Source organism: Schistocerca cancellata, chromosome 1, assembly GCF_023864275.1.
Source record: "Schistocerca cancellata isolate TAMUIC-IGC-003103 chromosome 1, iqSchCanc2.1, whole genome shotgun sequence".
Classification (NCBI taxonomy): domain Eukaryota; kingdom Metazoa; phylum Arthropoda; class Insecta; order Orthoptera; family Acrididae; genus Schistocerca; species Schistocerca cancellata.
Window position 1 is genome coordinate 81,744,952 of NC_064626.1, and position 72,089 is coordinate 81,817,040.

Below are 72,089 nucleotides of genomic sequence, written 5' to 3' on the forward strand. Positions count from 1 at the left end.
CTTTCAGATGCGTCATCTCCGTTGACACTCGTCACTGCTGTTCCACCAATGGATGACTGTTGCTGCATGTTACTTCATCGAATCCATCACAATCTGGCCTGGAGGACCAAAATGTTAGCGTCCGCAGACGAAAACATTAAAGTATCAGAGGACAATGAATTGAAGAGGACTGTATAATGGTTCGAATCCATTCAGATTGTAATGAAACACAAGAATTGAGATAATCACTCATTATTCATAGGTAAGTTAACAACCAAAATATACATCTTTGCCATTTACATGGTGCATGCGGCCATGAACTAAGGACATTCACCCGACCGACAGCCTGTTCACCACTGCCAAATCTCTCCCTCGCCACAGCGAATGTACCACTAGATGCCCTTGGAGGGGTGGCCTACTGACCACTGTCTCTCGCGTACAAATACCTCCGGAGCGGGCAGCACTGTTCAGAGTCTCAGTCAAATATAACAACTGAACGTATGTTTTTCAATGAGTCCTTTAATCCAAAAGTACTTATATTATATCAGAATGTTATGTATTATTACTTAACATTTGCAACTCTGCAACTGTGTGTATAATGTTTTATATGCTTCATACTGATTATTCAAAAGGATCGCAATGAAGTTATAATCTAAGATTTTGTAAGTTAAGTGGTAGCAAATAAAATGTTGCATTGGTTTAGTTCTTTTTAGGAAACAGTGTGGATCATAAGGTAATTCAGAAAATGACATTTCACCATCTACATAATGAGAAATTACAGTGGGTTTCCACTGGGACTAGCCTATTATTACAATGCCTGCCTTATATTAAAAACTTACCATATGTCTGTGGGCTCAACAGCATATTTTTACGAGAACACAAAGACTGCAAGTCTTTCCACATCGTAATCTGACTGCACATGTTTACGAACATGATAGCATTAATGTTTATGTACGAGGGTCAGTCCAAAAGAAATGCCCACTTTTTTTTTAAATCCATCTTTTATTCTACATGTTTGAAAGTTTTGCAGTGTGTAGATACATCCTTTAGGAACAATATTTTCATTTCTCCACATAATTTCCATCCCTCTCAACTACCTTATACCATCTTGGAACCAGCGCCTGTATACCCGCACGGTAAAATTCTGGACCAACCTGTTGGAGCCACTGTTTGGCAGCGTGCACAAGGGAGTCATCATCTTCAAACCTTGTTCCACGAAGAGAGTCTTTCAGTTTCCCAAAGAGATGATAGTCACATGGAGCCAGGTCAGGACTGTAAGGCACCTGTTTCAGTGTTGTCCACCCGAGTTTTGTGATCGCTTCCATGGTTTTTTGACTGACATGTGGCCGTGCATTGTCGTGCAACAGCAGAACATCCTGCTTTTGCTGATGTGGTCGAACACGACTCAGTCGAGATTGAAGTTTCTTCAGTGTCGTCACATATGCATCAGAATTTATAGTGGTTTCACTTGGCATGATGTCCACAAGCAAGAGTCCTTAGGAATCGAAAAACACTGTAGCCATAACTTTTCCACCAGAAGGTGTTGTTTTGAATTTTTTTTTTTTCTTGGGTGAATTTGCATGATGCCACTCCATTGATTGCCTCTTCGTCTCTAGTGAAAAATGATGGAGCCATGTTTCATCACTTGTCACAATTCTTCCAAGAAATTCATCTCCACCATTCTCGTACTGTTCCAAAAGTTCACTGCATACTGTTTTTCTTGTTTCTTTGTTAGCCACTGTCGACATCCTGGGAACCCACCTGGCACAAACCTTTTTTAACACCAACACTTTCAGTATTCTGCAAACACTTCCTTCCCCTATCCCAACATAGCCTGACAATTCGTTCACTGTGATGCGTCTGCCAGCAGTCACCAATTCGCTAACTCTCTGCACATTGCCTGGAGTGTGTGCAGTACGAGGCCTGCCACTGCGAGGACAATCCTCAATATTGCCGTGCCCGCTTTCATCACGTAACCTGCTTGCCCACCGACTAACTGTACTGCGATCGACAGCAGCGTCTCCATACACCTTTTTCAACCTCTTGTGGATATTTCCCACCCTTCCCGTTTTCACAGTACAGGAATTCTATGACAGCACGTTGCTTCTGACGAACGTCAAGTGTAGCAGCCATCTTGAAGACATGCTGTGACGGCACCACTCATGGGAACAGGTTGAACTAAGTTTGAAAACAAGCAGGAAGGGTGTGTCTAGACAATGTAAAACTTTCACACATGCAGAATGAAAACTGTATTTTTACAAAAATAGTGTGCACTTCTTTTGGAGTGACCCTCGTACATTCTTCTGCTAGTGAAATATGTAATTTCATACTTCATCTCTCAAATGCCCACCATTAATTTTGTGAATGAATATCTTCAACAATGAACAATTCAGTTCATGAAATGGTCAACATGATCTCTTAATCTGAATTCAAAACACCATACCTGGGATACTTTTAGAAGCCATGTTGCTGCTCACAGTCCTCTCCAGACAATTGCTGTGCTGAGAGAAGTCTTCTAAATAGAATGTCATTCTTTTTCTATTAAGAGAATGAAAGAGAATTGCCCATAACTGCATGTGCTCTGTAATTTGTACAATAGTAGACTGACATGCCCATTACATACATAATGTAAGTCTGAGCATAAATCATCCGGCACTGAGCTTGCATATTCCATTCATGCTACAACATATTTTACATTGTGGCTAATTTCATCAGAATCAATGTGACGCTTATAACTTTATCTATATGTTCGCTATTTTTCCTGGATTTATAGAAGCCCTAGCACTGAAAACTGCCACTTTTGCTACATTCTAAGAAATTTGTGTCTTATGCACATTTACTTCACATTCTGATAACACATTTGCCTTACGGACTAATAATGAACTGAAGTCTCAATTTCTGCCATAAATCAAATGCCTTTTCTTCAGCTAGATTTAATTAGTCCTGTTAGCGATTTCTTAGTATATTCCTTGATACATGAGCTAAGGCCTGTATCAGTTATACACAAAGAGCTTGTTAGGTCCAAAGGCAGAGGTTCAACGAGTCTGCAGAAAACCATTTCCTGTATTCTAAGAAATTTACATCTTTTTCCGTCTTAGTTTGGAATTGTCAACTAAAGGGCCATCTTAAGATAATACACCTTAATACTGGTTTAAACTGTCCCACTGCCCCCCCTCCCCTCCTCCTCCTCCTTCTGAACCAAACAGTTAATATATGCATATTGACAGATACCATCCTCACATGAATAAAACATACCTACGGTGTACTGATGATACTGAGGCTTCATCATTTCTGGAGAAAGAAATGCTGTTACTTCGCTTACTTCAAAATTCAACTTTAAATTAACACACTCAAACTGATTTGAAAACTAGGCCTAACCAATCATATCTGATCGATACCCCAAGCAAGAAGTGCTGATATCTCCTTACTTCAGGGGCCACACTTGGAAACTGGCCAATTACAGGGTGAGCTACAGTTCAATATGGACTTCAAACAATGGTGCAAAATTTTTCACAAATGTGATGCACTATCAGAAATGAAAGAAGCATTAAGCAACAGAAAAAATCCTATGAACAACCAAGAGGGCTCTAGAGAAAGAGAGGTATCTCAAAAGGTAATGACATGTCAGTTCTGCTATATGTGTGTGGCCACAAATCAATAGCTATATGTGATAACAGTCTTTCCAAATTTTTGTTTACAGGTTCCATCTCAGAATTTCATTTGTTCTTGTACACAGCTAAGCTACATTTTCACTGTTTTCAGTCCATGAGGAAATTATTGTGACCTAACATGTAACTGCACTGCTGGCAACTGATAAGAAGTGGGTACATGTTTCATTTATTAAGACTGGTCAAATTCACTGACTGCATTTAAGTTCTCTATGTGTACCCTCAACATTAGTAATTTCTTACTGTTGTCTTCCACAACACTGCATAAACTTTAATCTTTTAGTCTAATAATTAATCTTGCTTTAGTAGGAAGGATGTGGCAACTAGAAAACTGTTTACTTATAACTAAGATCATTTTAGTATTAGCAACAATATCAGCTGATAATCTTCGAATATTTTATTGGATATATTTATAAAAAAATACAAGATTGATTTCCAGTTTGCTTTATTTAGATTTTCTGGAATTCCTCTTCACAAATTGATCTTTGGTTTTTTCTCTGGTGGTGGCTTCATGTTTCGCTGACTATCTGGTTTCTCCTGTTTAATTTCACGAGGTTCAGCTTTCACTTCTTCTGCAAACACAAAACCAAATTAAAAAAATTATAACATAGCATACTACATTTTAATATATAACAAGATTTGACATTAAGCATTATTTTACCAATTGCTGGTTTCTGTTGAGGAATGACTTGAACTGGAAACTTTCGTGTAAGTTCTGCCAGCAACATATCCACTCTTTGTCTCTGGAACAATGAGCTCGGCTCTTCCCTTTGAGTCTCCTTTTTTGATGCAGTCCTTTCTGATGGTTTGCGTTCTTTTAGATCCCATGAATACCCTTTAGAAGGGTGATATCGAGAATAAGAGTTTGATTCTTCAAATGCAGATTGTAGATGATGTATTGTTGACATCTAGGAGAAAGAAAAAAAGAACATCATAGTTCCATATTTAATACACTTATCCTTAATAAACAGATTCCAAAGCCTCTTTGCAGAGGATTGCCAGGTTGAAAGCCTTCAACTGATTAATATTAAATTCACACACATCTGTTATGTGAGAAATGATATGAATAAATAATAATATAGAACTATTGTGAAAAGCTTTGTAAAGTCTGCACCAACAGCGTATTTAATGGATAAAGTGAAATTATTTTGTCTCTGTCTAGTTATGCGTACTCTTCACTTCATTCTATAATACTCACTTCTCGTTTTAGAAAGTAATTTTTTGAAGACTTCATACAATGCCTATTGAGACAGAATGTATAGTGACAAATGGCGCAAACTGCATACACATGAGTGAATTTAATTTCCCTAAGATGATGGCTTGTGAGTATATATTAGTTGTTACTTTAAATCAGGAAACTTCACATAATATTTCCGGATAATCTATGTTTTTCATAGCAAGCAGTCATATCCTGTGTGCCATTAAGCACCAAAAATAACAGCCAACATGTCACATAATAGGTAAACATCAAGGAAGATATAATAACAGAAGACTGTCCATGTCTGTTTACACACCTTACATATGCTTGTAGTATAAATCAAATATGATATAGATTGAAAACATGTGCATGCCTGTTTGAAAATGGCCTAAAGCCAAAAATGGAACAATAGGGGTTAACTTACAAGTTTTCCTGACACTTAAGCCTTAGAAGAGGAAAATGATTATGTCTGTTCTGGCATAAACACAAGCACTGGAACAAAGATGAAGAACACACGAGAAGAGAAGGCAGTGAAACAATGTTGGCCAATGGTGCACTGATTAGGACCACACCACGACAGGAGCGGCCTCTACAAGAGGAGAATATAAGCGCCGCTCCAGCCAGCCTTGGCCGCTCAGGATAGGCTCAGTATTGGGACAGTATTCCAAGAGTATTAGCACGGCCTAGCAGAGAGTGCTATGGCAGCAATTATTAGTGATCCACGAGCAGTGTGACAAACTTGCATGAACACTGTATATAGCAACTAGGACTCTGATTTATATTGTATGTCACTCATCACTTGGGACACTTTCTTATAAATACAAGTTAAGTATTGTCAGTCTTCTTTTTGTAATTAAAACTATTAGCCTGATTCGCTTGAATTGTTGTACAGCACTCCAAGAACACAACATCCTTTAGGCGCCCTATATGAGACAAGTGGGCAGGACCCCACAATGTCTTTCACCAATTTTCTGGCTATAGCTATTACATGTTCCATTTCAGTCCACTTTCTTAACTGAGATTGCCCAAGGCCCTGTAAAACTTGAGGAGGTAAGTTCCACCTGCTCCTTATGTATTGTGGCTAAGATATTTTAAAAGACCAAGAGTTTTTAGTGACAATCTTTTCATGTCCCTAATTGTGGCAACCATATAAATCGAGGGTCAAATGTGAGACCTAGAAACCTCACTGTGCCTTGAAAGAACAATAGAAAAGAGCAGGAACAGTTTAAAGGGATGCAGTTTTAACCTTCCTTCTATACAAAATATTTTTAAGAAGAAAGTGCACACAGCTCTCATTGGAGGTATTAAAACACATCTTCTCTGCCTAGTTATCCAACCATTGAATAGTCAGTTGCAATGGACTAATTGTTGTTGGAAGGCTCGAGGAGAAACAAAAGACAGAGAAATCATCAACAAATAAGGAACACTTCACAGGATGTTTAAGAACAGATGTGATACTATTAATAGCTACAGCAAAGACAGTCACACTTAACACAACTTGAGGGACAAGGTTTTCCTGTTCTAATTGATCAGCGGTGATGCCACTGACTTGATATCCAAAATAGTGTAATGATAAGGACCATATAAAGATAGAAGAAATTCTCTAAAACCCATTCAAGGAACTGCCTGAGGGTAACACGTTCCCAAGCAGTATCATAGGCCTTGCTGATGTCAAAACATATACCCACTACATCACAGGAAAACCTGCTGTATAGCCACTTCCATGAGAACCAGTTTACCAAAGGTGGAGCAATATCTCCTGGATCCACACTGTAAGGGACTAAGGAACTGCCTGGATTCTAAGATCCAGACAAGGCGCCAACTGACCATCTGCTCCAAGATCTTTCCCACACAGCTAGTGAAGGCAACACTTTGATAAATACTCTCAGGTTTTGAAAGTGGAATTGAAACTGCCTTTTGCCAAGAGCTGTGAAAGTGTCCTGGTGCCAAAATGAGGTTAAAAAGGGCAAGGAGGACTTGTTTGCTCCATTGTGTGAGGTGACATAACATACTATGATGAGTCCTATCATGACCAGGTGATGTGTCATGAGCTGTAGACAATGCAAAAACCAGCCCCCACATGGTGAAGAGGCAGCTGTATTCATCATCTACAAAGCAACTGAAGCCTCAAATGTCTCTCTCAAAAGCCACTGTGTAGTGTTGGAAAGCTGAATCTTGTCTGGCAGTGACAGTAACTGTGGGAAATAGGCCACTGTAATCTGGACAGTGTCTTACATGTTGGTTGGAGACTTACATTCTGTATTACAGTAGTCACTGGGCACCTCCTTCTTCTTCCACAAATCCTCCTAGTGTCTCCCATACAAATGTGGTTTTAGTGGAACAATTCATGGTGGGCAGGAATTGCTTCCACAATCTTCTTTTGCTGTCTCTAATTATTCAGCAACATTTAATTCTCGCTACCTGAAAGGCTGTGAGGTTACCTGCAGATGGCCAGCACATGGAACTACGGAGAACCACTCGCCTGGTCCTGACTGCAGGACAGCATTTGTTTATCCACCATGCAACAGGTTGCCTTTTCAATTGGCATGAAGACAACAGAATGGATGCTTCAGGAGCATGGTGGATCATCTGGGTAATATGACCCACCCATCCATGGATGCTGTGATAGTCTTCAAATGCAGTAAGTTGGCTGAAAGTTTCAGCCTGCCTCACCCATTGTGGTGGCTATCTTCTGAACACCACTCTGTCTGGAAGGTGAATCCAGATTGGGAAGTGACCACAGTGTGCAAGACATCAACCACTTCCCACTGAGCAGTCTTTGTAAGGGCTGGAGAGCATACTGAGAGATAGACAGCAGTTAATGACCCTGTTTTAGAGCTGAAGTTCGTGCTCTGCACCCTGTCCAATAAACACTTACATAAGGACATGAGAAGGCTCTCCACTGCTCTACCTCTGCGAAAGGTGACTGCAGAGCTCCAAAGCACAATGAATGCAATAAAATCACCACAGAGAAAAGAAGCTGTGGAGGATGGGGGGAGGGAGATGAATATGGAGGTCATGGAGAGTACTTTATCTAGCACCTCAGATGGAGGCTGGTAGAGGGAACATATGGTCAACCTATGATATACATGCTCTTCTACAGTGATTGTTTGTATACTGGTTGTGAGGAGTGCAAGGAGATGCTTCTGAAAATAGCCACTCCGCCTTTAGCTCTCTCTCAATAAACATCAATTTCTTAATTTTTTTCTTTATTTACTTTTAATAATGTTGCCACACAGCTCAGAGGCACTACAGAATTTAAAATGCTTTTAGGAGACGTATACACACTGATCCACCCAGAGTTAATAGGAGTATTTCCTCTATATGTGTCCCGAATCCATTCAGGCTCTGCTATGAAAGCCATCTTAACGGTGATGTTATCCTCCTTTCCCCCTGTTGCTCCTCTGTAGTGGAGAGGTTTCAGGGGGTGGGTGTTTTACTTGAAGGACTCTCTGGTTACCTCAGGCAGATGTCAATGTCAATAACATCGATGGTATGGTCATTGTTGGATCTGTCAGACAGGACAAAGGTCAAGGACGCAGCCACCAGGATTTTGTGAAAAAGGGAGGGGGGGGGGGGGGTCCAATTTGCTAAAGACGACCTTAAAAAGGCTCGTCTTTTTCCATTTTATTCGGAAAAAAATTTACTTGTTTAAGGTACATAATTTCCTTTCAGGTGGGCCTTCATACAAATAGCATTTGGTCTATAAAATTAAGCAGAAAGACTTTCCTTAAAAAAACTATAAAATGTATTATCAACACACAAATACACATTTAAATATTTCTTAATTTGACAATATGATAACTGCACTCTACCACTGAATGCTGAATGAATTGAAATTCAAATATAATTTATTGCCTTAAAGAGAAGAAGAAGAAGAAGAAGAGAGCGCAGTTTTCTCATATAAGGTTCAGTATCGCAGAGCAAAATAATCTTCATGTTGGGTTGAATAACTTATAAAGTTAAACGGGTTCAGTTCTTTTTTTGACAATAGGTATCTTTCTCCTACTGCAACCGTGTATTTAAATTTACAACTTAACAGAAAACAAGTCAGAATTTATTCAACACATCAAAGCATACAACGTTCCTCATTTCAAACTCAAATTTTAGTAAAGTATATTTCATTTCATTACAATCATTCAATTTTCTTAGGTGATCATAAACTTTTTTTAAAACTTATTATTTCAACAGTCACCTTGAAACTGTAGCAACCACATTATTTAACACACAAATACCATGAGCTATACTTCTGTGATATTAACACTGATTCAGGCATTAATTTCAACTAGACCTCTAATGTATGCGATCTCATAAATCAGTTGTACATATCTATGGTTATAAAGTCTTTGATGCTAATAAACTCCTCTATGAAGAACAACATACATTGTCGTTTGTATGTCATTTGTTTACAAATACATTAGAGTTGTATCAATTGGACTCCTAACATCATTCTTGTAGTAAAACATGAAGACATGACATAATGCCCTTCCACAAGTGAGCTATCTATATGCACAGATATATAGTACAAAATGACGATGCTTGGGGTTGTTTGGGGAAGGAGACCAGACAGCGAGGTCATCGGTCTCATCGGATTAGGGGATGACGGGGAAGGAAGTCGGCCGTGCCCTTTGAAAGGAACCATCCCGGCATTTGCCTGGAGCGATTTAGGGAAATCACGGAAAACCTAAATCAGGATGGCCGGACGCGGGATTGAACCGTCGTCCTCCCGAATGCGAGTTCAGTGTCTAACACTGCGCCACCTCGCTAAAAGGACAATGCTATTTGCCTTTCAATGTACATACGGCTTTTAGTGCCAGCAGTCTCTGAAGAGATGTTCGGTATGCCTTTGATACAACTCTTTTCATTTAAGCAGAGATGGTGCATCTTTAAGGGAATTGGAATCTGTCACAAAAGAAAGGAATTTGGAAGAGATTGGCTGCGCCCTATAGTAAGGGATCAACTCCCACATTAGCCTAAACTGAAAGTGGAGAACTACATAAAAACCGTTTTCAAGGTTGTCAGCAGACGTATCGAACCATCTTGCCTCCTGAATCCAGGGATTGCTAGCTCAGCACCTCATGGTACAGAGCTACTCATGTCTGTACCGTGGAGAATTTAAAAAAACTGGTTGTTGTTGTAAATTGTTTTGGAAAAAAAAAATACAATGCACCATAATAAAAGATGAGTTTCTCATATTGCATGTTTTTCTTTTCTGTGCATGTTTTGTCATTTGGTAGTGCATGAATGCATGCATATTTTAAGAGTTAATTGTGCAGGGAATCCGTGGCTCCTGTTATTATAGTTTTACAAGAGTGTGAATACATTTTTACCACAGAAAATCACCAAACAGCTGTACATTTTGAGAAGTTATTTTATTTTATTCTGGCGACCAGTTTCAGCATTTCAATATTCCATTTTCAGGCCCCATGTGTAGCCATTCAGATGTATCGATGCTGGCCTAATGGAGCCACCAGTATCTGGATATCGTTAATTTGTCGTTTGCATGCTTCCTTCAATGACCTGACAACAATTGACCAACATATTAAATGCCGAAACTGGTTGTCAAAATAAAAGAAAAAACTTCTCAAAGCGTACAACTGTTTGGCAATTTTCCTTTGTAAATATTTGACTAGTCACTGCCCCACGACCACAATGGATCAAAAGATATTGAATAGATATTAGACAAAAGGGGGGGGGGGGGGTTGCAGTGCACAGTCAGCTCTGACAAATTCAAGCAGCCCACTGAAAAGTCTATGGAAGCAAATGAACTGCAGAATGTGCTATGTGCTGTCATCACATACCCCTTCTACTCTCCACAAAACCCTGCGCATCGTTCCATATCTGACAGGTTTCCATAATCGAGTACTGTGCAGGTGACCAGCTGTCATGATATTTTGACATTTTGTCTAATAATTGTAGAATTTTGAGCTTTTTTTTTTTTTTTTTTTTTTTTTTTTTTTTTTTTTTTTTTTTTTTTTTTTTTTAGTGCAGCCATTGCCTACATTTTTGTTGATCAATGTAATTTCTGGGCAAGACAGGCAGTATATTATATATACATATTCATATATTTTTTTAATGTTTACTGCTCAGCTGTGTTGTGAAATACTGGAATATTTCATCCCCAACATTCTACCAGCCTCAGATAACAACTCCATCACTTACATTAAACTGCTATAGATAGGTAATTAGATTATTATAGTAGTGCGTACATGTTTTTAACTTATCATAATGTTAGTGGACAACTCAGAATCTGTTTTCCTGTTCTTTCTTGTTACAAACTTATCCAAAATTAGAAACTGTCGTAACAGTACACAGCATGAAAACAATAAACGGCATCATTGACGTTAAGTACAGCTGAAAACAAGAACTGATCTGATTAACAAAATAACAATTGAAGATGGCTGACAGTGCCATCAAAATATCGATAGTAAAATGTATCCACGGTTTTGTTGATTATCAATAGTACGTATCCCTTTTTCTCGTGCGATTCACAATCACAAAATAAGGGGCAATCAAAAAGTTTCCACTTGAAGGACGTACAGTCCAGAATTGGTAGGCCCCATACAATTCAGGCAAAATCGCCATGGGCATTAAGGCAATCATCGCATATATGCACCAGTATGAAGATATATTAAAAACAAAGATTCCATGACTTACCACACGGGAAAGTGCTGGTAGGTAGGCACAATAAAAAAACACACAAACACACACACAAAATTTCGAGCTTTCGCAACCCACGGTTGCTTCATCAGGAAAGAGGGAAGGAGACGAAAAGATGAAAAGATGTGGGTTTTAAGGGAGAGGGTAAGGAGTCATTCCAATCCCGGGAGCGGAAAGACTTACCTTAGGGGGAAAAAAGGACAGGTATACACTCGTACACACACACATATCCATCCACACATATACAGACACAAGCAGACATATTTAAAGGCAAAGAGTTTGGGCAGAGATGTCAGTCGAGGCAGAAGTGTAGAGGCAAAGATGTTGTTGAATGACAGGTGAGGTATGAGTGGCGGCAACTTGAAATTAGCGGAGATTGAGGCCTGGTGGATAATGGGAAGAGAGGATATATTGAAGGGCAAGTTCCCATCTCCGGAGTTCGGATAGGTTGGTGTTAGTGGGAAGTATCCAGATAACCCGGACGGTGTAACACTGTGCCAAGATGTGCTGGCCATGCACCAAGGCATGTTTAGCCACAAGGTGATCCTCATTACCAACAAACACTGTCTGCCTGTGTCCATTCATGCGAATGGACAGTTTGTTGCTGGTCATTCCCACATAGAAAGTGTCACAGTGTAGGCAGGTCAGTTGGTAAATCACGTGGGTGCTTTCACACGTGGCTCTGCCTTTGATCGTGTACACCTTCCGGGTTACAGGACTGGAGTAGGTGGTGCTGGGAGGGTGCATGGGACAGGTTTTACACCGGGGGCGGTTACAAGGGTAGGAGCCAGAGGGTAGGGAAGGTGGTCTGGGGATTTCATAGGGATGAACCAAGAGGTTACGAAGGTTAGGTGGACGGCGGAAAGACACTCTTGGTGGAGTGGGGAGGATTTAATGAAGGATTGATCTCATTTCGGGGCAGCATTTGAGGAAGTCGTATCCCTGCTGGAGAGCCACATTCAGAGTCTGATCCAGTCCCGGGAAGTATCCTGTCACAAGTGGGGCACTTTGGGGGTTCTTCTGTGAGAGGTTCTGAGTTTGAGGGGATGAGGAAGTGGCTCTGGTTATTTGCTTCTGTACCAGGTCGGGAGGGTAGTTGCGGGATGCGAAAGCTGTTTTCAGGTTGTTGGTGTAATGGTTCAGGGATTCCGGACTGGAGCAGATTCGTTTGCCACAAAGACCTAGGCTGTAGGGAAGGGACCGTTTGATGTGGAATGGGTGGCAGCTGTCATAATGGAGGTACTGTTGCTTGTTAGTGGGTTTGATGTGGATGAATGTGTGAAGCTGGCCATTGGACAGATGGAGGTCAATGTCAAGGAAAGTGGCATGGGATTTGGAGTAGGACCAGGTGAATCTGATGGAACCAAAGGAGTTGAGGTTGGAGAGGAAATTCTGGAGTTCTTCTTCACTGTGAGTCCAGATCATGAAGATGTCATCAATAAATCTGTACCAAACTTTGGGTTGGCAGGCTTGGGAAACCAAGAAGGCTTCCTCTATGCGACCCATAAATAGGTTGGCATACGAGGAGGCCATCCTGGTACCCATGGCTGTTCCCTTTAATTGTTGGTATGTCTGGCCTTCAAAAGTGAAGAAGTTGTGAGTCAGGATGAAGCTGGCTAAGGTGATGAGGAAAGAGGTTTTAGGTAGGGTGGCAGGTGATTAGCGTGAAAGGAAGTGCTCCATTGCAGCGAGGCCCTGGACGTGCGGGATATTTGTGTATAGGGAAGTGGCATCAATGGTTACAAGGATGGTTTCCGGGGGTAACAGACTGGGTAAGGATTCCAGGCGTTCGAGAAAGTGGTTGGTGTCTTTGATGAAGGATGGGCGACTGCATGCAATGGGTTGAAGGTGTTGATCTACGTAGGCAGAGATACGTTCTGTGGGGGCTTGGTAACCAGCTACAATGGGGCGGCCGGGATGTTTGGGTTTGTGAATTTTAGGAAGTAGGTAGAAGGTAGGAGTGCGAGGTGTCGGTGGGGTCAGGAGGTTGATGGAGTCAGGTGAAAGGTTTTGTAGGGGGCCTAAGGTTCTGAGGATTCCTTGAAGCTCCGCCTGGACATCAGGAATGGGATTACCTTGGCAAACTTTGTATGTAGTGTTGTCTGAAAGCTGATGCAGTCCCTCAGCCACATACTCCCGACGATCAAGTACCACGGTCGTGGAACCCTTGTCAGCCGGAAGAATGATGATGGATCGGTCAGCTTTCAGATCACGGATAGCCTGGGCTTCGGCTGTGGTGATGTTGGGAGTAGGATTAAGGTTTTTCAAGAAAGATTGAGAGGCAAGGCTGGAAGTGAGAAATTCCTGGAAGGTTTGGAGAGGGTGATTTTGAGGAAGAGGAGGTGGGTCCCGCTGTGATGGAGGACGGAACTGTTCCAGGCAGGGTTCAATTTGGATAATGTCTTGGGGAGTTGGATCATTAGGAGTGGGATCAGGATTATTTTTCTTCGTGGCAAAGTGATATTTCTAGTGAATTAAGTCCATAACTGCCTGCTGCACATCCTCGTCTGACAGGAATCATTGAGAGTTGAACACCTTTTTTAAGTGACCAAGGGCATGATAATTGCTTGGGGAGAGATCAGGACTATACGTCGAGTGCTCTAGTGTCACCCACTTGAGCAGAGCCCACATGTCACACCATCCTCAACCGTGCTTTTCGACAGACATGCTGCCCCATACACATTCTTCATTGTCAGATGGAAATCTACCAGTGCTCATCCTTTGGCATCCGAGAAGAATAACAGCACGTTGATCTTGACTGGACGCATTTGGTAATTATATCTCCACAGTTCACATTTCCGCAATTACCGCGTGCATGTTGGAAAGACACAAATGCCACACTAATCCCTTGCCCACGTGTTGGACCAATATATACCCACATCGGATCACAACTATATGTTACAGCAAAACCCTGACCTGGAAACTTTTTGATGGCCCCTTATATCTTTAAATTTCACAATACGACAACTAGGTCGTGTGTAATTTCATTTAGGTGATAATGGGAGTCCCTTTGACCACATCCTTGTGAAGATCGCATGGTTTGATGGCTTCAGACGCTATCTTTTGGCACATTGTTTTTCATTTGCAGTCTGGATTTTGGGGACGGTGGTAAGGCTGTTTTACCAGAAACACTTTGTTGGTGCTCTTCTGCTGTCTGCTGTGAGAGTCTGTTATCCTTTCAAACAGTAGGTTCTGCAACGACCATTATTTCAGTGGTAGGAAGGCTTGGCTGGACTAGTGATGCAGACCTGTAGCTCCATTTACAGGAGCAAGTTATACCCTACTCAGCTGTTAAAGTCTGGATACTAACACTAGTCTCCTGCATAGACTGCATCAATGCTGAGATGAACTACATCACAAAATTTGGTTATTTTCTTGTCTTACACTCCTTCTTCACACCTATATCTATACTCTGCAAACCACTGTGTAGTGTACGGCAGAGGGTACGTTCTACTGAACCAGATATTATGGTTTCTTCCCGTTCCATTCATGTATAGAGTGCGGAAAGAATGGTTGACTGAATACCTCCCACTCTCTCTCTCTCTCTCTCTGTGTCTGTCTGTCTGTGTGTGTGTGTGTGTGTGTGTGTGTGTGTGTGTGTGTGTTATAATTATTCTCCTCTTGTTAGCATGATCCCTGTGTGAGCAATACATAGCAGTTGTAGTATATTCCTAGTCACTAAATCTGGTTCTTGAAACTTTGTTAGCACACTTTCTTGGAACAGTTTACATATATCTTCAAATGCCTGTCAGTTCAGTTTCTTCAGCATCTCTGTGACACTCTTCCAAGGGTCAAACAACCCTGTGACCATTTGTGCTGCCCTACTCTGTATACATATACTTCTCAGAGTACAAGATACAATGGGTAATTAATCTCCTGGATTTTCTTCTCTTCTGCGAAGACAGGGAATTCCTCGGTCCCAAATGGATTTGCTTGGTAGCAAATTGATACACAAGGGTATCACACCGAAATGAATACCTGGTTCCTGGACAGTGGAGCCCCATCTTCCACATGTGGACAATTCATTGTGGTGTGACCACAGCATTGCCAGTTAATACAGCACATTGGATTACGTACAAAGGGTTAACCCTAAGGTGGAGAAGGACTGCTACAATACATTCAGGCAATTTTGACAAACTGGAGGCTAAGATAAAGGATGGCGATTTCTGGAGTTCACCATCAACCTTCTTCACAAAATTCTGAACTTAGTGACATCTATTTTTCCATTCCTGTTGGAGTACTTTGGTATCTATACCCATAATGACATGGCATGTCACAACTCCTTTCCAATAATTTAGCTCACGGTGCAGCTCACTGTTGATACCACATTCTTCAAGTAGCAGGAATTTAATAACCTGCTGATTTGAGTACCTTCCAGTGCTTCGATCAGGAGCGTACCATGGCGCAACCTCTTGATAGATTTCTGTTGCCTGCATGTTCCTCTAAAGCTTTATGGATGTAGAATGGCACAAATTCTCAAATGAACCTGCTACAGATTTAACAAAAATATACATTACTCATCCCAGGATGTGGTCCGTTACTATTACTGCTTGCACTGATATTCAAAAATGTCTCAGATGGAGTTGGCACATGAAGCCTCTTTTGGGTTTTGGTGTTAACACTGCTCAATGGACCACCTAATCTTCTGGAATTAAAAGAAAGATTTTGACTTCCTGCAAGTCTCACACATCTACGGAAGGAAGTGCCCACACTGACAGAGCCCCACTTGTCTGTGTAAGCCTTGTACAACAAAGGCTTGGCAAGCTCCCAAGAGATTGTCTGCTTGAATTTCAAACACTAGATGACATAAATGGTATTCTAAGGAAGTGTTTATGACCACATTCTACGGTAATTTCCTGTTTATTGCTGATGTAATTTTGCAATGTAAGTAAGAACCTTGACATTTAACTCAAGTCATGGAGTTATTATATAACAATCTTTATTGCTCAATTCCCTATTTTACAAATACAATATATTTCCAAATGTTCAGGTTAATGTGGGGGAGAAGGCACACAAATAATTGAAAAACACCAATAATATAGATATTTTCAAATCTTGTATTTAGGACAATGTTTACTGATCAGATAATAGTGGCAGTGTTGGCAGCCGACTTCTAAGTGTGCACAGGTGCACCTCTGAGCAGTCATCTTCCACTGTCGGTCTGGCTTAGTGCCCCTAGCACTGGATAACCCTTGCTGCTGGACCCCATGTGCTACATGTGACTGCTTTTTTTTTTTAGATGCATGAATAATCCACAAAGCGGATAACCTGCATGAATAATCAGGAGTACAATGTACATTCAATTTTTTACATACATCCTTCTTTCAGGGATCTGGAAGAAACATGGGCAGAACTATTACTGTATTTGAGAGGTTATTCATCCTTAGGTGCCATGTCCCTTACCCTCCAGTTAGTGTGTCAATCTAACCGCACATAACGAAATGTGAATAGTATCAGTTTTAAATTAAACTTTTCTCCACCATTCTGATTTCATAAGTACTATCCCTCAGCCATATTAAACTGGAGCATGCCATCAACCTGCTGCATCATTTCCATATGACAAAAATATCTTCCACGAGAGACAGCAATCTGTTTGATGTCCAAAATGAAGACATCCTAAGTCCTCATATCGCAATTTCTCTGACACTACTGATCCAATTTTGATGAGTGAAATACCAATGAATTTGCCTCTTTTAGAACTATGACACTGGCAGCAGAAATAAGTACAGTAGTGTTTGAAAAAGTGAACCTGATACTGATGTGTCTAATATAGCTATAAAAAGAGACCATACGTCATTTAGTGAGAACTTTTTTTGCAATTAATTTGGGTGAAAACCCAATCACAGCATCTTAAATGGTTCAGGAAATACCTGAGATGAACAGCTTAATTGAATTGCCCTGCATAGGTGATAGTAATTATATTATATGAAAAATTAGATTGAGAACATTGTTAAACTTGCAAAGAGACAGAAAAGCTGGCCAGAACTTACCTTAAAGAGGTAAAATTCAGAGTTCTGTTGAGAGAAACATGTTAAGTATTATTTCATACTGTGTGTTCCTATTGGCATCACTAGGAACTACACCTCCTGATAATACTTACCACCCAGCCTTTCTGCTTCTGTCATTTTCACAATAAACTACATTATACTTTACATTGTTGAAATTATTTAAATTGCAATACTTTATGATATCTTAACTCACCAATCTTGAATTTATCACAGACATAAGGTCAGGGGCTTGATAAACTGTGCCAGCAATAATGTAATAATCTGCAAGAGGTGTTGCCTGGGTGGGAGTATGTCGATGCTGTTTGCGAATGACATACAGAATTGGTTCCTGGACGTGAAGCAATATGTATTCAAGTCCAGTCATATTTCTGTAATTGCAACAAAATAAATGTTTACATACAGGAATTAGCATTACATGAGAAGCAATAAAACAATTTTTGCAACAAAACTGAAAATAAAAAAATAATACACAATTTAAAATTCAGGACAAGGGTGAGCATTTGTACTGTAGTTTCGTCTTGATAAAATGGCAAATTAGGTCTCACAACATATATAAAAAGTGATACGTGGAAAAAAAATTACAGCTTATGCACTGCTAAGCTTAATAATAGCTGTAACATGTCTAAATCACTTAAAGAGAATTAACCCAAACAAACAACTAGCAGTCTATAAACACTTGCCCATGTTGGGGTAACATGACATCTTGAAATATGTACTGTAGGACAAAGTAATTTATATGACAAGGGGTACGGCTTGGTGGTTCGATGTATAAGTGCCACACTATCGAACCTAAAGTCCATGACACTGACAAGGATGTACCACTTTGCAATGCAGTGTTCAAACCAATCTTCCAGTTGAGGGCAGCTTCACCATATACCATGTGGGACAAGGTCACAAAACACACAGTAAAGTGCCATATGAGAAACTGAGACAGAAAAATACATACTCATACCGAAATACTATGGCATGTAGTACCTGAGAAGCACATAACTGTTATCTTTTGTGAAGTTGTAATACAACTGTATCATGATATCAGTACGAAGATGATTATGCATGATTTGTCCAAATGTCTGATATTTAATTTAACACTGTGCTGTTTGCATGTTTTTAAATTAAATAAACAAAACATCTGAAAAACTGGGAATAATAATCACCTAACTGACATAAATGGTTATATGATTTGATTCCTTAACTGAAATACCATCTTGCTGCAGCCCACAACAATTAAAAATAGTTGATTTTTGGCAATATTAGTTATTTAAATTGGTAACTTATTTGTACTAACACAAAGCAAACTGATTATACTACTTATGATTCCCTCCTGATGCTTTAATTAGTATGTGTTGAGGGGTAGAGAAAAAAAGTAAACAGACTTCACAAAGGAACTAAAGATAGTTAAAAGTGTTTAATACATTGAACAACACAACAAATATTTCAATGGGGTTGGCTGATTCTCATTTGGTTTCCTCCGTAGATTCCCAGTAATGGAAGCCAGCATTTTAAATTTACATTTTTCTACTAAATAAATCCTGTTCAGAAGCTTTTATTATTTTCAATGACATAGACACTGATACAGCTTACTTATCAAGATTAACACAAAAGAAGAATAAACTCTTGTAGACATTATTAGAGAACTGCTGGACAGGATGTTCAACTGGCTACAGAGTCAGGGAGGCACGTGTTCCAGCACATGGTAAGTTACACTAGTGATCAAAATTTATATTTTTCAATAGTTTCAAACTCTGTCTTTTCAAGCCAGTCACTGCGGAATTTTCATTTTGCCACCTTGAAAAGTTTATTTTCAGAACTGAATAGAGTATCACAGCAAGTGTTTTGTTCCAACAGAAAAATAAGAATCTGCCACAAACATCGGTATAGTTGTAATGGTGGAATATTTGAAACTAATACTAAATGCACAAAATAGGAAAAAAACACTTGAAAATGAGAAAAGACCAATCTAGCCCAAATTTCAGGAGCCTTTCACAATAGATTCCATCTACTTTAATCATTTGAGTATACCAAAAAATTCAATGAACAAACATGAATAAAGAAAGTTAGAAACAAAAGTAAATGACTTATTTTGTTCCTAAAAGACCAAAAAAGGTTGAAAAGTTACAAAACCAAAAAAAGGGGTGAGAAAGACAATGAATCCTCACGCTACTATTGATGAGAAGGCAGCTTGTCAAAAAGCCTGTACCACTGAGCAAAAGCTATTAAACAAAAGGCAGAAGAATGGCCATCATATCAAAGGTCAAAATCAGAAAAAAAACTGCAGCACATAGCACAGTCATAGGATTGACAAATGGTGTGTGCGTCAATAGGAAGATCTAAACAAGAGGCCCAGAGCCATTTTACCTAAGAGAATGAAGAAATTGTAGCCTTTGTTGATTATAGATCAAACTCGAAGGTGGCAAATCTGGAACCAATGAAGGTTAATGAAGCTCAAGGTACTAGTTGATGAAGTATCTGAAGGTACAAAGTGAACTGCATGCTGTGGAAGTTGAAGTTGGTGCAATAAAATTATGAGCACAAGAAGCTCAGGAAGATAATACCCCTGACACAAGATCTGTAGTGGAAAGTCTATACACATAACTCTGATTTAAGCTGAAGGCAAGGATGCAAATTCTGTGTGCACCCAGATTAGCACTCTAGTATGAACTAATGTGAGGGCAGGATTAGTCAACAGGCCCTTAGTCTAAGAAACTTTGAACTGGCAGATTGTCATCATTAACTACACTTGATGATATTTTAACTGAGAACTTGCCAGTCATCTTTGGATGTGGCATTGAAGACTGACGGAGAAGTCCCACATTCCGCAGTTTACAAGTGTGCTATAAGTATTCCGCATATGCATCAAGATCGTGGTGACAGACTGACCAGAATGTATGGTGGGCAGCACCCTCACTGGAGGAATTGTAGAACTCAGCTGTCATCACAGCTGCCACTCTCTGCAGCCATTTGTGTACTCTAGCATCTTTGATTAAAACAAATTGTGAAGATGATAAGGTTCCACACATAATCCAACTGGTTAGTCACATATTGCACTATGTGTATTTCCACACATGTTGCTCTGCCCAAAATTATTGTTTTATGATAAACTTTAGATTGTAAGATTATCTTATGTTACACTTTTTATACCAGTAGAATTTGTGCTGTATGATAAAGCTGGACAATTAATTTTGCAATACAATGTAATATAATAGCCTATTTAAACAATAAAATACAAGAAGTAGATAGTGTTGTTTTCTGGGACTATGAATAGTTTACAATCTGAAAGCGCATATGCTGTGAACAAACCAAGCTCAGCTACATATGGAATACCCATGATTAAAGCCACAAGTGATTTTAAAATGAAGAAAAATGTATTGTGCCCTATAACAATCACAAGCAAGATATGTTGTTTTTTTTGGGTAAGTGTGGAGACATATAATGTTAATATTTCAGAATAACAGAATTATATCCAGTATTTATTCTAGAATATCTAGCAGAGATCTCTTCAAAAAGCTTGGCATTTTGATAACTGTTATTCTCTCCTTTGAGTAACAATAATAGTTATACTGTTATTACACTTTTTGTAAAAAATAGTCTAAAGCAAGACTATAACACAAGGACCAAAATTAAGCTCTAGAGGCACTTCAAGGGTTTGACAGTACTACAGTCATACACATTGGTATACACGTATTTAAAGACCTGCCACAGCATAGTAAATATCCTGTGACTAAGATGATGGAATTTAAGAGAGAATTAAACAACTTTTCTCATGGGAAAAGTCTTGAACTCAACTGAAGGGTATCTTCACAGTGGCTCATAATATTAATGTGATAATATCTTCAACAATGGCACCATAATATTCAATATTTCATACAGTCAGCCACTGTATAGTAAAGTGTATCAATAAAATACTTCTGACAACAATGTAGATGTACCTCTCCATGTGATATATGCAGAAAATGAAACTGGACGAACTAATTTTATAAACGTTGTTTTCACCTGATCCAGAGTTGTACAGGACTTTGCTTTCGATACATTATTTATATGTTTTTACCCCCCCCCCCCCCAAACCCTGAACTGGCTGGGACTGTACATCAATGTTCAACTGATGTTGCCTTATACTCACTGAACACTCATTTACATGCATCCTAAGGAAACAAAACAACTGAACATCCCCAGACTCAGCAAAATGCCACGACAGAAGTTGGATACTGTTTTGTGATGGAATAATGTAAGGACAGCATAAGGCACATAATGATAGCAGCATGCTGCTGAAACAGGTGTGTTTGATTTGATTGTAACAACAATGTAATGTGCCAATAAAACACTTTTGAGACCCCTCTTAGTGATTTGTGTCTCATGTGTAAAGAAACTGAACAATAAGTATGGGATAGAGGTACAAGAACTCTCTGAAATCATAATTGCCTCACCTGAGATCAGAGACCTACTAGGGTGCTGAACAGGTCAATTAATTTTGCACAAATTACAAATCCGACAGACAAAAATCACTGAACAGTCTACCTTACACTTTCTGTAAATGACAAGGAAATGTGTTCTCATATGCTTCTGGAGGTGTTGATTGAGCGCACTCATAGTTTTAAGAAAGCTGATTTCAGGTTCATTAACAAGTTTCAATAATGCATATTTATTAGAAACAATGATGAATAATTCACTGCAATCTTACACATTTAGTGTGAATCTTTGTTTCAATAGAATACATTTGACACTAGGAGATCCATCTCCCATGACCAAAATCTTCCATCAATCCAACAAATTCAGACACAGTACATATTATCTATAAAAAAGAAGTAGCAATTACATTTATGCAACAGAAGAGACTGCTGATGGCGTCACTAGCCAAAGAAATAGTGTTTTGTGTTTCAGAATCACTGACGAGGAAGCCCTGTAAACAGTCCATTCAATATGTTCTTGGGTTTGCATGAACAGATATCACATCATGTAACTGGGAAACAGAGGGCACAACATTTAACATTCTGTCATCAGATGCTTCCATATTGAGAGAGAGAGAGAGAGAGAGAGAGAGAGAGAGAGAGAGAGAGAGAGAGAGAGAGAGAGAGAGGGGGGGGGGGGGAGCAATAGAGGTGATGTACAGTTTCCATGACAAAAATAAATATATCAACACAATCACACCTTCAGACAGCAGGTCAACAGCTGGGTGTTGGTATGCTGCTAAACCGTTCAAATAATTCAGAAGTGGGCCATGGTGGCATTGTAGAGGATTTTATTCCATCACAAGAGTTTGCTTTCTATCACAATAAGATGCTAGTTCACAATGTGGCCAACGAACAAGCATTTCACACCTGCACATCCATCTAACAACACAAATCCACATAATATGACTAATTTCCCCAGTTAAAAGAGAAAGAAAACAAGGATAACCGACTTGCTGTCTCGAGAAACAAATGTGTAAAACTTTTTAGAAGGTGCATCATGGTGTCTTTACTACATAGTTCTAAAGGAAACATCAGGACATTCCAGTTGAAAACGAGCACTTTGAGAAAATGTGAAGTTAAGGCATTGTGAAAGTAGGATTATTACTTGATACAAACATTCAAATATCTTTGTACTGATTTCTCCAGCTCTCCTAAACCTGTTCAGATGGCAACTGTACTCAAAAATAAGATACCAGTCATTGCCCTGATCCTCAAGTCATCTGCTATTTTATAACAATTTTTAAACTACCTGGTCTCCTTTTATACCACACCACCATCTGTGAATTGCCTTGAAAACCTGCAATATATTTTCTGACACACTGGTAGCACATTTTTATAAATATTAATGGTCTTCTCTCACTTCCTTGAGCTATGCTGGACACTACTTTCACTTCTGGTCATGTCTTTCAATTAAGAATGAAATTTGGATTCAATTAGCTATCAAGCCTTTAATCCAAATCATGTACTTTTACAATATTCCATAACCAGAAATTTTATTTACTAGGTGATGATGTGAAGCTATATCAAAGGATTTCCAAAATTCAAAAAAAACAAAAAGTTTACAATATTGTCAGTTCAACTCTATTCATGGATTTAGCAAATCAGCATTTTTTTTATTTTGTGATTTTTCTGCACTTTTTATGAATACCATGCCTTAAGATTAGGGTGACTATAAAATTACTTACTGCAACTGATCTGGATTCAGGCGTTGCATTTTAACTATTTCATTATTACACGTCCGGTCAAAAAATGGGTTACTTCGTTCTGAAAAGTAATCCATAATGTTGGAAGGATTTAATATGGGGATCCAAGCACTGTCATGCCACGACAGGCCCAATAAGTTTTCTGTGGAATAAAAAGAAACAAAGAAATAAACACATTTGCTTAAATTATACTCATGGCATGTATATCAACTCCAACCTTTCTTCTATTTACTGTAGGCAGTACTATTACAATTTAACATGCGAATTTAAAAGCATACGTCATCAACATTGCCAAATGTAGGGCGTTTAAATGATTCATCTGGCTTTGGATAATTATACCTCATAAAATATTACAAACAAAATAATGAATGATACATGGTATGGAAAAGTATATTTTCAGGTTTCCTACATATCACTACAATGTTCAATGTGCTATCTTTGGGTTACACGACAAGCATCAACGGTAGTCAAGTTCGATCCATACAAGTTCGAGCATGTCCCTGTCATCATTTGCCAGCACACCAATGATGCGATCCAGGATTTCATTCAGTGTTGCTGCAAAGGTAGTATGTAAGCATTGTTTCCTATGTATCCCTAAAGAAAAGATATCACAAACTGTAAGATCAGGAGACCTTCGGGGTCACCTGAAGAGCTGCATAGCATCCAGAGTCCACTGGTTTGGAAGCTCCTTGTTGAGATAGCCACACACTACTCTATGAAATTTGGGATATCATCAGCTTTCAGTTCAAGGAGAAAAAAAAAGAAAAAAAAAACCAGCCTTGCACCATACATAGGTACACTGCACCTGTCATGGTTTTCCCAGGAAAAAAGTATTATGAGCCATACACTCTGTTACATGAAACAGCACAGAAGGCTTTCACCTTCACAGAGTATCTTTCAATCAGCCCAGCACATTGCTCTGCTCGCTCCCAACCAGGATCTTCGGTTTCTTGCATAGGGTATGTACGTACACAACATATCTTCCATATTTCTCCATCGTTATGTGGCTTGATAGATAATGATCACACTGTTTGAAATTAGTGATGAAGTATTATCCATTCAGCAACATCTAGTGACTGACTATGATACACTTCAAAAATTGTTCCACTCTGCTTTTATTTTCAGTTCTGCTTGTAATTTTATGAACAAAACCATTCTCGAATGCTTACATTTGGCTGTAGACATCAGATGTGATATTAATTTGTTTGAGTAATGTTCATAAATTCCTGTTTGAATGCATTAAGTTCTGAGAGGAAGTAAAGTCTACTCATTTCCTTCACACTATTTGATTTAGTAGTTCTATTACTCATCTAGTTGTATCAGGATTGTGTGTTTTTATAGTCTCTATACAAATTTTTTTAAAGAGACATCTCAACATTGGATGTGTGATTTTTGATGCCTTTTGAATGTTACATTTATTTGCACCAATGAAGTAAAAACAAAGGAAGTAAATCTTTAACATATCATTCGCAATGAGTTCATTAAACAGAGACCAAGTTGAGATACAGGCTACTAACGATTGTGCCGTTCTGTTCACAAGCTGCACCACACGATTTTGTACATATTTTAAGTTTCATGTTTCAGCTATATCTAACACTAGTTGCTGCATCTTCACTCTTAGATTTCTTCATATCAATCTGAGGAATGGAATATCACAGTCAATGTCAATTACAGTGGAGTGGTGCTGAATTCTTGGGAAGAGTTAAGTGTTCTTGGTGAACAAATAATCAATTCTTTCCATTTTTATTACTACTGGGTGGTTATAATTAAACTTTCCCTATTTAACACATTATAACATGGAAACTAATTACTGTACACGTACCGGACTTGGTAGCATTAATGTCCAGAGTATGGGGTGCGTGATTACTATGCATCACAGCACCACCATCTAGTTCCAATTACGGCCACCAGAGGCTGTGATAAGTCATTGTGATTCATAGTCTCACACATCCGACCAGATGCACTGCACCTGTTGACGTGTCAACATGAGCTTGGAAAAAAGGAGCAGGGCATTATTGGTGAAGCTCTATTATCAAAACAAAAGTAATGCTTCAGCTGCACTTCAAGAAGGATTATGGAAGGGTCCTCTTTTTCCACCTGCTGTGCGGGGCATGATGAAGAAGTTCGAATCAACTGGAGAACTGGGCGTCACTCCGGGAAGAGGCAGATGACCAGTTGCACCACAGGGGGTTGACAAAATCTCTGTTGCTATGGAAGACAATGCTGCCCACAATTCCCGATCATCAGGCAGTGCGCATGCTGTCTCACAACAGTCGAACATCCCGTGGTCCACTGTACAGGAGGTGCCTCGAACCATTCTCAAATGGTATCCATACAAGATCTATATTGCACAGCAGCTTGCACCATACGATATACGACGGCATGTCGACTTTGCTCTCCACTTTCTCACAAGGACTGAAATTGACAAGGGCTGGTCCTGGACCATCCTATGAACAGATGAAGTTCATTTTTCTCTGACAGGTGAGATGAACACACAGAACTGTCAAGTGTGGGGATCTTCACCTTCAGTTATTGTGCATGAATTTCCTGTGTACAGTGAATGTGTCACCATATGGTGTGGCTTCACAGCTACATTCATCATTGGCCCATTCTTTTTTGAACAGATTGGCAGTGTGACTGGCCAGCATTACTGCTATATGCTTCACCAGCATGTCACACTCACCCAACAGGAGAGAAATGCATTGAAACCAACAGTTTTCATGCAAGATGCAGCCATACCACAAATGCTCATGAGGTTCGCGGAAACACATTTGGAAATAATCAAATTATCAGCCGACTGTTTCCAAATGCTTGGCCAGCAAGATCACCTGATCTCGCTACCTGTGATTTCTGGTTGTGGGGCTACCTGAAGGACAGGTTTTATGGAGCAAGATTCACCCATGTGCTGATCTGAAGTGCAGCATAACGAGAGGTAGCCAGCATACCAACAGACATGCTTCATTCTGCTGTTCACAATGAAATCCTGTGTTTTCAGACTCTTCTGAACACTAACTGATGCCGTACTGAGCCCCTTTTGTAGCAGTACTGGTATGTAATCGTATGATGTACTGTAGCAGCACATTAAAAGTGTTTCAATTGAATTGATTCTGCATTATTTATCATCCCCATGTCCTTGACATTAATGCTACCAAGTTTGGTACTTGTATGGTAATTAGTTTCTGTATTATAATGTGCTAGATAGGGAACGTTTAATTGTAACCACCCAGTATATTCATGTTGAACTGAAGGATAGGGTGCAGCACAGCTTGTATAAGGGTAGGATGCATCAATGAATATTATTTATAAAGCAATGCCATAGATTAAAATGAGAACTATTATATTAGGTGATGTATTTATTAGTTTTTATGCTTACCTGTCATGATGTTTCTCGACGGCATCATTCTTTTATCCACTTAACCTGCAAGGGAACAAAATCGCTGCATTATGTTATAAGTACGCAAAAAGTTCTCATTTATTTTAAAAGCTACATTTATTCTGAGTACGCTAAAGTTCACAGAGATACAAAAAAAAGTTATCCAAAGTATTCAAAGTTGCAAGCAGCACTTCTTATGGCAACTCATTTTCCTGCATACGCTGCTATTTAATTTTGAAATAAAAACTTCACACCGTAACTTAGAAATCACTTCACTTCACTTATCACACTACATAATAGTAAAATTTGTTAACCCTGTAGCACAATATATTCCATGCATCCATTACAACATGCAATGGTGTCCCTAATAAGAGTTTCAAACAACCGTAATAGGTATGGGTGCTACTGTCTCTGATGAGAGGCCTGCATGGAAAATGGAAAATACAAACCCTTGTGTGGATTTTCCCATTGTGACAATGTATAACATATTAAATATGTTAGTGTAACTACTAAAGTAAAAACAAAATTTGAAAAAAAAAAACCATTTTAATAGTTACAGTTTTTACAGTAATTTTTACTTAAATTACATTGGGCCTCTTGAAGAATGGTATCTGGGATGTAGATAGAAGGCAAGGGCACACATTTAATTTAATTCAGTGCAATACAGCAAAATGATATTACTTTACAGTATCAGAGTACTAATTCTAGTGATACAATCACCTAAATTATTAAATTTAAGAGTTTCTGTGAAGATACTCTTCAATGGAGTTGAAGGAGTTGCTCAATAGAAATTTCTTCAATTCTATCTTGAATTACGTCAACATGACGTTTCACGTAGTCTGGTAGACCATGTCCACCCATTTATCACACTCATTTCTGTACTAATGGCAACCCCTTGAGGTCTTTGTAGAGGCTGTTTTTGGTCCTAGGGTTATATTGGTGATGTTCACTAAATTTTGTGCAAAGAGAAGTATTAATAATGACAAACGATATTAATGTGCATGTGTATTGTTTAATAGCTATCAAAATACCCAGTTTTTTGAAGAAGCCTCTACAGGATGTTCTTGAATTAATACAAGATGCAATTCTTATAACATACTTCTGTACTCTGAAAATATTATCCCTGTTTCTTTAATTCTCGCCCCCTCCCCCTCCTCACAAATACAATAAAATAAAATAAATAATAATAATAATAATAATAATAATAATAACAATAATAATGTCAAAAGAAAGTCACGCTTGATCAAGGTCTGTGTCACTTTCCATTTTTGACCAGACACAACGTCTGAGAAAAGAAAGAAATAATAATAATCCAGAATGAGATTTTCACTCTGCAGCGAAGTGTGCGCTGATATGAAACTTCCTGGCAGATTAAAACTGTGTGCCCGACCGAGACTCGAACTCGGGACCTTTGCCTTTCGCGGGCAAGTGCTCTACCATCTGAGCTACCGAAGTACGACTCACGACCAGTCCTCACAGCTTTACTTCTGCCAGTACCTCGTCTCCTACCTTCCAAACTTCACAGAAGCTCTCCTGCAAACCATGCAGAACTAGCACTCCTGAAAGAAAGGATACTGCGGAGACATGGAAGGTAGGAGACGAGGTAATGGCAGAAGTAAAGCTGTGAGGACTGGTCGTGAGTCATGCTTCGGTAGCTCAGATGGTAGAGCACTTGCCCGCGAAAGGCAAAGGTCCCGAGTTCCAGTCTCGGTCGGGCACACAGTTTTAATCTGCCAGGAAGTTTCATATCAGCGCACACTCCGCTGCAGAGTGAAAATCTCATTCTGGAAACATCCCCCAGGCTGTGGCTAAGCCATGTCTCCGCAGTATCCTTTCTTTCAGGAGTGCTAGTTCTGCATGGTTCGCAGGAGAGCTTCTGTAAAGTTTGTAAGGTAGGAGACGAGGTACTGGCAGAAGTAAAACTGTGAGGACCTGTCGTGAGTCGTGTTTCGGTAGCTCAGATGATAGAGCACTTTCCCGTGAAAGGCAAAGGTCCCAAGTTCGAGTCTCGGTCGGGCACACAGTTTTAACCTGCCAGGAAGTTTCAAATAATAATAATAATAATATTCCATTAGTCATTAGTGAATGGACATATGAAGAATTAACTTGTTTCTTCATTTTTAAATCACCTATTCTAGTAATCATGCACACAGTAAACATAGTAGAATCAAGGTCCTTTATTATAGGCAGTGAGTTTTCAACTGAGGTTCTGATCTGCTTGCAGTTCCAGAAACTTAACACTTACTAGTTACTGTATTTAACTGCTTGAAAAATGTAGACTACAATTTGATGCTCTGATGACTTCACTTATAATTTTACAGTACAGTTTATAATGAGATCTGACCCTGTCATCATCTATTTCCCAGGTCTTCCCTTAGTTTTGAATGACATTCAGAACACATTTGTAACCAAAGGTTTATGTGTATTTAATCTGCTTCACCTGTTAATTTCTTAGGAAAACAGTTTTTAAAGTTGCTCAGCACATAATCAATTATATATTTCATGAACAGAATGTAAGCATGATGTCTGTCACAATGTTGTTCTCAGGTGGGTCTTCTTGTAGGCATTAGAAGAAGTCATAGACTGAGGGAAGATCACAGCACTAGACTGACAAATCTATTCCTAGGAGCATAAATAACAAATATTGTTCTGGACAGTTATTGCCATTGGAGACATTGTAGCACTGTCATCAACTAGACAAGTTCTATTTATCAATCCGAGTGCCCAGTTAAACTGTGAAGGTTTTGTCAACTGAAAAAAGCTACTCATGCTCAAAAAGAAATCCAAATGCCATTGAGAATTGTTAGCACTATAGGTGATCAATGAGAACTTCAGATCACTGTCATGAGCAGCCACAACTCATCCCTAAAAGGTATGTGCTTAGGGATTGGTCAAACAGACAAGGAAGTGCAGCTTAGTGCTACTGATGAAAAATCATGCTCTGCTACCTCTACACACACCACAGGCAAAAAAAAGCTAATATTGAACTATCAGTAGGATCTGGCCTGACCGATTAAAAACAATGGTGAGTGAAAGCCATTCTCTGACAATTATCAGAAGATTTAGAGTCCAGAGAGGAGAAAAGTCAGCATTCACGTGGAGTGTTGCTAGCTGAACAACGGATAATCCAGGAGAAAATGGAGAAGTTGCTACATGGAGACATCATTAAAACTTCAGAGTCCTGGGTCCTCTCCTGCAGTCTGTGTGAAGAAAAAGAGCACATAGTGTTTCTGTGCCTACTATCGATGATCAAACACAATCATGAAGAAAGATAGGCCTATCTATCCATTGCTATATATTGTCGACAACCTAGGCTGCTTGAAAGGAGCAAAGTATTTATCAACTGTGGACATGCACCCAGGCTACTAGCAAACCAAGTTTTATGGGATCCATGTGGAAAAGACCGCTTTCAAAACTTCTGATGGACTCTGTGGGTTTAAAGTTATTCTGTTTGGACTGTGTAACACTCCAGTACATATATATGTATGACACGCAAGTTGCGTAACCACCTTAAGTGGACAAAATGTCTTTGCTATTTGGATTTTAAAGACATTTGAAGAACATTAAATCTGCCCGACTATCATGTTGAAATGTGATCAGACTACAGGCCTCTGCCTGAATTCAAAAGATGCCTCATCACTACCCAAGAAATAAAAATCTTGGGTCATTTATGAATGGTGATCAAGTCCATTCCAATCCAGATAAAATAAGAGCAGTCACAGATTTTTCAACTCCATGGCACATTCGTGATGCAAGAAGTTCTCTCAGAATGTGCTTGTACTACAGGTGATCCATGAATTCAGTGGACTATGATAAAAGATGTAGACAGTGTGACACGTGGTAGTTTGAGTCTGTGCAGGGAGGGTGCACAGGCAGTCAAAGTAGTTAAGGTGACCACTCGCAAAAAGTGGTTTCAAGTCTTGGTCCGAAGGAATCTAACTTTGAATTAATTTGTACAGCTGTGGATTGCCAACAGCACCTGCTCTTTCAGACATGCATGAACGGATTCACAAAGGGCTTTTGTACCAAGACACATACCTTGCAAGAACTACTGCAGAGAGATGCCAAATTTTCCTGAAATGAGGTGTAAGAAATATTCTTTTCTTATCCCAGCTCTGTACAAAGAGGATGCTGAGACAGAACGTACCACTGATACTAGCTGCTATGGGGCAGCTGTAGTGCAAATTCAAGAAGGTGCTAGAAACATAACAACTTATGGTATCAGAATACATCCAAAGTCCAAGATAAACTACTCTACAAGCAAGAAAAATACCTACATTTGTTTCAGCCATAAAAAAGTTCCACCTGTATCTATTTAGCAAAGCGTCCACCATTGTGAAAGACCATCATCCATCATCCTCTATACTGGCTGACCAGCCTGAACGATACACCAGACATCTGGTGAGATGAGGACAGTGGCTATATGAATACAATGTCACATTGATATACAAAATGAAGTTAACTGCCTTTCAAGGAATTCTTTGGCAGATCGCAGAGCACGCTGCACTACATGGCATTGATGCTGAACATAGGGAGGATCCAGCACTGCTGAAAACTACATAACCCTTGAAGGAAGAGGAACCAACCGAAGGAGAATTCCAATTAATAAAGGGAACATTGTATAAGAGGAACTATCATCCAACAGGGTGAAAATATTTGCTTGACATCCCAGTTCTTCTATTGCCAGCTATCCTGAGGTATTTCCAACATCTGGTCATCTGGAATCGGTGCAGACTCTAAATCAGACAAGTATCAATGACTAGGTCTCTACCAATCTGTTAGACACTATATGAACCACTCTCAGGAGTGCCAACAGCAGAAGCACGTGCCACAATTATTCCAGGGCATCTGTTACCAATCCCACCTGCAGCAGCATGATTCCACCGGATTGGAGTTGGGAAGGCTCCCGAAGTTCACAAACAGGGATATGGATAATAGTCCGCATTGGCTACCTCACCCACTATGCTGTCACCAAAGATGCGTCACATGCTGAAGCACCAGATATAGCAAAGTTCCTCCAAAGTTCTCCTTTGGACTGTACCATATCTTTTGGTGCTTGTTGGATGTCATACATGCAGTTGAGGACTATGACCCTTCATTAAGAAGACACAAGTGCAGATATATTGTCGCTGTCCTTTGTATTAAGCCCTACAACAGTCCAGGGACACCGACTGACAATGGGAGTTTAGAGGAAACTGAAGACTCACTCAACAAACGTGAAGCTTTGGTAGAGGTGGCTTCCTCCAATGCTCACTGTGCTGGCATATGCTGTAGCTAGCACACTGGTCAGCAAAGAAGTTGCAAGAAGATCGATAATAGGTGCTGGGTAAAGTGTGCCTATCAGGAGAGGGGCCAAAGCCAAACTCGCAAGCAACATGCTGCCAATGCCCTCTCGACTGCAAGTATTTAGATTGCCACCGTGGACCGGACGGTCCAGTAAGTCACACACAGTCACCCAGTAAGTCGCAGTCAGAGTTGCAGGCACGTCTCTAGCTCAGAGCCAGTCAGTACCTAGCAACCAGAGTAGTAAACATAGCGGGACTTGTACTTCACCAGCAGTGAGGCTAACGAGGACTATTACAGAAGAGCTTGTACCACAACACATGGAAACTTAAAGATAAGTAGCTTCTTGTCCTTGGTAAATAAAGAACTGTGTTAATACATGTGTGCTGTTTGTGTTGTGGAAGAGGATACCGGCCACCAACCAACATCCTCTCCCTTGCTTCCCCTGGTACAAGACTCCACAGTGCCAACGACGACACAAAGGTGGTGACGAGGATAATTCAATGCAGAAGAAGATTTTGCTTGCTTCTCTTGTGTTTTAGCTTGCAAGGACGATCATTTTGCTGTTGTGTTCTTGCATATATTCCAGGAGGGGAGCCGCAGAACTAATCAAATTTCTCTTTTCAGAGGCTTTGCTTGCTTTTAGCTACAACATACCATGGCTACCCCACCCCTTCCACTCACCGCCCTCACGTCTCGGCCGCAGACGGTCAATGTGATGGATCTAACACAAGCTTTTCGGTTTCAGAATCAACAAATTGATGCCCTACTAGCTATGATACAACAACTTCTGGCTGCACAAACTGCGTCGGCCGCACAACAACAACCACAGACCAATCAGTCCAACAAGTGCTGCCGACCAGCACACCAATGTTCCGGCAATTTAATGACACCGAAGACAAATGGCTCAAATACCTGACAGTTCCAAATACATTGTGCAATTCATCAAGTTCAAGGTACTGTAAAGCTACAATACTTTCTTTCGATTGCGGTGTCCCCAGTGTTCAGGTTAATACAAAAACTTTTTCCAACGAAATCTCCCACTGAACTCAGTTATGACCAGGTAATCACTGGATTAACTCAATATTATGACCAGCAAGTCCCAAGCAGCTGCAGCCAGATATCAGTTACTTCACTTGCAGAAAAAGCCAGAACAGACATACCATCAGTGGTACACAAAATTAACAGGCATGACTAGGAAGTGTAAATTTAAGTGTAGTTGTAGCAACTTTTACAGTGATTTAATGATTATGAATGCAGTAACGTTCAATGTCCCAGATAGTAGAATACTGGAACAGATCTTAATATACTCAGATCCATCACTTCTCCAAGTGTTGCGAATCTTAGAGCAATATGGTTCGGGTGTCACAGCGGCCGATAAGTTTGACCGGGCCCTGATTTGTCGAGTCGCCCCTGGCTCGCAACTGCCCCAAGCAGCCACAACAATGAGTGCATACACAGCCATGCTGACAATCACAAAGACATGTAAACAAGCTTGTGAATTTAGTGAAGTCTTGCGCTTGATGATTTGCTCGCCATAAAAGACAGGGTTGCCCATCACGTGATGCAACGTGTTACACATGTGGGAAAAAAAGGCCATATCCAAGCACATTGTTTGCAACAGCACAAAAATGCCAATTTTACCTACTCACAGAAAAAACAGGCTCATGCACATGCAGTGAAAGTTGTGTTTCCCAAACCTGTAACAGGTTCTGACAACAGTAAGATTAAGGTTGTGCCTCATTCTCCCCCTAGTGCTGTGCAACGATGATCTAACAAACTATTTGTCTCATTACGAATTGCTGGCCATCGTGTGAACTTTTAGTTAGACATGAGTGCCACATATGAACAGTTAGGCTCACCACGCCTTTCTAAATCTTGCAAGCAACTCACTGCTTACAATGGACAAGAAATTCCAGTGCTTGGACAGTGTAGTATGTCTGTCACTTACAAATCTCACTCTAGAACAGTGAATATTACTGTGTTGAAATCAATAGACAGTGAGAACATACTCAGTTTAGATGCCTTAGATGCCTCCATTGGACTTAGCATCCAAGACAATATATTGTCCATATCAGCTGGTGCACTAAAAGACAGTGTCGCTAGCTTGCTTAAAGAATTTCCTGAACTATTTTCAGAAGGAATGGGAAAAGCTAATAACTTCGTAGTGCATGTTACAATGAAAGACAATGCATAGCCTAAGTTTTTCCGGGCCAGTCCCATTCCAATTGCTTTAAGAGAAAGTAGCCAGTGAACCGGGAAAAAAAAAAAAAAAAAAAAAAGAATCGCATTAGTGTTCACTTCAAGTGTACAGTAAACACACAGACAATAGTTGACACTTATCTGTTACCTCGCCCTGAGTAACTCGTGGACAGGCTTGGTGCAGGACATTACTTTTCTAAGATAGATTTGAGTGATGCCTACTTGCAAATTCCATGGGATGAAGAATCATAGAAAGTGTTTGTTGTAAATACACACATAGGGTAATTCAAGTATTTGCATTTGCCCTCTGGCAGTGCTTCTGCATCTGCCATTTTACAATGTTACTTGGAACAGCTGACTGCAAAAGTGCCATTTTCCTCAAACTAACTTGACAATATTGTTGTCTCACGTCGTACACCAGAAGAACACATTGTCAATTTGCATACATTTTTTTGAGTGTTGTCAGATGCAGGACTCAAGTCTTGTCTCAAAAAATGTGACTTTTTTCAAACTGAACTACAGTACTTAGGTCATGTGATAAACAGTCAGGGTGTGCACCCCTCCATTCTCATTTGCTTGCAACTCACGACCTGTGTGTCCCTTGCAACACGTCTGAACTACAGTCACTACTAGGCAAGATGACCTACTACATTGGTTCATATCGAATGCTGCTCAAATTGCAGCTCCATTGCATCACTTGCGTCGCAAAAATGTACCTTTTGTGTGGACTAAAGATTGTTAAAGATGCATTTTAAAACTCATAAAGCTTTTCTTGGTGACATATGTTTAGTGCATTTTGACCCTGCCAGGCTGGTACTTTTGCAAGATGATGCTTCTTCCTAAGGAATCAGCGCTGTGCTTTTGTACAAATTTGGTGCACTGAACAGACCTATTGCTTTTGCCTCAAAGTTGTTAACTCAAACTCAGTGCAATTATTCACAAATTGATAAAGAACCTTTCGATATTGCATATGGTGTGACAAAATTCCATCACTTTGTGTGATCGCAAGTACTATTTAGTGACAGATCACAAGCCTTTGCAGTCATTGTTTCATCCGTCTAAACCGGTTCCTACACGCACTGCTCAAAAATTGCAACAATGGGCTTCGTTGCTTTCGCAGTATCAGTATGAAATTGTGTACAGGCCTACGGCAAAGCAGACACCCTACCTCACCTTCCGACTGGCCCAGACTCTGATTTTGATGCATCTGCTTGTTGCCAAATCGATAATCGATGCGCAGTACTCCGAATTGCTGGAATCTTTTCCCTTGCACTACAGAAAAATTGCAAAGGTCACGGAAGTGGACCCGGATCTCAAGATTTTGTTGCCTAACATTCACAGATCTTGGTCTTATTCACTGAACGGTATCCAGCCTCAGTAGCACGCTGATATTGTGCATGTCGGCATAACCTTTCAATTGTACAGCGTGTGATTCTAGTTCAAGATGACAGTAGACAATTGTGTATGCTTATTCCCAAAGTGTTGCAAAAGGATGTGTTGCTATTGCTCCACCAAGGAAATTGGGTAATTTTTCACACTAAAATGGTTCGCATGGTGGCACTGTACTCGGCACAGTCTGGATGCCTACACTGAACAGATGACGTCACAATGTCGTGCACTTGCGGAAATCCAATCAGCTCCACCACAGACATTCTCAGCTTGGTATAAAACGCAATTGCCACAGCAACGAGTGCACAATGACTTTGCAGGACCATTTTGGAATACTCATTGGCTCATAGTGGTAGCCCAAACACATTTTCCTGGGATACACCCGAAGTTGCTTCAACATTGAATGACTATCTACCCAAAATAACACACAGTGTCCAGCCAACCACAAATCATCAATCCACCCATAAATCTTGCTGGAGTTCACATATGATCTTACTTTCAATAATAAACATATGTATGGTACTGAGTAAAATACATTTCAGGAATCAAAAATTATTGCATCTAACAGACTTCTTCAGTCTATGGCTTACAAAATTAGGGCCATCTGGATCCTGCATGGCCAATATTTTCAAAAGCCATGCTGGTTGGCACAATGAGGGAATTATGTTCAAGATACCTCATTACATTTAAGCTTAGAATACGTTGTAAGATTGTGCAACAAATAGATGTCAAGAATATTGGTTGGTAGTGTTGCGGATCACTTCTATTGCCCTTTTTGTAAATATGTGCACCCTGCACTTTTTTCCAACCACTGAGCATTCTTTTGCTGGAGAGATCTTCAGTGTATTGTGGTTAAAAGATGGGTTAATTCAGCCACAAATTCAGTATAGAATTTGATAGGGTTGCTGTTAGGCCCTGGAACTAAGTTAAGTTTTTAACGATTTGAGCTGTTTCTCAATGCCACTTCACACTAACATCTATAACACTCATCTGTGCAATGGTATGAGAATTAAAGTTGGGCAATTATCCCAGGGTTTACTTTGCAAAAGAATAAATGAAAACAGTTGTGTTTCTGCTTTTGCTTTGTTATCATCAATTTCAGCCCCTGCCTCAGCTGTGAGTAGCTGGTAACATTAGTGACTCTAACAGCCTTTACATTTATATATGACCAGAATTTCTTCAGGTTTTGTGAGAGATCTTTTGATAACATTCTGCTCTGGTGGTCGCTGAAGGCTTCACACATTGTCCTCTTGACAGTCAACCATCTTCATTTAGTATCTCTCTGTCTACACTCTTATGTTTTGTTTTACATCTATTGTGTAATAGTCTAGGGCCTATGTTTCTTGGGAAGTTTCTTTCGGTGACTGTATATGATAAAGGATCCTTCACATCATGAACCATAGTTCTTCTATATGCTCCTGTAGTGAGAAAATGTACTGAACACACAAATCTTCCTTTTACTTGCCCTTTGCACTTTGGTAATTATAGCCACAACAACTGTCTCATGGTCAGTGATACCAGTTTAAATGAATCATTCTCAAAGATGTCAGCCCTGTATGTTGTCATTCGATCTAATATATTTCCATTATGAGTACTGTTACCAACCATCTGTTCGAAACAGTTTTCAGAGAAGCATTTAAAAATGCTTCATAATATCTTGTCACGCTCCTCCTCCAATGATTAAAATATGACTGAGGAATTTGCACACTCACAAACTGATGTTTTCTCAGAAGTTTGTTGATAGAAAGATCCAATTATAAGTTTATGTCCACTCCTGATCTGGAGCCTTACCCTCACAATCTTACATGCGTCTTCAGTTCCATGATGATGTATTTGAGTTTCATGTCTACTATGACAAATATACAACTTCAGTTTCCAATTAGGTTATCCTTCCAATCTACATTTAAATTTTCCCCAAGAATCTCACTGTTGTCAATTTCAGGTTTTAACTTGCTTTCTGTATCTAATATGTGAGCTTCACTGTCTTTTTAGGAGTACTTAAAACTTTGGCACTTTTTTGCAAATACTTCTGCAGTTAATCACAAGGATTTTAATATATCTGTTGGTGATTTTTCTTTGGATGTTACACTGATTCTTCCAGGTCACTTACAGCTATCATTATCAGTACTATATGAAGAGTCGATTACTCTAAAAAAAAAAAAAAAACAACTTGCCTGCATCCTGTACCCAGTCAACTACCTGGGCAGTTGCCTACCTAACACATTTAGGTAGGACCACACAGTTCTCAACCCCACGGTTCAAGTCTAAGAAGCTGCAGGTGGCCAAGATCAGTTCTGGGGACAATGCTGCAGATTGTGAGCTTCGTTGAAACTCCATGAGCAAAGCTCGTATTCTCAAACTTCTCTGGCAGCTGCCAGAATGATCCAAGTATGACATCGGTGCCCAGATGACAAGCATCCTTTGTCACAATGAGCATCACAATCTGCAGTTGGTTGCATCCTATTACCTAAACGGTCACTGGAATGGCGCCTTTAACATGTTGAATGAGGCACACAGACATGCACACTAAGTGTGCATGGTGTTCTTTTCCATCCTTTGCTACCATATCCCAAAGGAGTGCCACTTTCACCACACAACTAAACTTCCAAGAATTAATATTATCTTATCATTTTGATGTTGTCTCCACTTCAACACAAGGACATTTATCAACTGGTGAAGTGAGTCTCATTGGTTCAGTTTCAGTGGAACACAGCACCTTGAACTTGTTGGGTAGGGTATTGAGTATAACGTACACAGTTGAGTCATTCCATGTCAAATCAACTAACCTATTTTACCTCGCCCTCTTAGATTTTGCTGAAAGTTGGTATACTTATAGTGCACACTGAGACTAAGAAAAATACCAAATTTCAATTTTTTATCTCAAACCATTCCTGAAATATAGCTATGTAAACTTTTCAAAAACCAGCCAAAAATGTGTGAACGGACTTTTTTTAAAAGTCTCCTTCTGGACTTTTTTTAAATTGTCCTAGGGGCTGCCCTAATTGAGCTAGAGAACTGGGAAACAAAACATAGCTTCTAATTAATAACCTATTTCAAAATACTAATTAATACTTTGATTTAATTTTAATTTTTTTTACAAAAAGTACATAATTGAAAATTTTCAAAATATTTCCATAACTACTTCATACTATTGTAAATCACATGGCAAAATATACACTCCTGGAAATGGAAAAAAGAACACATTGACACCGGTGTGTCAGACCCACCATACTTGCTCCGGACACTGCGAGAGGGCTGTACAAGCAATGATCACACGCACGGCACAGCGGACACACCAGGAACCGCGGTGTTGGCCGTCGAATGGCGCTAGCTGCGCAGCATTTGTGCACCGCCGCCGTCAGTGTCAGCCAGTTTGCCGTGGCATACGGAGCTCCATCGCAGTCTATAACACTGGTAGCATGCCGCGACAGCGTGGACGTGAACCGTATGTGCAGTTGACGGACTTTGAGCGAGAGCGTATAGTGGGCATGCGGGAGGCCGGGTGGACGTACCGCCGAATTGCTCAACACATGGGGAGTGAGGTCTCCACAGTACATCGATGTTGTCGCCAGTGGTCGGCAGAAGGTGCACGTGCCCGTCGACCTGGGACCGGACCGCAGCGATGCACGGATGCACGCCAAGACTGTAGGATCCTACGCAGTGCCGTAGGGGACCGCACCGCCACTTCCCAGCAAATTAGGGACACTGTTGCTCCTGGGGTATCGGCGAGGACCATTCGCAACCGTCTCCATGAAGCTGGGCTACGGTCCCGCACACCGTTAGGCCGTCTTCCGCTCACGCCCCAACATCGTGCAGCCCGCCTCCAGTGGTGTCGCGACAGGCGTGAATGGAGGGACGAATGGAGACGTGTCGTCTTCAGCGATGAGAGTCACTTCTGCCTTGGTGCCAATGATGGTCGTATGCATGTTTGGCGCCGTGCAGGTGAGCGCCACAATCAGGACTGCATACGACCGATGCACACAGGGCCAACACCCGGCATCATGGTGTGGGGAGCGATCTCCTACATTGGCCGTACACCACTGGTGATCGTCGAGGGGACACTGAATAGTGCACAGTACATCCAAACCGTCATCGAACCCATCGTTCTACCATTCCTAGACCGGCAAGGGAACTTGCTGTTCCAACAGGACAATGCACGTCCGCATGTATCCCGTGCCACCCAACGTGCTCTAGAAGGTGTAAGTCAACTACCCTGGCCAGCAAGATCTCCGGATCTGTCCCCCATTGAGCATGTTTGGGACTGGATGAAGCGTCGTCTCACGCGGTCTGCACGTCCAGCACGAACGCTGGTCCAACTGAGGCGCAGGTGGAAATGGCATGGCAAGCCGTTCCACAGGACTACATCCAGCATCTCTACGATCGTCTCCATGGGATAATAGCAGCCTGCATTGCTGCGAAAGGTGGATATACACTGTACTAGTGCCAACATTGTGCATGCTCTGTTGCCTGTGTCTATGTGCCTGTGGTTCTGTCAGTGTGATCATGTGATGTATCTGACCCCAGGAATGTGTCAATAAAGTTTCCCCTTCCCGGGACAATGAATTCACGGTGTTCTTATTTCAATTTCCAGGAGTGTAAATCTGGGATGATGATGGGTCCATTGTTAAAAAAAAATATTCCGGACTCTTATTTTTCACTAACGGCCCTAGTTTGACCAAATTGACCTTTAACAAACAGGAATTTCCTTAAAATATACTGAAAGGTAAGTAAAAAAAAGTATTAGAAATAGCAAAACATCACCTTATTAAACCAAAAATAATCAGCATTTTTATAATTAAGTTGATTGCTTATTGTAATTTCATACAACTTCACTAACAGTATATTAACCGATATAACAGAAACAAGAAATTGAGCAATAACTACAAACTGAAATCAAGTATGAATAAGTACAAGTATTTACATAATAGTTCTGGTCCATGATGTTTGAAATGGAACAATTAAACAAATTAAATACGTAAAGCTTGTTCTGGGCAACAGGTATCTGTACATAGCTAAATTTAACACAATAGGTACTAACAATAATTTTGAAACAACTTTCTATAAAATATAGATTAACACTAACCTGAGACAAAAATTAAGTTTTAAGTTAAAAGCAGTTTCCCAATAAATTGTCGTGGAACTTCATATATTACATTTTAACAAAGCTGACTTGGTTTGGTTTACATCACTTTCATTAAGAATGTATGTTCTCCCTGTTGGAGTAAATGGATTCACTTTTGTGAGAACATCCAAAACTGACACCCACAGGACATCTGCATGTGCAGGATAAGAGAATGACTTAGCTGGTCCACATGGATGAAGTAAAGTTATTTTCACTTCATCAAGTTCTTCGTTTTTTTTCTAAAATGTACCCAAGCCACCAGTTTCTGCCAAATACAGTGGTGACATAGCCTGATACATCTTGTAACTTCAGTTTGTCTGGTGATGTAGTTACTTCCCTCTCCCAACTCTGCATATCACCTAAGACTATTAATTTTGATGTAGTGTTGGGAATGAAAGTGTGAAATTGCTGTGTTCCTTTGATTGTCAATGCCTCTTCAAGTCGGCTTTTTAAGAATATTTCTGAAGCAGCGTAGTCTTCTTGAGTGGAATATGCAAAATCAACATTTGTGATATTATCTACTGCCCACTCAAACAGATCTCGTGCGGTTTGGATCTGAGTTTGGTATGGCCTTTGCAAACTTGCACGAGCTGCCAGTCTCTTTACTGAACCCCCTACTCCATCACAAGGCCCTTTCCCATGTGCTGTGGCTGAAAAGTGCCACTCATCTTTTATGTTGAAGTCTTCCTCATGAAGGCAAAGGTTCAGGAAGTTTTTCTTATTTTTATACTGAGTGGCAGAACCGTCAGAATAATAGTATATCTTTTTTGGAATCTTTTGAAATTTATTTGTTAGATATGAAATTATTTTGAAAGGTGTAAACCGCAGTTGTATTGTGCTCCAGGCAATCAGAAACAATGACAAAGCTCATATGCTCAATTTTGCCCTCCTGTTTGTAATATATAACAAAAGGATGAATGGTAATCTGTTGTCTTGTCCAGTGGAAACTCTGAGCTTCATCTTGTACAACTATACTATAATTTTCTGAAAAATCACATATGACAACAGATTCAGATTCCATAAGGTTTTCTCTTGTGGAGTTAAGGAATGTTCGTTGTTGCTTGGCAATGAAGTCATGCCGAATCAAAGTCGACATCTTACTACAAAATAAATCTATGAATTCTTCAGAAGTTTTCTGAACAATTTCCAGATTACATCGGTCAACTGACATCCACTGTCGGAACTGAACTTGTTCAATTGAGTTTTCATGAAAAAGAGTATTTTAAAATTTTATGTATGACAGTTTCTCCTGGGCAGTATTCACAGTTTCCCATGTTGCAATCAACTGATGATTTTTGCAATGCACTGCTTATAATTGTTTAAGCTGCTGTTTGTTACTGTATTTAGTTTGGCATTTTCTATCATTACTTTTATGTTTTGGTGAGTTGTGCACACACAGACAGTGTGTGTGCCACTCTGGCCAGCTAATACACAATGTTTTGGTCTCAACTCAGCAAATTTAAAGAAACCTATTTTTATGTTAGGAAAATTGTCTTTAAAATGTTTGTAAGCTTCTTTCAGGGTACACAAAATAAGCCTTTTTGATATTTTTGTTTTATTTCCCTGCTAACTTCATCATTTTCATAAAATGAATGTACAGTTTTGACAGTTTCTGTTGGTAAACACTTCCGTGGTTTTAGGTTTGGACCTTCCATGAATCCTCTCTCTTTCAAAATTTTTTTGGACTGCCGAAATTCTCAATTTAAAAAAAGTCCGTTCACACATTTCTGGCCAGTTTTTGAGAAGTTTACATGACCATATTTCAGGAATGGTTTGAGGTAAAAAATTGAAATTTGGTATTTTTCTTAGTTTCAGCACCCACAATAAGTATACCAACTTTCAGCAAAATCTAAGAGGGTGAGGTAAAATTTTTATTTAAAGTATGTTGATTTGACATGGAATGACTCAGTTCTCAGTACTCCCTGTCTCCCCTGCACAGGGCACCTAGACCTAACACCAACATGCTAATCACAGTCAGGTGGACATCTAGTAATAGATGTTGTTATTTCTACAGATGAGGCAGTATCCACTTACAGATCAGTACTTCTTTCACATTACTCCACAAGCCATAAAAGTAAGTTATTCAAACAGTGAAATACAAGTAGTATCTACTGTCAAGTTCTTAGAACTACAGACAGATCACGAGTTAACGGAAGCGTCCCATTTCATCCGTCTGCTTTGACCCGTGACGTAAGGGTGTTGTGTGTGAGGTCATTATGGCACAGAGTTTATGAGTTGGTTGTGTTTGTAGATGTCGTCTTGTTGTGTTTGTTGATGGTAAGTAATTTTTTTTTTTTTTTTTTTTTTTTTGTATATTTTACTCAAGTTGTAATGTTCTGTGTATTGAATGTGTTTTAATTTACATAGGGACGTTAGACATTTGAATTTTTGAGGTGTTTTGTTGTGGTTTTGTTTTTCGTAGTTGTAGGTATTGGTTTTTCCGTATCAATAGTTGTGGTTGACCTATAAGAGTCAAGGGAAGTGACAGATTCCAATTTTCGTAATTTTATATGTAGGTAGGTATTGGTGTTTTGGTATTGTCAGCTGTGGTCAAGGGAAATGCCCGATACCAATTTCTGTAGTTTTTGCTGTAGGCATTGGTGTTTTGGTATCGTCAGCTGCGGTTGACCTATGTTGGTCAAGGGAAGTGTCCGATTCCTATAGGTTTTGTAATAATTTTTTGTTTGTCATTTTGTGTGTTTTGGGATCATTGTGTGTGTGTGTGTGTTTTACTGTTATATTTAGCTTGTCCCCTCCCAAAAACACCCAGTTTCTACAAAGACGACGAATGGTTAACATTAATACAGGAAAGAGTCAGATACACGGATACGCATGTATTCAACAACCTATCAGACAACATTAAATGTCATGTAGGTAATGCACTGGAGATTCAGACTGAATTAAAAGACTGCCACTGTAATACAGTACTTTAATGTCATTGTTTTGCACTTAAATGTACATCCTTGACTTCTTTAACTTTTCAGACACCATTTTCTGTGAGATACATGGAATATGATTAATGCAATATAAAATATAATGTAAAAACAATTTCCCTATTGTGAAAAATATACAAGAATTGGGGTGGTGGTGGTGTATTAATTCTTTTCTCCAAAAGCTACCAGAAGGAAAGGTGACATTCATTACTCCACATTATGGCTGTGACTAGCACAAAAAGGGATGCACAACACTGCAACAAAAAATTCTGATCACTTAACTGGTGGTATAAAATGTCCGAAAGGCACCAAAGTACAGTTTCAAACCAGACTAAAAAAGGTTCTCCTTGACAACTCCTATTCCGCTGAAGAACTATTACTGTAATGTGTTGAAGGTGGTGGGTAAAAATTACTAACTCACATTTGTAAATTTCCCTTAACGACTGGATCCACATCATTACGATTTATCGTGCAAAATGATACATGAAACTAACTAATTACCTGAGTCTGTAAGAAGCTTCTTAGTATAGATTACGACAGATATACTGTACTGTACTACACGATATTGAACTTCGTTATGTGGGAAACAAAAATATTGGGAACAGTTGTACAAAATACATATCAGAGAGCTCCCTCTCAGCAGGCATTTAATCCAGTTTAAAGCAACAACAGTAACTTTTAATTGTGAAATATAGTTGCAAGACATAGTTACCTCGTGTCTTTGTTGTAAGTCAAAATTGACCTCGCAAATTATTTACAAAAGTACGAAGAAAGTCCTTTCTTTCTGTCGTATGTAACCACTGTATTAGAAGGTCACTGAGGAATCAAAACTAGTACCCGCCTTCATCTCAAAACGTCATCTCCCCCACACATAATCAACATTCGCAACTTCGCGTGTACTCTGTAGTGTTTATATTACTCCATCCGCTGTTGTATCAACAATCACATCACTGTATCTCGCTAGACTAGATTAAATCGTTATACTTTACGAGATATCGATAGTACTGGAAACTAATTTCAGCGATCGAAGCAGTTGAATATCGTATCTTGATCGTATCCTGCTCTTGTCCTTGGTCGAGATTATTTTTGATTTCACTACTCTATTCTGACACTTATTATCGCGATCTACTTCTACTTCATCCATCGGACATAAAAAAATCTGCATACTTGAACGATAGAGGTAAAGCGTAGACTCTAGTCGATACTGATTTTCCACCCCAAGCAAGGGTTCATCCAACTGTTGCATAATGCTCTTTCCCAAACATATTCGCATGCTATGGTGCCAGCTTAATAACAATGATACAAGTACAAATGCTTTATTCACCTTACATAATTTCTGAAGGCAATAGGTTCGTCAAAGTTAAGTGAAATACTAATAATAATAAAACTTAGGCAAACACCACCAAATATAGGAAAATGATATAGGATATACAAGGTGTTCCGAAACTATTCGTTCAAATTAATACAGGAGATGGGGAACATCAAAACAATTACGAGGTGCATTCAAGTTCTAAGGCCTCCGATTTTTTTTCTCCGGACTGGAAAGAGATATAAACATGCGCATTGTTTTAAAATGAGGCCGCATTCATTGTCAATACGTCCCAGAGATGAGAGCACCATACGGCAGATGGAATTTTACCGCCAGCGGCGAGAATGAGAACTGTTTTAAATACTTAAAATTGCGACGTTTTCCTTACTTGAACAGCGTACAATCATTTGTTTTCTGAATTTGCGTGGTGTGAAACCAATTGAAATTCATCGACAGTTGAAGGAGGCGTGGTGATGGAGTTATGGATGTGTCGAAAGTGCGTTCGTGGGTGCGACAGTTTAATGAAGGCAGAACATCGTGTGACAACAAACCGAAACAACCTCGGGCTTGCACAAGCCGGTCTGACGACATGATCGAGAAAGTGGAGAGAATTGTTTTGGGGGATCGCCGAATGACTGTTGAACAGATCGCTTCCAGAGTTGGCATTTCTGTGCACACAATCCTGCATGACGACCTGAAAATGCGAAAAGTGTCATCCAGGTGGGTGCCACGAATGCTGACGGACGACCACATGGCTGCCCGTGTGGCATGTTGCCAAGCAATGTTGACGAGCAACAACAGCATGAATGGGACTTTCTTTTCGTCGGTTGTGACAATGGATGAGACGTGGATGCCATTTTTCAATCCAGAAACAAAGCTCCAGTCAGCTCAATGGAAGCACACAGATTCACCCCCACCAAAAAAATTTCAGGTAACCGCCAGTGCTGAAAAAATGATGGTGTCCATGTTCTGGCCTGGCTCCTAGTGACTTTTGGCTTTTTCCAACAATTAAAGACACTCTCTGTGGCCGCACATTCACCAGCCGTGCTGCTATTGCCTCAGCGATTTTCCGGTGGTCAAAACAGACTCCTAAAGAAGCCTTCGCCGCTTCCATGGAATCATGGCGTCAGCGTTGTGAAAAATGTGTACGTCTGCAGGGCGATTACGTCGAGAAGTAACGTCAGTTTCATCGATTTCGAGTGAGTAGTTGATTAGAAAAAAAATCGGAGGCCTTAGAATTTGAATGCACCTCGTATTTTGATAAGGAACATGTCGTCTCTGAATGCTACATTAGTGTGCTGCTGTGTTGATATCTATGTCAGGGAATATGTGCGAATGGTTGGCTCTGAGATCTGCTTGGAAACACATCGATTGTTAACACGTGTTGAACACGACTTGAAATGCTCGAACAGTTTACGTCGGGAAATCTCGAGTTCTGTTCGATCTTTTGATCAGCCTACGGTCTATTGACTTTTGTAGGTACCATCGCGACGACCTGTGTTAGCATTTTATTTATTTATTTATTTATTATCATCCCAATGATCACATTTGTGATATAGGATTTGTCACGGTACATTTTAACAACTATATAACATCTTTACAAAATTTGTATCTGTGCTGAATTCATATTGTAGCGACGCTCCTGCGCGCTAATTCAAGCTCGCCGGCGTGTGTGTGTGTGGTGTGTGCGCGTGTGTCAGTCCAGTGCTGTGCGGTCGTAATTACTGTACACGACGTCAGTGTAGTTCCGCGCCCAACCTCTAGGGGCGCTGTGTTTTCTAGCTTTTATATACGTTCTGTTTCTTATTATTATTCCTTGTTTTTTGAGTTAATAAGTAGTTCCGTGCCCCTGGCTTGTGTGGACGAATACTCTTTTTTCTCCTTACTACGGAAGTTTTCTGAGGATTAAGGATCCTTCTGTATAGGCCGGAAGTAAATTTCGTAACTCCGATCAGTCCATGCACGCCGGGCGTCGTCAGATACGGGATCGCAATAAAGTTATTGTTGCTGAAGTGAAGGTCTTTATTCTTCTGAATCACGTTAAGCAAAGGTCGGACAGCCACCAGTTTAGCTGAACACGACAAGTGGTGACCCCGACGTGATTCAAGTAGAGACCGATGTGATTAAGAAGAAGCAGCCGTGAGCTACGTAAGTACATCTACATCTACATCTACATCCATACTCCGCAAGCCACCTGCACATAATGACCGAACAGCAGGCCGTCTCCAGGATTGCAGTCCATTTGCCGCCGTTCTGGCCCGACAACCCGGTACTCTGGTTCGCGCAGGCAGAGGCAAGTTTTAGCTGTGCTGGAATAACGGTCGAAGCAACTAAATTTGCGCTGATTGTGAGCCAACTCGACCAACGTTATGCAGCCGAGGTGCAGGACATAATCATAGCACCGCCCGAGGCTGGAGCTTATGCCAGGCTAAAATCAGAGTTTATTCGACGGGTGGCCGCGTCACAAGAGGACCGGATACGTCAGGTTCTGACACAGGAAGAAATTGGCGACAGGAAGCCTTCTCAATACCTGCGACATCTACGCAGCAAAGTTGACACCGTTACTGTGCCAGACAGTCTGCTCAGAACGCTGTGGAGCAGTAGGTTGCCGCCGCAAATAAAAGCCATAATCGCCTCACAAACGGACATGTCGCTGGATGACGTGGCGCAGCTAGCAGACCGAATTCAGGACGCGATAACACCTGCTCAGGTTAACGCAGTCGCGGCGTTGGACAACAGTACAAACAGTACCGCGTCTGTAGCACGGGCCGACCATGATTCACTCGCGGCCATGGTTGAGCTTTTGCTCGCCCAGGTCAGTGCGCTGCTGGCTTGTGACGACGACAATAATAGAAGAAGCCGATACAGACGGCGGCGTTCGAGAAGCAGATCTTCCGGCGGTACTACCACCGGCGAGGTACCGTTGTGCTGGTACCACTGACGATTCGGCGATCAGGTAAGGAAGTGCACATCGCCATGCTCGCACCCAAACGCCACCGGCGGTCGACAATAGGCGCAACTGACGGCCAGTTGTCCTCCAAGCGCCTGTCCGTTACCGATAGGAGTTCCGGCGTAAGGTTTTTAATTGACACTGGGTCGGACTTGAGTATCATACCACGAACAGCCATACATCGTTGCCGGCCGCCAACTGCCTTCCGTCTGACAACTGCCAACAATTCTTCCATCGCAACGTATGGCACACAGAGGATGGAGCTTAATCTCGGCCTACGTCGCGCGTACGAGTGGAATTTTACAGTGGCTGACGTCACGGAGCTGATCGTCGGGGCTGACCTCCTGGCGCACTACCACCTGCTGCCGGACGTCGTGAACGCACGCTTGGTAGACAGTTCACTGGCTTTGCAGTCACGGGTTTCCGTGGCAACACCGCAACGCACAGTGCCAAGTTGGTCCATGCTACGGAGGGTGAGTACACTGAATTAGTGCTTAACTATCCGAACTTGACCAGGCCGCCCGGCGCTCCCAGGTTCATACCACATGACACGGTGCATCACATTTAAACGACTGATGGTCCCCCAGTAGCAAGCCGACCTAGGCATCTCGTTCCGGACCGATTGAAGATAGCGAAGGCAGAATTTGACGCCATGATTCGCAAGGGCACAATGCGGCCATCTAAGAGCCCGTGATCCTCCGCATTACATCTTGTTGCGAAGAAGGGTGGAGCTTGGCGCCCATGCGGTGACTGCCGTGCGCTTAACGCGCGAACAGTGCCGGACAGATATCCCGTTCCGTTACTGAGGGATTATAATCACGCTTTGCATGGTGCCACGGTGTTCACAGTTCTGGACTGCGCTAAAGCGTATACACAGATTCCGGTGGCCAATGACGAAATTTCAAAGACTGCAATAATAACGCCTTTCGGATTACTTGAAAGCAAATTTATGACTTTCGATTTACGCAATGCCGCTCAGACCTGGCAAAGGTTTATAGACTCGGTTCTCCAGGTGCTGCTGTTCTGTTTCGCCTACCTGGACGATGTGTTAGTGTTCTCTGCTGACCATGAACAACACCGACAACATCTCCGAGAGATTTTCGAGCGATTGGAGCGTTACGGTGTCGTCTTGAACGTGGACAAGTGTGTTTTTGGGCAGTCAGAGGTGACATTTCTTGGCCATAAGATTTCTGTCCGAGAAGGTGGACGCTATCTTGCAGCTACCCCGACCAACTACGACCAAATAATTACGTCGTTTTTTGGGGATGCTCAATTTTTATCGACGACACCTTCCCCACGCTGCGGAACTGCAGGAACCTTTGAAGGCGGCATTATCAGGCCCCAAAGTAAATAGCAAGTCTCTGATACAGTGGACAGAGGACATGTGTTCTGCGTTCAAGGCAACAAAAAAGAGAATGGCCGACGCGGCGCTTCTCGCACACCCACGGCTCGACGCGCCATTAGCAATTGTCGTAGACGTGAGCCAGACGGCGATCGGAGGCGCGTTACAAGAATGGTCCGACAACGCATGGCAGCCACTGGCGTATTATTCCCACAAGCTTTCGCCTGCACAGAGAAAACGGAGCACATATGACCGTGAGCTCCTGGCGGTATACCAAGCAGTGAAATACACTCCTGGAAATTGAAATAAGAACACCGTGAACTCATTGTCCCAGGAAGGGGAAACTTTATTGACACATTCCTGGGGTCAGATACATCACATGATCACACTGACAGAACCACAGGCACATAGACACAGGCAACAGAGCATGCACAATGTCGGCACTAGTACAGTGTATATCCACCTTTCGCAGCAATGCAAGCTGCTACTCTCCCATGGAGACGATCGTAGAGATGCTGGATGTAGTCCTGTGGAACAGCTTGCCATGCCATTTCCACCTGGCGCCTCAGTTGGACCAGCGTTCGTGCTGGACGTGCAGACCGCGTGAGACGACGCTTCATCCAGTCCCAAACATGCTCAATGGGGGACAGATCCGGAGATCTTGCTGGCCAGGGTAGTTGACTTACACCTTCTAGAGCATGTTGGGTGGCACGGGATACATGCGGACGTGCATTGTCCTGTTGGAACAGCAAGTTCCCTTGCCGGTCTAGGAATGGTAGAACGATGGGTTCGATGACGGTTTGGATGTACCGTGCACTATTCAGTGTCCCCTCGACGATCACCAGTGGTGTACGGCCAGTGTAGGAGATCGCTCCCCACACCATGATGCCGGGTGTTGGCCCTGTGTGCCTCGGTCGTATGCAGTCCTGATTGTGGCGCTCACCTGCACGGCGCCAAACACGCATACGACCATCATTGGCACCAAAGCAGAAGTGACTCTCATCGCTGAAGACGACACGTCTCCATTCGTCCCTCCATTCACGCCTGTCGCGACACCACTGGAGGCGGGCTGCACGATGTTGGGGCGTGAGCGGAAGACGGCCTAACGGTGTGCGGGACCGTAGCCCAGCTTCATGGAGACGGTCGCGAATGGTCCTCGCCGATACCCCAGGAGCAACAGTGTCCCTAATTTGCTGGGAAGTGGCGGTGCGGTCCCCTACGGCACTGCGTAGGATCCTACGGTCTTGGCGTGCATCCGTGCATCGCTGCGGTCCGGTCCCAGGTCGACGAGCACGTGCACCTTCCGCCGACCACTGGCGACAACATCGATGTACTGTGGAGACCTCACGCCCCACGTGTTGAGCAAGTCGGCGGTACGTCCACCCGGTCTCCCGCATGCCCACTATATGCCCTCGCTCAAAGTCCGTCAACTGCACATACGGTTCACGTCCACGCTGTCGCGGCATGCTACCAGTGTTAAAGACTGCGATGGAGCTCCGTATGCCACGGCAAACTGGCTGACACTGACGGCGGCGGTGCACAAATGCTTTCAGCTAGCGCCATTCGACGGCCAACACCGCGGTTCCTGGTGTGTCCGCTGTGCCGTGCGTGTGATCATTGCTTGTACAGCCCTCTCGCAGCGTCCGGAGCAAGTATGGTGGGTCTGACACACCGGTGTCAATGTGTTCTTTTTTCCATTTCCAGGAGTGTATTTCCGCCCCCAAGTGGAAGCGCGAACTTTCACGATATATACAGACCACAAGCCACTCACGTTCGCCTTCCGTCGGTATAGTGTCAACTGCTCCCCCCGTCAATTTCATCACCTTGAGTTCGTGGCCCAGTTTACTACCGACATTAGACATATTTCTGGGATCGACAACATTGTTGCGGATTGCCTTTCACGGATCAGCAGTGTTTCCAGTACCATAGACTTTCCTGCACTGGCACAGGCACAGAGACATGACGAAGAACTCCTTGCCTATGTTAACGATACGGCTTCCGCATTGCAACTGAAACTCGTTGATGTTCCAGGGGAAGATACACAGCTATGCTGCGACGTTTCTCGCGGCCGGCCTCGTCCCTTTGTGACGCCGGCTTTTAGAAGACAAGCCTTTGATACAGTACATGGATTGTGCCATCCAGGGGTACGCCCGGCATTCCGCCTAGTATCGCAACGTTTCGTGTGGCCGGGCATGCAAAAAGACTGCCGCGAGTGGGTCCCATCTTGTCTTCAGTGCCAATGCTGCAAGATTAACCGCCATGTACACGAACCGATCGGCGATTTTCCTGATACCACCGCCCGCTTTGCCCACGTTCATTTGGATGTAGTCGGACCACTTAAACCTTCGAACGGACAAAGATATCTGTTTACAATGATCGACCGTTTTACACGTTGGCCGGAGGCAGTGCCGGTGGATAATATCACAGCAGACACATTAGCTTCCGCTTTTGCAATGACTTGGTTGGCAAGATTTGGGTGCCCACTACATATTACCACTGACCGCAGACGGCAATTTGAATCAGACCTGTTCTCACAGCTAGCCAAGTTCTATGGTTACACACACCATTAGACCACAAGTTATCACCCAGCAAGAAACGGAATGATCGAACGGTGGCACCGTTGTTTGAAGGCCGCGCTGATGTGCCACAAAGAAACCTGGACAACCGCACTAGACTTACGGACTACTTTCAAATCAGACCTTGGGTCGTCAGCGGCAGAACTGGTTTATGGAGAAACACTGCGCCTTCCTGGTGACTTTGTAGACGCCGATGCCACAGAGACAGTTGCTACTGGCCAGCCGGATTTCTTTCGACGATTGAGGGACCATGTATCAAAGATTCGCCCTCCGAAAGCGAAGCCGGCCACTTTCGTGCACCAGGACCTGGAACAATGTCGTCACGTCATGCTCTGCACTGAGGGCGTTAAACCGCCTCTACAAGCTCCTTATTCTGGTCCATATGAAGTGCTACGGCGCAGTGCCCACACCACGGATATCCTAGTGAACGGCAAAACCACGACTGTTGCGTTGAATCGGGTTAAACCTGTGTATGTTTTTCCTGACACCCCACTAGCGGCACCTCGTCGTAGGCATCCACCTACCGCTGTTCCAGACACTGACGCCACATCTCCGGCGCCGGCTCTTCAACATCCGCCGCCCAACGCAGCACACCATTCGCCTCCTGACGCTGTTCCTCCTCCTCCGACGAGGACGACCCGTTCTGGACGTCGGGTGCACTTTCCGACGCGGTATCTCGACGCCGACGTTCCGCTTCCGCCCGGGGGGCTGATGTAGCGACGCTCCGGCGCGCTAATTCAAGCTCGCCGGTATGTGTGTTTGTGTGTGTGTGTGAGTGTGTGGTGTGTGCGCGTGTGTCAGTGCAGTGCTGTGCGGTCGTAATTACTGTACACGACGTCAGTGTAGTTCCGCGCCCAACCTCTAGGAGAGCTGTGTTTTCTAGCTTTTATATACGTTCTATTTCTTATTATTATTCCTTGTTTTTTGAGTTAATAAGTAGTTCCGTGCCCTTGCCTCGTGTGGACGATTACTGTTTTTTCTCCTTACTACGGAAGTTTTCCGAGGATTAAGGATCCTTCTGTATAGGCCGGAAGCAAATTTCGTAACTCCGATCAGACCATGCAGGCCGGGCGTCGTCAGATACGCGCTCGCAATAAAGTTATTGTTGCTGAAGTGAAGGTCTTTATTCTTCTGAATCACGTTAAGCAAAGGTCGGACAGCCACCAGTTTAGCTGAACCCGACAAGTGGTGACCCCGACGTGATTCAAGCAGATACCGACGTGATTATGTTTAATACAATATAAACTAATAAGTGTTTTTATAACATAATTTCTTATGCACTGATGTAATTTCATTTGTCACAATAACAAAAATATATATTGTTATACAGTTGCGCAGAGATATTCACTTATGAAGTAATAACATTTGTCAAGCATGTGGTTCTTTATAACAGTTTTAAATTTATCCTCTTTACCAGCTCTTTGATATGTTTTGGTAGTGCATTAAAAAGTTTCATGCCTTGATTACATACATGTTTCTGGCTTCGGGTTCTTGTTACAGCTTGTATGTGGAGATCTTTACATTGCCGTGTATCGTAATTATGGAAGTCTGTATTGGTTTTCATTTTGTTCTGATTTCTTTTGATCACCAACAGACATTTCAGAATGTATAATGACGGAATTGTTAAAAGTTTCAATGCTTTAAAAAGGGGCCTACAATGTGTTTGAGGCGGGTTGTGGGTCATTATCCGAATAACACGTTTTTGTAATTTGAAAATCTCATTTTGACGACAATTTGTTTTCCCCCAGAATACTATCGCATAGGATGCAATGGACTGAAAATAGCCAAAATATACTAATCTGGTACAGTCATTACCACAAACTCTTGAAATTATTCTAAGCACAAAACATGCTGAATTTAGTTTTAGTGCTAAGCTCACCACATGGTCCTTCCAATTAATCTTCTCATCAATGTGCATACCCAGAAATTTTGCTCACTGTACTCTTTCAAGTTGTTTGCCCTCCATGGTGGGATTTAGGTCGTCCTGTTCACTTATTTTTCCATATTGCACATAATTAGTTTTTTTTTTTGCATTCAGTGTTAGCTTGTTAGCACTAAACCATTTTTGTATATCTTGTAGGACATGGTCCACAGTACTGTGCAATGACTGCTTCATATCACTAACTATTAAACTAGTATCATCAGCAAATAACATGATTCTAGCTTTTCTCTCTGACACCTGAATATCATTAATGTAAATGAGGAACAGCAAGGGGCCTAATACACTTCCTTTGGTGCACTATTGATTTTACTATTAGAAATAATTGTGGAACACGGTCTCAAATATCTTCTAGGGTGCAAATCATGCGTAACAATGCCAACTAATAAATAAATAAATGATCGAAATCATGATTTTATCTGATTCTCAAGTTGTAGTTCGTCCTGTGATTTAGTGATGCTTGATTATACTAGCCTGAAGACGGGTCTTGCCCCTGTACCTCATTCTCGCGACAAAAATTTGTCGTTTTATTACGATCTGTTTCGTTTGTTCGACATTCAATTCTTAACTACTTGCCTTGTTTATTTTATGTGAATGTTGTGGTCTTGTTTTCAAACTGATTACAATCTGGTAACGTTTTTATCCATTATTCTACTATCTGAACAGGAACGGAATTGCTCATTTGCAACATACTTCGTAGGTCATTACGTCATAAACAAATAAATTATTGTACTGGGTTCAGTCAAGTATTATTTTTTGGGGGATAACATATTCGTCTTTGTTACCTTAACTTAAAAATCACCTTAAATGATTCTATGTGGATTGGAACTTTAATAGTGGCAACTATTTATTTACAAATCTTACAAAATAGATACATATTTCAGAGTTTTACTGACCTTCAAAGTAGTCACCAGCACTGCGTATAACTCGTTGCCAGCGATGTGGATGTCGTGGGATACTCTTAGCAGTGCCAGGTTTGTTGACATTTCGAGCGCCGCGGTCTATAGCCCGACGATTTTTTAGCAGTTCTGAAGCGAATGCCGTGAAGTGTTTCCTTCAGCTAAGAAATCGAGTTGAACTCACCAGGGATTAAGTCAAGGGAATGCAGTAGGTGGTATAGCACTTAGCAGCCTCATAACTTAAACAAATCAGTAACAGCTTGCACTGTACGTGCTTGAGCATTGTCTTGCAAAATGATGGTCAGGTCCTGCAGAAAGTGTGTCTATGATGTTCATTTGTAGAACGCAACCTACGACCAGCTTAGAGACAGAAGTGATGACACTTTCTGGAGGACCTGACCATTTATTGGATACTGTTAGCTCAAATGTCGATCAAGTTGAAAAGCAGTTACTCTTTCGCCCACTGCTTCTCATCTTTACCCAGTTCCCAAGACCTTTTCCCCTCTTCAACCTATTTACATTAAATTTAGCGTGATTTAATTCAGCCTGAAGGGCACAAATCTTTACCTCCTGCTCAGCGATTTCATACCTTTTTTACAAAGCCTACAGTTCCATGGGAGAGCCTCGGGTTCCCTATTCAGTTTCCCACTACAGATGTTGTTGTTGTTGTTGTTGTTGTTGCCTTCAGTCCTGAGACTGGTTTGATGCAGCTCTCCATGCTACTCTATCCTGTGCAAGCGTCTTCATCTCCCAGTACTTACTGCAACCAACATCCTTCTGAATCTGCTTAGCGTATTCATCTCTTGGTGTCCATCTACGATTTTTACCCTTCACACTGCCCTCCAATGCTAAATTTGTGATCCTTTGATGCCTCAGAACATGTCCTATCAACCGGTCCCTTCTTCTTGTCAAGTTGTGCCACAAACTCCTCTTCTCCCCAATTCTATTCAATACCTCCTCATTAGTTATGTGATCTACCCATCTAATCTTCAGCATTCTTCTGTAGCACCACATTTCGAAAGATTCTATTCTCTTCTTGTCCAAACTATCTATCGTCCATGTTTCACTTCCATACATGGCTACACTCCATACAAATACTTTCAGAAACAACTTCCTGACACTTAAATCAACACTCGATGTTAACAAATTTCTCTTCTTCAGAAACGCTTTCCTTGCCATTGCCAGTCTACATTTTATATCCTCTCTACTTCGACCATCATCAGTTATTTTGCTCCCCAAATAGCAAAACTCCTTTACTACTTTAAGTGTCTCATTTCCTAATCTAATTCCCTCAGCATCACCCGACTTAATTCGACTACATTCCATTATCCTCGTTTTGCTTTTGTTGATGTTCATCTTATATCCTCCTTTTAAGACACTGTCCATTCTGTTCAACTGCTTTTCCAGGTCCTTTGCTGTCTCTGACAGAATTACAATGTCATCGGCGAACCTCAAGGTTTTTATTTCTTCTATATGGACTTTAATACCTACTCCGAATTTTTCTTTTGTTTCCTTCACTGCTTCCTCAATATACAGATTGAATAACATCGGACAACCCTGTCTCACTCCCTTCCCAACCACTGCTTCCCTTTCATGCCCCTCGACTCTTATAACTGCCATCTGGTTTCTGTACAAATTGTAAATAGCCTTTCGCTCCCTGTATTTTACCCCTGCCACCTTTAGAATTTGAAAGAGAGTATCCCAGTCAACGTTGTCAAAAGCTTTCTCTAAGTCTACAAATGCTAGAAATGTAGGTTTGCCTTTCCTTAATCTATTTTCTAAGATAAGTCGTAGGGTCAGTATTGCCTCACGTCTTCCAACATTTCTGCGGAATCCAAACTGATCTTCGCCGAGGTCAGCTTCTACCAGTTTTTCCATTCGTCTGTAAAGAATTCGCGTTAGTATTTTGCAGCTGTGACTTATTAAACTGATAGTTCGGTAATTTTCACATCTGTCAACATCTGCTTTCTTTGGGATTGGAATTATTATATTCTTCTTGAACTCTGAGGGTATTTCGCCTGTCTCATATATCTTGCTCACCAGATGGTAGAGTTTTGTCAGGACTGGCTCTCCCAAGGCCGTCAGTAGTTCTAATGGAATGTTGTCTACTCCCGGGGCCTTGTTTCAAATCAGGTCTTCCAGTGCTCTGTCAAACTCTTCACGCAGTATCATATCTCCCATTTCATCTTCATCTACATCCTCTTCCATTTCCATAATATTGCCCTCAAGTACATCGCCCTTGTATAGACCCTCTATATACTCCTTCCACCTTTCTGCTTTCCCTTCTTTGCTTAGAACTGGGTTTCCAACTGAGCTCTTGATATTCATACAAGTTGCTCTCTTTTCTCCAAAGGTCTCTTTAATTTTCCTGTATGCAGTATCTATCTTACCCCTAGTGAGATAAGCGTCTACATCCTTACATTTGTCCTCTAGCCATCCATGCTAAGCCATTTTGCACTTCCTGTCGATCTCATTTTTGAGACGTTTGTATTCCCTTTTGCCTGCTTCATTTACTGTGTTTTCATATTTTCTCCTTTTATCAATTAAATTCAGTATTTCTTCTGTTACCCAATGATTTCTACTAGCCCTCGTCTTTTTACCTACTTGATCCTCTGCTACCTTCACTACTTCATCCCTCAGAGCTTCCCGTTCTTCTTCTCCTGTATTTCTTTCCCCCATTCCTGTCATTTGTTCCCTTATGCTCTCCCTGAAACATTGTTCAACCTCTGGTTTAGTCAGTTTATCCAGGTCCCATCTCCATAAATTCCCACCTTTTTGCAGTTTCTTCAGTTTTAATCTACAGATCATAACCAATAGATTGTGGTCAGAGTCCACATCTACCCCTGGAAATGTCTTACAATTGAAAACCTGTTTCCTAAATCTCTGTCTTACCATCATATAATCTATCTGATACCTTATAGTATCTCCATGATTCTTCCATGTATACAACCTTCTTTTATGATTCTTGAACCAAGTATTAGTTATGATTAAGTTATGCTCCGTGCAAAATTCTACCAGAAAGCTTCCTCTTTCATTTCTTTCCGCCAATCTATATTCACCCACTATGTTTCCTTCTCTCCCTTTTCCTACTCTAGAATTCCAATCACCCGTGACTATTAAATTTTCGTCTCCCTTCACTACCTGAATAATTTCTTTTATCTCATCATACATTTTGTAAGTAGGCTGTTTATAGTCCGTGGCTAGTTTGCATTGTTGTCTGCCATTGTAGTGTTGGGCAGCGGCAGCTGGATGTTAACAGCGCATATCGTTGCGCAGTTGGAGGTGAGCCACCAGCAGTGGTGGATGTGGGGAGAGGGATGGCGGAGTTTTGTAATTTGTCATGAACTGCTCTATATATATATATATATATATATATATATTATGACTTTTGATGATATTAAGGTAAATACATTGTTTGTTCTCTATTAATATCTTTCATTTGCTAACTATGCCTACTAGTAGTTAGTGCCTTCCGTAGTTTGAATCTGTTATTTAGCTGGCAGTAGTGGCGCTCGCTGTATTGCAGTAGTTCGAGTAATGAAGATTTTTGTGAGGTAAGTTATTTGTTTACACATCGGTACCATATTTTTCTAACACAAATTACACAGCTATCTGATCATTTAACTGAGAGAGACAAAATTTTTTATTACGTCAGTGACACATGTTTACGCAATTACACAGTTGGATAACTTCATACTTGTGAAACTGTATTTTGTCTGTACTTAGTGAACTGTTCATATTTTTTCGGACCCATTGTGATATTATGAGAGCTTTGAATGATATATTTGGTATTGGATCATGATTTTTAAAGTACGTTCGAGGTAGATGACACTCTTGACATGAGCAGAGAATTTTTTTTTTTTTGTTTTGAAATTATTGGAGGAAGCTACGACGATTTTGAGATTTGACTGAGGTGTTATGATGTTATTTTTACGACGACGATGTGTATTATGCTGTTGAGGTATGTTTATGATCAATAAGCTGATGTTATATGAGGAATCTGTTTATGCTATGTAGTTATTATGATGAAATATTGAAGACGTGTTGATGAATATGAATATGTATATGTGTAGTAAGGTAAGGAATAATGAGTAGTGTTTAGGGACTCTGACTTGTGAAAAAGGTTGTTGGAAACCAAGAATCGTACTTTAAGAGTTATGAAATGTGTGTAAATGCGTGAATGTATCACAATGCAGGCGAAAATTTTTGGACTCTGTTATATTTACAGGATTTTGTTTCTACAGATTTGTAACGCAAATTCTTGACCTGTGAAATATTTTTATATGAGACTGTTGCTGTAGCGGAAACTGGTCTTGTAAATATTTCCGTAAGAAAGTTAAGTGACCACCTGCACGTAATACGTCGTGGGCACCCAGGTGTGTCAGACGCCTGGAGAACAAGCCATTAGAGTGCGTGCCTTTCCAGAGACACAGGTGAAAAAAAAGGGAGGCCATTATCCTCGCCATTGACATTCCTTTAGAGAAAACATTGCAAATGCGACACCCTCATTACTTGGAAAGAAACTTACATCTGCACACCTGATTATGACAAGCGTCTTTCTACGAGAGTTGAGAGAATTTCTACGAACTTATGAAATGTCACATGACTATTGAATGATATTTTTATGCTTTGCTTTTCATAGTTGCTTATTTCATTTGATATCTAGTTTCCAGCTGTGTTGCAGCATTGGTTTCATAAAATAAAATTAAATGCATTTGCTAATGTGAACACTTTCTGTCAACAGATCTATTAAATAATTATTTTATGACCCACATTCTTCGAACAAGGAGCTCTTGGAATGGAAAGAACAATAAGAAGGGACTAATAACAGAAACTGCATATATCATTTTCTTTTCAGGTACTTGGTAATTTCTTTTGTAGAAATAGTTGTGGTGCACCACTTTAATTACATAGACATTAAGATGTGAATATACATTTCCCTTATCTGCATTGTTTTTTTTACTGTAATATTTTTTCTGCTTGAGCTATGTCATGTTTAGGTATAAGTTGCTGCTGTTTGCCAGGCATAGTGTTATTGAATTTGACTTTGTATTATTCTGTTAAGCCAGTTTTACTAATGATTTATTTTTATTGTTTGCTGCACATTGCCTTATATTAGTTGTAATATTACAATTGCTTTGCTAATTTCTTAGTGCTGCTTGCTTCGCAAATCTGCGTTTTTTTTCATTGCTGTTTATATTAATTGTTTTATGTGATGCTGCATTGCCTTGTCCCTTGGTATATATATCTGAGCTCAGTAGATTTAAGTTAGCTTAAGAGGGGTAGACTATATAAGAAACTAACTATGATGACTTGGAAGAAATGTATTGAGAAGCTATATGAAAATGGTTTGGGCAAAAAAAAAAAAAAAAGGATACTGTACAGTGGAGAAAAACTATTTTTGACAGAGGATGTGAACTGAATATAGAAAGCATGCGTGGATAGAATGTTTTTTTGGCTGGAGCAAATTTTGAAATAAGAGGGACGACATATGGAATGAAGTTTTGGGTTGGACTGCAGTACCAAATGTTACACTGAAAACGAACCCTGTCCTTTCCTTTTGTGTTATCCCACTATGTGTTTGTGTACCCTTGTGTATTTGTTTTCTTCCTGTCTCTGTGTAGTTTCATAGAATTTTTTCTTCTTTTAATATTAAGCTACATTCACTATGATGAGGAATACTGTTATCCTCAAATATAACTGGCATTAATAATATGTTATTTACATTGTAAAGATGTTTAGACATTATTTATTCTGTTTTGTTTTGTTGCTCATGTGTAAAGTTGATGTTTCAAAAGTTATTCTGATCTTTTATGTATGTACTTATGTTATAATTTACTGTAATTAGTTTTAGGAGATGTATAATGTATGTAACTGATGAAATCACATGGACTCGGACTTGTGATTTAAGCTGCACGTACAAACTTATGGGAAACTAAACTATTACCTGACAAAAGTAAAAAATATTATGAAAGATGTGCCTATGGATGTGGGACAGATGCAGGCACACACATAAAAATAAAAGCTGATGAGGACATGCACGAGATAGTGCACCAGTAATCTGTTTCTGCTTTCCAGGAAAAGGAGGTTTATACAAGAAATGCTTATGAGTAAGCAGTGCATATTTAAATACACTCCTGGAAATGGAAAAAAGAACACATTGACACCGGTGTGTCAGACCCACCATACTTGCTCCGGACACTGCGAGAGGGCTGTACAAGCAATGATCACACGCACGGCACAACGGACACACCAGGAACCGCGGTGTTGGCCGTCAAATGGCGCTAGCTGCGCAGCATTTGTGCACCGCCGCCGTCAGTGTCAGCCAGTTTGCCGTGGCATACGGAGCTCCATCGCAGTCTTTAACACTGGTAGCATGCCGCGACAGCGTGGACGTGAACCGTATGTGCAGTTGACGGACTTTGAGCGAGGGCGTATAGTGGGCATGCGGGAGGCCGGGTGGACGTACCGCCGAATTGCTCAACACGTGGGGCGTGAGGTCTCCACAGTACATCGATGTTGTCGCCAGTGGTCGGCGGAAGGTGCACGTGCCCGTCCACCTGGGACCGGACCGCAGCGACGCACGGATGCACGCCAAGACCGTAGGATCCTACGCAGTGCTGTAGGGGACCGCACCGCCACTTCCCAGCAAATTAGGGACACTGTTGCTCCTGGGGTATCGGCGAGGACCATTCGCAACCGTCTCCATGAAGCTGGGCTACGGTCCCGCACACCGTTAGGCCGTCTTCCGCTCACGTCCCAACATCGTGCAGCCCGCCTCCAGTGGTGTCGCGACAGGCGTGAATGGAGGGACGAATGGAGACGTGTCGTCTTCAGCGATGAGAGTCGCTTCTGCCTTGGTGCCAATGATCTTCGTATGCGTGTTTGGCGCCGTGTAGGTGAGTGCCACAATCAGGACTGCATACGACCGAGGCACACAGGGCCAACACCCGGCATCATGGTGTGTGGAGCGATCTCCTACACTGGCCGTACACCACTGGTGATCGTCGAGGGGACACCATCGTTCTACCATTCCTAGACCGGAAAGGGAACTTGCTGTTCCAACAGGACAATGCACGTCCGCATGTATCCCGTGCCACCCAACGTGCTCTAGAAGGTGTAAGTCAACTACCCTGGCCAGCAAGATCTCCGGATCTGTCCCCCATTGAGCATGTTTGGGACTGGATGAAGCGTCGTCTCACGCGGTCTGCACGTCCAGCACGAACGCTGGTCCAACTGAGGCGCCAGGTGGAAATGGCATGGCAAGCCATTCCAAAGGACTACATCCAGCATCTCTACGATCGTCTCCATGGGAGAATAGCAGCCTGCATTGCTGCGAAAGGTGGATATACACTGTACTAGTGCCGACATTGTGCAAGCTCTGTTGCCTGTGTCTATGTGCCTGTGGTTCTGTCAGTGTGATCATGTGATGTATCTGACCCCAGGAATGTGTCAATAAAGTTTCCCCTTCCTGGGACAATGAATTCACGGTGTTCTTATTTCAAGTTCCAGGAGTGTATTATGACTTTTGATGATATTAAGGTAAATACATTGTTTGTTCTCTATTAATATCTTTCATTTGCTAACTATGCCTACTAGTAGTTAGTGCCTTCCGTAGTTTGAATCTGTTATTTAGCTGGCAGTAGTGGCGCTCGCTGTATTGCAGTAGTTGGAGTAATGAAGATTTTTGTGAGGTAAGTTATTTGTGAAAGATATAGTTTAATGTTAGTCAGGGCCATTCTTTTGTAGGGATTTTTGAAAGTCAGATTGCGTTGCGCTAAATAATATTGTGTGTCAGGTTAAGCACAGTCGTGTATAATTTGTTCTAAGGGGACGTTTCAATTTAAACAATTTCTTCATCATCTGTAGAGCTAGTTGGCAAGTAAACTTGTACTACTGTAGTAGGCGTGGACTTCGTATCTATCTTGGCTACAATAATGCGTTCACTATACTGTTTGTAGTAGCTTACCCGCATTCTTATCTTTTTATTCATTATTAAACCTACTCCTGCATTACCCCTATTTGATTTTGTATTTATAACCCTGTATTAACCTGACCAAAAGTCTAGTTCCTCCTGCCACCGAACTTCACCAATTCCCACTATATTTAACTTCAACCTATCCATTTCCCTTTTTACATTTTCTAACCTACCTGCCCGATTAAGGGATCTGACATTCCACGCTCCGATCCATAGAACGCCAGTTTTCTTTCTCCTGATAACGATGTCCTCTTGAGTAGTCCCCACTCGAAGATCCGAATGGGGGATTATTTTACCTCCGGAATATTTTACCCAAGAGGACGCCATCATCATTTAACCATACAGTAAAGCTGTATACCCTCGGGAAAAATTACGGCCGTAGTTTCCCCTTGCTTTCTGCCGTTCGCAGTACGAGCACAGCAAGGCCGTTTTGGTTATTGTTGCAAGGCCAGATCAGTCAATCATCCAGACTGTTGCCCTGCAACTACTGGAAAGACTGCTGCCCCTCTTCAGGAACCACACGTTTGTCTGGCCTCTCAACAGATACCCCTCCATTGTGGTTGCACCTACGGTACGGCCATCTGTATCGCTGAGGCATGCAAGACTCCCCACCAATGGCAAGGTCCGTGGTTCATGGGGGTAGCCACTACAGATACCCCGGTGAAATTCCAACGCATAGTCTACACATATCACTCCTCCCTCTTTGACTATTTTATGATAACATCCACACTTATCACACATCACAACAGGAATTTAGCACTCACTCAACTGCAGTATCCATTGAATATCAAACACAACAGAGTGTAACTTTATTGTGCGCAAACAGAACATAAACAACTGACAAGTGCGAAAGATTCTAAATCAAACAAATTAAGATTTACGCTACTTCCCAGAAACATGAACTTTTAACAGACCCTTTCCTCTCCAGGTAGCAGACTAAACGAAGAATTTCGGTGTTGCTAATGGTTTTATATTAATTTGGAATAAGGCATCGAATCCGAAGTGAAAGTATTAGCTGGAGAAAGTCTGGTGCTGTCACAACTTGACTGTTATTGTGCGATTTACTTCGCGCCGTAACGATCGGCAGAAATAAAAATGTACAAAATAATACGGAAACTAGAAAGTGAAATTTTGGTCCGAAATTATGAATTAATATTGACTATGTTTGGAAATTACTGTAAATGAACGGTCGCCAACTCACTTAGCATGTTGGCAGACATGGACAGTCGCAAAGGCAATGACTCAAGCTCATAATCAAAACACAATGATCATCCAAAAAAAGTCAATCATGGACAGAATAAAACTTGCAACTACTTCATGAAATTGCTTACACGTTCTTTACACTACCAGTTACATAACAACTGAGCTGCATTTCTCACTGTAATGTTAACTGCTATTGAATTGTTTTGCAGAATGTAAATGTTTCGAAAAAAATATTTTTAGTATTTAAATTGACTGTTCTAGAATAATAACTAGTTTTATAATATGTTATGGAGTTCGCTGTTTTGACTTATTGTTAAGTAAATTACTTCTCATACAAAACTGTCTGAACATGAAATATTGTTAAATACATTGCTTAGTCAAATTACTTAGCAATAATTAGCACTCAATTAGCAATTCCAAAAAACTTATTTTTTTTCTTCACTTTTATTTAAACTATTAATCAGTTCGATAAACTTCATCCTTTTTAACATTTACTTTCAGTTCATTAATGACACACTAGGTTAATTATGGATACAGATAGTATCCTGTCAGGTTGTTGTTACTCAGGATTAGACACCTTAAGACACTAAAGTTGCTAAAGAATTTGTTATTGAACGATTGGCAACTAGCAAGGGCTGGTCTTGTAAATTCTAAATGATATACTTGTCGGATCTTACTTGATAGCGGTGCGGTTAGGTTCAGTATACCACGACAATGTATGGCCGCAGGCACTTGACCAAAATTAACTATGGTCCCCCAGCGCTCCTCTTAAACACTGGTTAACATTTATGCTTCACGCTGTGCCCAATTACTTCTCCAAATTATGCCTGGCCGTACAGTATGTGGGATCTTGGAGTGAAACAATTCTTGTGTCCTCTCACAGCAGAATTCCTCCTTTTCGTCCAACCCGCTTGCGCGCTACTAAGCAACTCTTGACTGCCTCTTGATAAACATTTCCCGACTGCTCCACGCTCCTGCGTCTAGCGATAGTACAACAAAACAATAACCTGTTTGGTTTACATAACGATACTCCCTGACTACTATAATTCCTTACATTCTTCTTCAATGGTTATTTTGCATTCAGGAAATTGTTAAAACATATATACATCACAATAATATACTCAACATATTTGTATACTTCTTTTAAATGTATGTAGTTAATACAGCAGGAAAAATTTATATGTGAGGACTGTGTTGTTGCGTTACATATGCTCCACATTAAATTGATGTATATTTTACATCTACATCTACATTTATACTCCGCAAGCCACACAACGGTGAGTGGCGGAGGGCACTTTACATACCACTGTCATTACCTCCCTTTTCTGTTCCAGTCGCGTATGGTTCGCGGGAAGAACGACTGTCTGAAAGCCTCCGTGCGCGCTCGAATCTCTCTAATTTTACATTGTGATCTCCTCAGGAGGTATAAGTAGGGGGAAGCAATATATTCGATACCTCATCCAGAAACGCACACTCTCGAAACCTGGCGAGCAAGCTACATCGCGATGCAGAGAGCCTCTCTTGCAGAGTCTGCCACTTGAGTTTGCTAAACATCTCCCTAACGCTATCACGGTTACCAAATAGCCCTGTGACGAAACGCACCGCTCTTCTTTGGATCTTCTCTATCTCCTCCGTCAACCCAATCTGGTGCGGATTCCACACTGATGAGCAATACTCAAGTATAGGTCGAACGAGTGTTTTGTAAGCCACCTCCTTTGTTTATGGACTACATTTTCCAAGGACTCTCCCAATGAGTCTCAACTTGGTACCCACCTTACCAACAATTAATTTTATATGATCATTCCACTTCAAATCGTTCCGCACGCATACTCCCAGATATTTTACAGAAGTAATTGCTACCAGTGTTTGTTCCGCTATCATATAATCATACGATAAAGGATCCTTCTTTCTATGTTTTCGCAGTACATTACATTTGTCTATGTTAAGGGTCAGTTGCCACTCCCTGCACCAAGTGCCTAACCGCTGCAGATCTTCCTGCATTTCGCTACAATTTTCTAATGCTGCAACTTCTCTGTATACTACAGCATCATCCGCGAAAAGCCGCATGGAACTTCCGACACTATGTACTAGGTCATTTATATATATATATTGTGAAAAGCAATGGTCCCATAACACTCCCCTGTGGCACGCCAGAGGTTACTTTAACGTCTGTAGACGTCTCTCCATTGATAACAACATGCTGTGTTCTGTTTGCTAAAAACTCTTCAATCCAGCCACACAGTTGGTCTGATATTCCGTAGGCTCTTACTTTGTTTATCAGGCGACAGTGCGGAACTGTATCGAACGCCTTCCGGAAGTCAAGGAAAATAGCATCTACCTGGGAGCCTGTATCTAATATTTTCTGGGTCTCACGAACAAATAAAGCGAGTTGGGTCTCACACGATCGCTGTTTCCAGAATCCATGTTGGTTCCCACAGAGTAGATTCTGGGTTTCCAAAAACGACATGATACGCGAGCAAAAAACATGTTCTAAAATTCTACAACAGATTGATGTCAGAGACATAGGCCTATAGTTTTGCGCATCTGCTCGATGACCCTTCTTGAAGACTGGGACTACCTGTGCTCTTTTCCAATCTTTTGAACCTTTCGTTCCTCTAGAGACTTGCGGTACAAGGCTGTTAGAAGGGGGGCAAGTTCTTTCGCGTACTCTGTGTAGAGTCGAATTGGTATCCCGTCAGGTCCAGTGGACTTACCTCTGTTGAGTGATTCCAGTTGCTTATTGGTAAATGTAGACTCAAGAAATCGTTCAGAAATGCAACAACCAAGCCCTAAACCAACCAACTTTTAGTACAATAGAATTAAAAGTTAATTAATTATTTGTCACCTTCCAAAACAGCACTCATTTGAAATCTGTTTGCTAATACTATATAGCTCATCAGAAAATAATTTTTTACAAAAACAATCATCACAAAACATTCAATCATATGGGAAATTTTTCAGCCCAAGACCCTGCTGTAAAGCACACAATACAAAACGAAAACATTTAGCCACTAAGCTATAAACAATTGACACCAATTATACAAAATGTTTAAGAAATATTCACAGAGCTTTTAAAAATCTGTGTCCACATAAAATCTATAACTCTCACAAACCAAACATCATGAGTATTTATTACTCAAAAGTGATCCAAAAATTATTTTTCACACAGCATTTACATTATCTGTGTCCACACAAGTACCTTTGAATTACTATTTACATTTTTTTGCGCCATACTACAGTATTTAAATATGCACTGCTTACTCATAAGCATTTCTTGTATAAACCTCCTTTTCCTGGAAAGCAGAAACAGATTACTGGTGCACTATCTCGTGCATGTCCTCATCAGCTTTTATTTTTATGTGTGTGCCTGCATCTGTCCCACATCCATAGGCACATCTTTCATAATATTTTTTACTTTTGTCAGGTAATAGTTTAGTTTCCCATAAGTTTGTACGTGCAGCTTAAATCACAAGTCCGAGTCCATGTGATTTCATCAGTTACATACATTATACATCTCCTAAAACTAATTACAGTAAAGGTAATATTCTGACTATGAGTTATATAACTAATTAAACTCTCATTTAACTAAATAAAAACATTATCTTCATTATTTAAACATTACATCCACATTGTGTGTGTTGTGGATTGGCAAGACAGCCAAGCCACTAGGAGGAAGCCGAAAGGCACACGTTAAGCTCACGCAGGCTGGCGTGAGGTCTGGAACAGGTCAAGTAATTGAGACTAGCAAATAAAGTACGTAGCTGCTGGAATACTTAACTTTAATCCATAATTGGTGAACATCGCTCTTGACGGTACATGTTTTACAGCATCAATAGTAACTGGTAATGGCGCCTTGCTAGGTTGTAGCAAATGACGTAGCTGAAGGCTATGCTAACTATCGTCTCGGCAAAAGAGAGCGTAATTTGTCAGTGCACCATCGCTAGCAAAGTCGGCTGTACAACTGGGGCGAGTGCTAGGAAGACTCTCTAGACCTGCCGTGTGGCGGCGCTCGGTCTGCAGCAACTGATAGTGGCGACACGCGGGTCCGACGTATACTAACAGACCGCGGCCGATTTAAAGGCTACCACCTAGCAAGTGTGGTGTCTGGCGGTGACACCACAGTGTGATCATTAATAAAAAATCAGTAGATTTTTAAGTCCTCAATTAATTGCAATTATTTATAGGCAGAATAACATAATTTGTCTCTGATAGTGCTTTAAGTCTACTACATTCTGCACACCCAATATTTTACCTGATTCCGGGAATATCAAACAGTAAGCATTAGGGGGAGGAATGATTTCAATTTTGAATGGTTCAATATAAATAAACTTGAGGTTGGAAATTTCATTATCTACTTCACTGGATTTCGTGTGTGTTTTGACGAGGACACTGTCACCTGCCATGAATTTTACTGGTTTTAAATTGTCATTGTGAATTTTAATTCGTGCCTCAGCACGTTTTTTCCTATTATCCCCTAACATCTCTTTCTTTTGACTGATGTCTAACTCTTGTTGTGGTGGGAAAACATTTATCTCCTATGTTATACCCAATATGGTTTCCTCCTGTGTGAAAACCTGTACTCTCATGAGACAACAAGTTCATGATCTTTTCAGTATCAGCTACAAATTTGCCCCACACCCTATGGTTGTTATGACAATGCGTTCCGAAACATCTGCCCAATTCACGCATTTGGCTTTCTGAAGGTTTGCTCGATGGATGGTAATCCGAGATATGAATAACCTCTACCCCTCTTTCTTTCATGCCTTCATTCCATACCTTGGATATAAATTGCGGCCCATTGTCGGATAATACCGTCTTCGGTTTTCCTACTTTCAAGAAATTTGCTAAACAACGTTTTAGCTGTGGCCTTACACAAATTATACAGCTTTACAATTTTTTAAAATGTATCCTGTACGACCAGAATGTACGCAAGGTTACCTGTTGATTTAGGTAATTCACGGTAAAGACTCATTACCAGAATCTCTAAATTATCCTCAGCTTGTATACTTTGCATAGGACCACGACTAGTCGCGTTTGTCACCTTAACTTTTTGACACCTATCACATGTTTGAATACTGTCAGCGACCATCCTATTCATATTCTCAAAACTCACAGATTCAGCGATCTTATCCACATATTTTTTCGCTCCACAATGACCAAAAGATAGATGAAAATAATCGATGAACTTTGGGACATATTCTTATGGCCACTTCACACACCACTCTTCTTTATTTGTACTCTCCCGTTCGTGTAGGATACCACCATAGATTTTATAACCCCTGCGATTCCTAACATCAGACTCAGTTTTAACCAAACTCAAGCATTCATCTTCGTTCTGGTAACGACGCATGTTTCAAGACAAGTTTTCTATTTTCCTTTTTCCGTCAACATCCTTGAAGTAAATTATTTTAAACATTCCCCCTGCGCCCTCCGTGTTAATTAGTCCACCAGGATCATAAGGCAGACTAGACAACGTGTCGGCTATATAGTAGTCTACACCCCTCACATGACATATCTCGAAATCAAATGGTTGCATATAAAATGCTTATCTTTTGAGCATATCGTGTAATAACCGCCGATTCTTCGAAATTGTCAAGGCCTTGTGGTCGGTTTGCACTATGACTTTGTGCCCCCATAAGGAATCTTTAATTTTTTTAAATCACTAAATACTATAGCTATAACTTATTTTTCAGAGACTGTATAATTTCTATTGTATTTTGTCAGAGTTCTACCAGCAAAAGCAATAGACCGAGACTCTTTGCATTCCCCTTGTTCTATTTCTTGAAATATTTGTATAATGGCAAATCTGGGTCAGCTAATACTGAAACGTCCCCTTAGAACAATTATACATGATTGCATGATTGTCCTTAAACTGACACACAATATTTTTAGCGCAACACAATCTGACTTTCAAAAATCCCTACAAAAGAATGGCCCTGACTAACATTAACCTATACCTTTCACAAATCACTTACCTCACAAAAATCTTCGTTACTCAAGCTACTGCAATACAGCGAGCGCCACTACTGCCAGCTAAATAACAGATTCAAACTACGGAAGGCACTAACTACTGATGGGCATAGTTAGCAAATGAAAGATTTTAATAGAGAACAAACAATGTATTTACCTCAATAGCGTTCAAAAGTCATAATGTATATAGCAGTTCATGATATCCAGTATTACAAATTACAAAACTCCGCCATCTCTCTCCCCACATCCACCACTGCTGGCGGCTCACCTCCAACTGCGCACGGCTACGCGCTGTTCACATCCAGCTGCCCAACACTACAATGGCAGACAACAATGCAAACTAGCCCTAGACTGCACACAGCACAGCCAGTGATTTTCATACAGAGCGCTACGTGGCGTTACCAATAAGAATACCTAAACAGCCTACTTACATAGCCCCCATGCTCCCTACAAAAAATTTTACAAATTGTTTTGGGCACTGGCCAATACAGATTTGAAAAAATTTTTCATAATTACAGTAAGAAAAATATCAAATGCACACACTTATTAATACAATGTTGGTCAAAAGCTAAAATTTTTCTCACAGTCCATAAAGACAGTCCTGATCATTCATCACAGTGAAACTGCCGTTTCTTTTCTCAAAGTCTGAGCAGTGAAAGACAATGCACACGGAAGTAGTGGATTTCCATGCAGTCTTGAAGAAGTAGTGTTGTCCTTCCAACGGAAAGCCAGTGCTGACTCTTGACATGCTGACAGGTAATGGGCCACAACAGAGCAAACCCACAGCAGAGTCATTCGAAGTTTTGAAGAATATTGGTAGGTAGGTCATCACAGAGTAGACCCACTGTAGTCCTGATAGAGATTGTGGTATTGGTGCGCCACCAGAGGTGCAGACCCACTGCAGTCCTTGTAGAAATAATGGTATTGGTGGGTCATCTAAGATGCAGACCCACTGTAGTCCTTGTAGAAATAATGGCATTGGTGGGTCATCATAGATGCAGACCCACTGTAGTCCTTGTAGAGATGGCCATCAGCCATCTGTTGTGACTGTGCAGGTGCACAATCACCATTGAAGAGTTTTGCGGATAATATAGCAAGTCCATAACACCCACTTGTGCACTCACAATGTTTTTGGAATTGTCCTTAGAACCAGCAATGCTGTTATCCAGTCCCTTGCTGAATTATTAACACACGTGCAAACACTAACAGTCCCTACTTCTCACATATTGTCCATATACTATGACCAACAGAAACGTGTGCAGTGAAATGAATGCTTACAAGTTACTTAATTTAATGAACTGCTGTCAATTACATTTGAAATTTATGACATGAGAATACAATTACAAAGGTACAGAAAACATCATTAAACACCATAATAACACACATAACATTTTTAGTAATACAGGCTTTACAAAAGAATACAAATTAACATGTACATCAGTGTTACAGGAATTATGAGATAAATAAATAAAATAATGAGAAAATTTTTCGAAACATTAATGTCACACATGAGCATTGAAACAGAACAGAATTAATAATGTGTAAACATCTTTACAAAGTGAATAACATATTATTAATGCAAATGATATTTGAGGATAACAGTATTCCTCATCATAAGGCCCGTCCACACACAACGATGTGTCTGCGCAAATGTCTGCGCACATCACATCTGCGCAGACAGATCGTTGCGTGTGGACAGAAGATTTGCACCGACCTGAGGTGTGTGCAAACCTGGAAGTTGGAGTTGGAGGTTTGAGCGAAACCTCTCAAATCTGTGAGTTCAAACCACATCTGCGCAGACAAGTTGGAGCGTGTGGACAGGAGATCGCCGCAAATCTGGTGCGAAACAGCTGTTTGCTTAATCTAGTGTTTGTATTTGTGCGCACAGGGCATTAAAATGACTGACACTCGTAAGTGTTCTCGAGAGTTTGTAAGTGAATTCATTGAAATATATAGAAAC

General features: G+C 41.0%; 1 protein-coding gene across 1 annotated transcript; it reads right to left on the reverse strand.

Annotated features, from left to right (window-relative positions):
• Positions 1–4,075: 4,075 nt before the first annotated feature.
• On the reverse strand, positions 4,076–45,079 carry LOC126150145 (mediator of RNA polymerase II transcription subunit 6). Its single transcript, XM_049915860.1, has 6 exons — positions 44,676–45,079; positions 27,035–27,079; positions 23,644–23,803; positions 17,707–17,881; positions 4,309–4,555; positions 4,076–4,219 (listed from the first exon to the last, which is right to left on the reverse strand). The coding sequence occupies exons 2-6, from the start codon at positions 27,060–27,062 to the stop codon at positions 4,119–4,121; spliced, it is 711 nt and encodes a 236-aa protein (XP_049771817.1). The 5' UTR covers positions 27,063–27,079; positions 44,676–45,079; the 3' UTR covers positions 4,076–4,118.
• Positions 45,080–72,089: the final 27,010 nt, after the last annotated feature.

Excerpts from the sequence above, each read along its gene's own strand:
- LOC126150145 (XM_049915860.1), bottom strand. The coding sequence starts at position 27,062 with ATGATGCCGTCGAGAAACATCATGACAG. Across the intron at positions 4,556-17,706 it reads CTGTGATAAATTCAAGATTG|ATGTCAACAATACATCATCT; the intron begins GTGAGTTAAGAT and ends TCTTTCTCCTAG. Across the intron at positions 4,220-4,308 it reads TCAACAGAAACCAGCAATTG|AAGAAGTGAAAGCTGAACCT; the intron begins GTAAAATAATGC and ends TTGTGTTTGCAG.